Source organism: Stegostoma tigrinum, chromosome 9, assembly GCF_030684315.1.
Source record: "Stegostoma tigrinum isolate sSteTig4 chromosome 9, sSteTig4.hap1, whole genome shotgun sequence".
NCBI lineage: Eukaryota > Metazoa > Chordata > Chondrichthyes > Orectolobiformes > Stegostomatidae > Stegostoma > Stegostoma tigrinum.
Window position 1 is genome coordinate 90,559,477 of NC_081362.1, and position 72,089 is coordinate 90,631,565.

At 44.5% G+C, this 72,089-nt stretch overlaps 1 protein-coding gene and 1 long non-coding RNA gene across 2 annotated transcripts; both read right to left on the reverse strand.

Annotated features, from left to right (window-relative positions):
* Nucleotides 1-6,399: 6,399 nt before the first annotated feature.
* LOC125455157 (uncharacterized) lies at nt 6,400-15,024 on the reverse strand. The gene is made up of 3 exons (XR_007248168.2): nt 14,361-15,024; nt 13,392-13,481; nt 6,400-10,765 (listed from the first exon to the last, which is right to left on the reverse strand). It is a non-coding gene; the product is annotated as an uncharacterized LOC125455157 (long non-coding RNA).
* Nucleotides 15,025-29,704: 14,680 nt separating this feature from the next.
* cited2 (Cbp/p300-interacting transactivator, with Glu/Asp-rich carboxy-terminal domain, 2) lies at nt 29,705-32,111 on the reverse strand. Its single transcript, XM_048536109.2, has 2 exons — nt 31,802-32,111; nt 29,705-31,599 (listed from the first exon to the last, which is right to left on the reverse strand). Exon 2 carries the CDS (start codon nt 31,585-31,587, stop codon nt 30,871-30,873), a length of 717 nt encoding a protein of 238 aa, XP_048392066.1. The 5' UTR covers nt 31,588-31,599; nt 31,802-32,111; the 3' UTR covers nt 29,705-30,870.
* Between the last annotated feature and the right edge of the window lie 39,978 nt (nt 32,112-72,089).

Sequence of the window (72,089 nt, forward strand, 5' to 3'; positions counted from 1 at the left end):
GAATCAAACTTTCGGAACTTTAAGAGGGATCTTGATCCATCTTGGTCTGAGTCTGGGGAGAAGCTTTCTGCAACAAGGACTAGTTTTCCTTTTCATCAGATATGTCTGACTCAGATTGGATTTGGGTTGGATTCAGGCACCATTTGTTTTGGAGTAACTATTGGTATCCCCTTTGCAACTCTATTAGCCCATTCTTCATAATCATTTGATTCTGCACAACTCCCTCACCATTAGCAAACATCTTGGCTAAACATGTCTGGGGCAAAATGATTTTACAACTTTTCCTGGTGGTCATATCAACCAATGCTTCTCCACATTAACCTTCTGGCACACCTTCAAACTTCCCTCTTTCGCTCTACTCTGATCAGAACTCTTTTTAGTTCTGTTTTAATTTTCTTCTGCTAACCATACTGCTCAATATAGTTTAAGACCATAAGATCATAAAACACAGGAGCGGAAGTAGGTCCATCAAGTCTGTGCTGCCATTCTATGAGATCATGGCTGATCTGATTATTTTCAACCTTTTCCCTATAACCCTTGATTCCCGTACTGATTAAAAATTTGCCTATTTCAGCTTTGAATATACTCAATGACCCAGCCTCAAAAGCAGTTTGTAGTCAAGAATTCCACAGATTCACCAGCCTCTGAGAGAAGAAATTCCTCCTCATCTCTGTCTAAAAATGAATGACTCCTTACTCTGAGATTATCCCCTCTGATCCTAGACTCTCTCATTAGAGGAATTCACCTTTCTGTATTTTCCCTGTCCAGCCCCTGAAGAATTTTAAATGTTTCTTAAGGTAGCCTGCTGTTTACCTGAAAACCGATTGAGTGTAACTCCAATCTACTCAACATCACTCCAGGTCCAGGATCAACCTAGTGAACCTTCTCTGGACTGCCTCCAATAACCTTATATGTTTCCTTAGAAAAGGGGACCAAGCTGTACATAGTATTCCAACTTGACCAGTGCCTTGCATAGTTTTATGTCAGAAGGCATACGCCACCGGGCTATAGTCCAGCAGGTTTATTTGAAATTACAAGCTTTCAGAACACTGCTGCTTCATCAGGTGAAGTGGAGTTGTGCTTTCCTCTACTTCACCTGACAAAGGAGCAGCACTTTGAAAGCCTGTGATTTAAAGAAACCTGTTGGACTATAACCTGGTGGCATGTGACTTCTGACTTCGTCCACCCCAGTCCAATACCGGCACCTCCACATCCTCGCATAGCCTTAGCAAGACTTCCCCACTTGTATATTCCATCCATGAAAGACATCTTCTAGGCTATCTTCTAACAAAGATAGGGTGGTTAAGACAGCATTTAGCACCCTTACCTTCAATGATCAGACCTTTGAGTGTAGGATTTGGGATGTCATGTTGAGATTGTATAAGGGGTCTTCTGGAGTACTGTGTCCAGTTCTAGTCTTCTTGTTATAGGAAGGATATTACAAAATTGGAGAGGATTTGGAAGAGATTTACCAAGCTGTTGCTAGGAATGGAGGATTTGAGTAATAAGGTGATGCTGAATAGGCTGAGATGTTTTTCACTGGAGACTAGGAGGTTGGGGTGTGACTTCCTAGAGGGTCTGTTTCCATGCTGTATGACTCTACACCTCTATTACTCAATGGCTATAGAGATAGGGCTTGTAAGAAGGATTGGCTGGGTACCCTATTCAGGAGCCAGTGCAGATATAATGGGTGAATGGCCTTCTTCTGTACTGTAAAATTCTATGACTCTATGTCTACTTTGTCAATCCCCTTTTGGATCCTTACCGACCCCAATTAAATTGGGTGGCACGGTGGCTCAGTGGTCAGCACTGCTACCTCACAGCACCAGGGACCTGGGTTCGATTCCACCCTCAGGCCACTGTCTGTGTGGAGTTTGCACATTCCCCCTGTCTCTGCGTGCGTTTCCTCCAGGTGCTCCGGTTTCCTCCCGCTGTCCAAAGAAGTGCAGGCTAGGGTGGATTTGCCATGTTAAATTGCCCATAGTGATCAGAGAAGTATAGATTAGGGGGATTGGTTTTGGGTGGGATGCTCTGAGGGTCATTGCGGACTTGTTGGGTTGAAGGGCCTGTTTCCACACTGTAGGGATTCGATGAAATCTCTTCACAGTCTTCTAAACTCTAGTGCATATAGCCAGAAGCTGCTTGATCTCTCTTCAGAAGTTAAACCCCTAATTTCTGGAATCAATCTAGTGAACCACGTCTGATCTACCTGTGTGACAGCTACTGATGAGGAGGTGTAATTGGCCCAGTTGATTTGGACTATTTTTATTTCTTGTCGTACGAGAGTTAAGAAAAAACTATGTGTCTTCAAAATGGTTTGAGTTGTGCTGAGGCTGTGGTTGGTTCTACATTAAAACGCAAATCCATTTTTTGCTTTAGTTTTGGTTTTGCTTTTGCCCTTACATCTTGGGACAGGGTTCCTCAGTTCTGAGGAATGTTAACTCTGATATTTTTCTTCACAAATACTGCCAGGCTTTGCTGAGCTTTACCAGCAGCTTCTGTTTTTGATCTAGGGCTCTGCTAACAGTGCTAAATAAATCCGAGCTGTCGCGTGTAGGATTATGACGCAATAGTGGACAGCGTTGATATTTCAGTGTCACATGTGGCATCATCATTAACCCTCGATTTGCGCGGCTACGATGGGAAAGAGGACAAACTAGAATCCACTGGGACATTCCTGGTAAGAAGATTGTCCAAAATCTAGAGTTGGCTGACTGAATTTTATAGGCCCCTAAGAGCAGGCGGGAGTTGTGTTTCCAATTGGACGCCATGGCAACATTAATTACACCCCCTTCAGGCTCCACCTACCCTCTAGGGGTGGCATTGAGAGACCCATTTGTACCTCGACCAGTTGAATCCTGGTTAATGGGCCCGTAAGTGGGTCATCAGACCAACACTGGGATCTCCCCTTGGCTACATCCTGGTGCTAGCCACCGAGCGAAATATTGGTGTCGAGGTTGTGTGGAGGGTTTGGAGGTGGAGGGGGTTGGGGGGCATTACAGGAGGCTGGGAAAGCATGCTTCCTCTTTGAACTGCCCCCAGCAAAGCCCCAGATTCTTTGAAACACCATAGGTGTCTCCTCTTCAGGGCTGCCTCCAATCCCGGGAATGTCCGTCACTCCTGGTGGTGCTGCTGGGACAGGAGATCTGGAGGTGACTGTTGGAGGCAGGGCTTTTTGACCAATGTGCTCAGCCCAAGGACACTGAATGGCTAGGGGAGTGGGTGGGGGGCTGGGGGATGTTGGTCAAGTGTAGGTAGGCTCTCCCTTGATCTTTACTCTGAGAGGAAGTAGTGACAGGTCACTGGGGCAGGAATCTCCCAAAATGCAGTGCCGTGGGATCTTTTAGGTCAAGCGGTGTAGCAGACAATGACTTAATTCAATATCTCATCTGAAACTTGGCACACCTGATAGTGTCGCCCACCCCCACCACCCACCTCAGTGCCAGGCCATTCACCCCTACGGCCTGCTCTGCCATTCAGTAAGACTGTGGCTCAATGGTTTGTAGTCTCAATCCCACTTTCTTGGTTACCCCCAAAAACTCCGCCTGGCCATTATCACCAAACGATGTTTCCACTCAAGCTGCCACTATCGTACTATCTCCTCACCTGAGCCTGAGGGTGCTACCAACTGAGTTCAGACAAGGGATCAGCACAAACACTTCCTAAAACCATGCAGCCTGAGTCCCCATTATGCCAGGCAGGAGACAGATGGCACGTTGGTGTCATGCAGACCCTAGAGAAGGCTGACTCACCCACTTTGCTCACACACAGTTTCTCTGATTTGGGGCCGAGAGGAAAAACAAAGGAGAATTTATGAGTGGAGGACGCTTTGTGTCCTTGAGCCACTCGATTTAGTGCAGAAACAAGCCTCCTGTGGGATTTATTACACATTGCTGGATCTGTCTACAGGAGAATGTATGCATGGCAATGTGTCAAGGAGTCCATCAAACTGGAGACAGTTGCATAAAAAGTGAGAGCAGTCTCACACACACAGGTTTTGTTATTAAAGAGACAGTGTTGCTGGAAGAATCTTACACTCTGGGAGTGACCACATTAGAATGAGGCCATCTGCGACCCAGGGGAGAGTGGTGGGTGTTACGTTGATGGTGGGGGGGTTGGGTAAGGGTGAGCCATGCCATCTGTCAAGAATTGTGTGTCTTTCTCATCACTGCCCAGGATCGGTGATACCAGTGTAATAAATAATGCTGGCTTATGAGGCAGGCTATAGTGAATCTTCCACTGCATGCTAGAACCAAATACAACATTTAGCTCTATCAGGGGTTTGTCTTGCCTGTGTTGAATGCAGAACTAAAGCATTTGTCCAATCAGAGGTCTCCTCTTAATCACGTGGAAGCCACCTTCACATGATTTTGATTTGGAGTTCATTCAGCCATTAAACTGTTCTTCTCTCTGGCTTTCTTTCACTTGCAGCAGGGCTGTCTGACTCTGTGTCTGCACCCCCTCCATCTCCTCCTGGCAAGACAGCCCTGTGCTGTGAGTGACACTGTGAAGGGTTCCTGGTAGCCACGAACACAGCCTCAGATGTGTTGCTGGGGGAATTTGGGTCAACTCTGCATTGCTCACAGTCACCGTGTGTGGTCCTGGCTGGTTCTGGCAGCTCCCTCCTCTTGGCTGCACAAGTACTTCAAGGATCAGGATAGATTGATGAAGCTGGGCCTGATCTCCTGGGAGAGAAGAAAGCCGAGAGATGACTTGGTCGAGGTTTTCAAAATCACGAGTGGGGCTGGATAGGGTGCGGGAGATAAATTGTCCCCACTTGTAAAAAAGGAACAAAAATGAGAGCTTCTTCCTTTTATTCATTCATGGGATGAGGGTGTTGCTGGCCAGGCAGCACTTATTATCCATCCTTAATTGCCCAGAGGGCAGTTAAGAGGCAACCACATTGCTGTGGGTCTGGAGTCACATGTAGGCTAGACCAGGTAAGGATGGCAGCTTCCTTCCCTAAAGGGCATTAGTGAACCAGATGGATTTTCTTCAACAATTGATATTGGTTTTGTGGTCATTATTAGATTCTTAATTCCAGATATTTATTGAATTCAAATTCCCACAACTGCCGTGGTGGGATTTGAACCCAGGTCGCCAGAGCATTATCTGGGTCTCTGGATTAACAGTCCAGCGATAACACCACTAGGCCATTGCCTCCCCTTTGCACTTAAAGTGTTTGCAAAAATAGTAAGGCAGATGTGAGAAAAAAAACTTCTCTCACTCAATGAGCGGTCAGTATGTAGAATGCACTGCCTGGAAATATGCTGGGAGCAGATTCAATTGAATCATCCAGGAGGGGCATTGGTTGGGTATTTGGATAGAAATGGTGGTTAGAGAGATGGGGAATGGTCTGGAGATTGGTACTAGGGGTTAGAACACAATAGACTGCATGGCTTACCATTCGCTACCTTCTGTAGCTATTCGGTGAAGTTAAATGGTTTGAGCTCAGAGGGTCAGAAATGATCTTGCAGCATTATCACTGGATTGTTAGTTCAGAGACCCAGGTAATGTTGCGGGGCCCTGGGATCAAAATCCCACCAGTGCGGATGGTGGCATTTGAATTCAATAAATCTCCAGAATTAAGAATCTAATGATAACCATGACACTGCTCTCGATTGTCAGAAAAATTGATCTGGGTCACCATTGGCCTTTAGGGATGGAGATCTGCTGTTTTGACCTGGCCTGGCCTGCATGTGAATCCAGACCCACAGCAGTTGACTCTTAACTGCCCTCTGGGCAATTAGGGATGGGCAATAAATGCTGGCCCAGTCAGTGACACTTTCATCCCACGTATGAATGATGAAAAATAACTTGCTCCAAGAGCCAGGGGATGCTGTTTGGTCTCCTTCATTATTTACAGTCATCTTCTGCCCTTCCTTGGCCGATCTTCCTTTCCTCCAGACTGATTCCCAGGATGGCAGGATTGATGCATGAAGAGAGGCTGGGTTGGCCTGCTGTGTTCATCCAGCCTCACATTTTATTATCTTGGAAGACAAAACAGCGAATGTTTTCAAGAAGTCCAGAGATAGTTTTTAGGGCTAAAGGTTTCAAAGGGTATGGGGAGAAAGTGGGAACAGAGGACTGAGTTTGATGATCAGCCATATTGAATGGTGGAGCAGGTTTGAGGGGCTGAATGGCCTACTCCTGCTCCTAGTTTCTCAGTTTTTATGTGCTCATCACCAAGATACACATGGTAATGCCAATAGGCCGGGGTGGCTGAGTTCTCGAAGGCATAGTTGTGAGACTAGGTCTTCATTAGTGAGTCAACCAACCAGAGGGGAAACTCAACATGATCCTCACCAATCTATCTGTCATCAGCATATCCTTTAATACAGTATCAGTGAAAGTCACCAGCACAAAGTCCTGTCTTTATACGGAAGACCACCACTGTGTCAAAGATGATAGATTGAGAACAGATTGAGAAATTTAACATCTGAGGTACTATGGGGCATCATTAGCAACAGAATTTTATTCAGCCATCACACCCATGGCCCAGCATCTTCCCTCGCTTTACAACTACTATGATTGCTAGTGCAATAAAGAGCGCAGGAGGGCATGCCTACAGCAACATCAGGTATAGCCAAGATCACATATTAACCTGGTGAATTTACAACTTATGACAAAACAGCACAAGACAAGAGGAAATCTACAGACGGCAAATCAGCTCAAAGCTCCACAAGCTGTTATATTCAATTGTGAGTGATTGTCAAAAATTAATCAGTGAACAAGAGGGAGAGGCGCCCTGATTGGCATCATCCTGTTTGATAATGAACCCCAGTAAGTGAGTTTGATCTTCTTCATCTGTGGAATGTGGGAATCACTGCCCAGGCCAGCATTTCTTGCCCATCCCTATTTGCCCTTGAGGAGGTGGTGGTGAGCTGCCTTCTTGAACCGCTGCAGCCCACCTGCTGTAGGTTGACCTGCAATGCCTTTAGGGAGGGGATTCCAGAATTTTGACCCAGCGACAGAGTAGGAACAACAATATATGTTCAAGTCAGGATGGTGAGTGTCTTGCAGGGGATCTTGCAGGTCGTGGTGTTCCCGTGTATCTGCTGCCCTTATCCTTCTAGATGGAAGTGGGTTTGGAAGGTGCTGTCTGAGGATCTTTGGTGAATTTCTGCAGTGCATCTTGTAGATAGTACACACTGCTGCTACTGACTATCAGTGGTGGAGGGAGTAGATGCTTTTGGATGTGGTGTCAATCAAGTGGGCTACTTTATCCTGGATGGTGTCAAGTTTTTTTAGTGTTATTGGAGCCGTGCCCTTCCAGGTAAGTGCAAAAGGTAAAGGTGAAGCCTTGAACTAATTTCAGTTTGAAGTGCTGAACAGATGATCCAACTCAGTCTTTTCCTGAGGGCCCAGCACTGAAGATGTTAATCTTCAGAATCACTCCACTTGATATTGAGAATCTGCTGTTATTAGATTTATCAGACCTCTCTAGCTTCAAATTTAATGTTGATCTTGCTCTTTGTGCACCTTCTCTGCAGCCATGGCATCATATTCCTAAACATGGCCTAAACGTGGAATTCACCAGTTTTAAAATCTTCCTCATCCCATGACCAACCCTCCCTCTCATCCCTACCTCCTTGACCTGATGCAACCTATCCATCTTCTCTCCCACCTATCCACTTCTCTCACCTCACTGAGCAATCCCCACCACTCCCTAGTCACCTATCACTGTCCCACCTACCTTCACCAGTCCTACCCCTCCTCTCTATTTATTTCCAAGCTTCCTTCCCCCTCCCCGTTTCTGAAGAAAGGTCCTGACCTGAAACGTCAGCTTTCCTGCTCCTCGGATGCTGCCTGGCCCGCTGTGTTCATCCAGCTCCGCACTGTGTTGTCTCTGACTCCAGCAACTGCAGTTCTCGCTATCCTCACATTGTATTCCTCGCTCTGTTATATTTTCCTAATGTACTTTGTCTGGTATGACTTGCCTGTACTGCACACAAAATAAAACTTTTTACTCTACCTAAGTATATGTGACAATAATAAATCACATTAAACATCTTTTTGACTTTACTGTCCAAATTGCTCACAGCTTTGACCTAAGATTATAAGGCCATTCAGGTCTTCAAAGCATACTCCACCAATGAGGTTCAACGGTTCCCTGAAGGCAGCTCTCAAGAAATGCAGCATAAATGACAATATGCAAGAGACCCTTGTTCAGAAGAAACAGATTTGGAGGAACCTCCAGTGTGGAAGAATGCGATTCTCGTTGGCAAAGGAAATATGGAATGGAACCAGAGAAAGGAAATCCGGGGATCTTGAGTCCAAGGTCCAATCCCACCTCTTGGAAACACAAATATGTGGTCAGAGACCCAACTCTAGGATTGGGCTCATCAGTCATGAAAGGATGTGCAGAACCCATGTCAAGTGACGTGGAATTTCCGAGATGGACAATCGTGCTCGTTAGTGAGTGATTGACGAAAACTTCTCTATTCACTAAGGTCATGGCTGATCTGACCTTGACCTCAGCCCCACTTTCCTGACTGGCCACTATCCCATCCCCTGCCCATAACCCTTGTAGCTCTGCCTAACACAGCCTTCAATGTGTCAATGACCCAGCTTCCATTGCTTTCTGCTTTAAAGAATTTTAAAGAATTAAAATCCTCTGTGAAAAGAAACTCCTTGCTCTAAATTCTGGTGAGAATAGGCCTCTACCTTCTCAACATTTCTACTTAAACCAATCCCTTCGTTCCTTCTCTGAACAGCTCATAATACAAGTCTACCCTTTCTTAGATCTGGAGACCAAAACAGGATTCTAGAGGCAGACACAAAAATATCCTGTGTAGTTGCAGCAAGACTTCCCTTTCTTTATACACCATCTCCTTTGTAATAAAGGTTAACATTTCACTCGCCTTCCTAATTACTCCATGCCTCTGCATGTCCACTTCAGTGACTCTTAGAACATCCAAATTCGTCTACAGTGCAACATCCTGTGGTCTCACTGAAATTAAATAATTTACTGCTTTTCCATATTTCTCGCCAAAGTGCGCAATCTCACACTTTTCTCGCAATATATTCCCTGTGCCAAATTCATACCCATTCACACAACCTGTCGATATCTCTTTGCAGATGTTTGTGTCGTCCTCACATCTTTCCTTCCTGTCTAACTTTGTACCATCAGAACTTTGCCTTCAATCCAGTTGGTCCTTCATTCAGATCATGAATATAAATCATTTGTAGTTCAGATGTTAGCACTGATCACTTAGGGACTCTACTGGATACAGTATGCCACAAATTGAAAATGACCCCTTTATCCCAACTCTGTTGCCTGCTCATTAGTCAAACCTCTATCGCCTCCAACAACATGAACTCTTATCTTGTGCAGTTGGCTTTCACAAGATGCCTTGTTGAATGTCTTTTCAAAATCTAAATACCCTACATCTACTGGTTCCCCTTTATTCACTGTTTGTGTTATATCCTCAAAGAAATCTAATAAATTTGTCAAATGCAGGATCCCTTTCACAAACCCAAGTTAACGCTGCCTGATAATATCATGATTTTCTAAATATTCTGCTCCTTCCTCCTTAATAATGAATTATAGATTTTTTGCAACGTTGAATGTTAAAGTAAGTCTTCTGAAATTTCTTGCTTTCCCTCCTTTCCCTAAATAATGGTGTTACATTATAAATTGTCTACTTCCTTTGTGGGATCCAGGGGATTTTGAAAACTTACAATCAAAGCTAGTGATTCCACACCTGGAGTATTGTGTAGAAGTTTGGTCCACTTACTTGAGAAGGGATATACTTCTATTAGAGGCAGTTCAGAGGAGGTTCAGTAGATCGATTCCAGACATGAGGGATATGTCTTGTGAAAAGAAATTGAGCACTTTAGACTCACTAAGTCAAGCACTCTCCAGAATTTAGAAGAAAAAGAAGCCTAATTAAGGTATATAAGTCATAGAATCATAGAGATGTACAGCCTGGAATGAGGCCCTTTGGTCCAAATCAGCCATGCTGACCTAATATCCTAAATTATTCTGGTTCCATTGCCAGCATTTGGTCCATATCTCTCTAAGCCTTGCCTGTTCTGTACCCATCCAGATGCCTTTTAAATGTTGTACCAGCCTCCACCACTTCCTCTGGCAGCTCGTTCCATACACGCACCACCCTCTCTATGAAAAGGTTGTGGCCTTAAGTCCCTTTTATATCTTTCCCCTCTCACCTTAAGTCTATGCCCTGTAGCTTTGGATTCACCTAGTCTGGGAAAAGACCTTGACTATTCACCCATTTCATGCTCCTCATGATCTTATAAACCTCTATAAAGACAGCTCTCAGCCTCTGATGCTCCAGGCAAAATAGCCCCAACCCATTCAGCCTCTTCCCAATAACTCTCCAACCCTGGCAACATCCTTGTAAATGATGCTAAAAGGTGACAAAGGCAACTGATAAAGTAGATGTAGAGAGGATGCTTCCACTTGTGAGGGCAATCTAGAATGAGAGGTCATAGTTTTCAACTAAAAGATGACAAATTTAAAACAGAGATGTAGAGAAATTATTTCTCTCAAAGCTTTGTGAATCAGTTATGATCGTAGACTCCTGCTCCTCGTTCTTATTTTCAATGCATCCAATATTGCTGCAGCCACTTCCTTTAGGACCCGAGGGTGCAGACCATCCAATCAACAGTATTTATCAGCCTTTTCGCTCATTAATGTTCCTTATATTTCTTTTCTCTGGGCATTGTAAAGGATATATGTTCCTTCGTCCTTGTGGCCTCTGGATTGTTAGATGTTCTTCGCAAGTATTTGTGTCTTCTACTGTGAAGTCAGAAACAAAATATTGCTTCAAAGTCTTTCCTTGGCAATTAATTTTCAATTTCTGAATCCTCCAGAACAATGTTGGAGGGTTGTCAACCGTTTGCAGAGCCTCTGGAGTGTGTGGATAGCTTCAGCTTTAGCCATGCTATTTACACAACACATACATGAATAAGGAATGCAATAAACATAGTTCCTATTATAACCACTGTTATTACTGGCATAAACAGCATCACACAATGCCAGGGACCAAATATGATGATCTGCTGTTTGTATACTCGAGGTTTTATACTGCTTTTAAAAATATATATATATATATTAATTCACAGGGTATGGTTAATGGCTGGCTAGACTAGAGTTTATTGTTCAGAGGGCATTTAGCAGTCAGCTGCATTACTGTGGGTCTGGAGTCACAGACAGACTACACCAAGTAAGGATGCAGGTTCTTTCCCTGAAGGATTTTGGAATACTGTGTCCGGTTCTGGTCACCCAGTTATAGGAAGGATATTATTAAGCAGGAGAGGGCTCAGAAGAGATTTATCAGGATGTTACTGGGTATGGAAGGCTTGAGTAATAAAGAAAGGCTGGAGAGACTGGGACTTCTTTCACTGGAGAGTAGGAAGTTATGAGGCAATCTTACAGAGGTTTATAAAATAATGAGAGGTATAGATGGAGTTAATGGCAGTTGTCTTTTTCCTGGGATCAGGGATTTCAAGAGCAGGGGGCACATTTTTAAGGTGAGAAGAGAGGGTTTTAAAAAAGGCATGAAAGCCCAATTTTTTACACAAAGGGTGGTTCATGTGTGGAATGAACTTCTTGAGGAAGTGGTGGATGTGGGTAGAATTACAATTACAATGTATAAAATTCTAGCAGTGTCAGGCAGCATTGATGCAGTGAGGATGTTTTCCTTGGATGGGGAGATGAGAACCAGGGGTCATATGGAGTAGGCCATCTAGGACTGAGATAAAGAAAGATTTCTTCACCCAAAGTGGAGAGAACCTGTAAATTGTCTACCACAGAAGGCTGTGGAGGCCAGGCCACTGAATATGTTCAAGCAAGAGATTGATAAGTGTTTTTAGATATTAAAGGCGTTAATGGTATGGGGAGAAAGTGTGAATATGGGCATAGAGTCAAAAAGAATGGAATCAGACCCTTCAGGCTAACCAGTCCACACTAACCATGTTCCCAAAATTGCCCGTGCTTGGCCCATATCCTTTCAAACCTTCCCTATTCACTTACTTATCCAAATGTCATTAAAATGTTGTAAGTGTGCCCACATTTACCACTTTCTCGACAGTTCATTCCACACACGAGCCACTCTCTGTGTAAAAAAGTTGCCCGTTCTGTCATTTTTGAACCTTTCTCTGATGGACTATGTTCGAAGAGCTGAATGACCTTACCAGTTATTTATCAGACTACCCTATCGAATGGGGCTTAAGACCACCGCCATCAAACCCAGAAGCAAGGGTCACTCATATCACTGTCTATTTCATTTTGAGTGTGCACATGAAGAACTACGAAACAAAGGTAGGTGACTGAAGCTGAAGCTGAGTTCAGCCAGTGTTTGTACTATGTTAATGATGTTGCTATGGTACACAAGCAAAGGGCATTAATTGAGTACTTAGAAACTGCTGGGACATCATGTAAGCATAAAATATAGAGTTTGTTATGTTGCATTTTGTGAATAAACTACCTGTCAAGGTCAGTATCAGCGTCTAGTTCCATGCTTTATACATAGGCTGAGGTTGATGCAACAGCATTTGTTACGTTCTATTGTTTAAGAAGCAATTGAACTCTGTTTCCGACTCACTTCCTCACTGAGATGAGGACAAATTCCTTCACTCAGAGGGTTGTGAATCCTTGGAATTCCTCAGCCCGGACATTAGCGGATATTGAAATATTGAGTTTGTGATGTTAGGTTGAAGTTAGAATCAGACATGATCTTGTTGAACTGAGGAGCAGGATAGAGGGGCTAAATGGTGTCCATGAGTTTAGGCTGGCCATCCTCACTGCTTAAAAAGAATGTAAAAATATAACAGAGAAGGCTTTTGCTGAAGAACGGTCTAGACCCGAAACGTCAGCTTTCCTGCTCCTCTGATGCTGCCTGGCCTGGCCAGCTCCACACCTTGTTATCTCAGACTCCAGTGTCAGCAGTTCCTACTGTCTCATAAAAATATAACAAGGAGTAGGAGTTGACCATTCAGCCTTTCTAGCCTCATCTGCCATTTAATAGGATCACAGGTGATCTCATCTTATCCTCAGCTCTACTTTCCCACCCACTGTCCATCGGCCTTTAACTCATTGCTAAATAAAAACTGCCTATTTGCTCCTTAAATTTACTCAGTGACCCAGCAACCACTGCACTCTGGGGGAAGTGAATTCCACAGATCCATGACACTTTGAGAGAAGTAATTTTTCCTCATCTCTGTTTTGAATCGGCCCCCTTTTATCCTAGATATCTCACTTCTCATTCTAGGTTGTCCCACACAAGGAGACATCCTTCCTAAATTTACTTTGCCAATCCCTTTTAGCATCTCATATGCCTCAATTAGATGTTTTTCCATTGTCTAAACTCTTATGAATACTGGCCTAAACGGCTCAATTTCTCTTCATAGGACAAATCACTCACCTCTAGAATCAATCTCAAGAACCTCCATTAAGCTGCCTCCAATGTCAGAGGGCTGTTGATCTTCCAGAGATTGCAGCTAATAGTCGACCTCTGTAGGAAGGCAAGAGAAGGTACATTCATAGAGTCATACAACACAGAAACAGATCCTTCGGTCCAATCAGTCTATTTTTTCACAGTCATTCAAGAGATGAGGACATCACTGGCTAGGCAGCATTTATTGCCCATTCCCACATTGCTGTGGGTATGGAGCCACATGTAGGCTAGACCAGGTAACTTCACTAAAGGGCATTAGTGAACCAGATGGGTTTTTTTGACAATCGGCAATTTTTAAAATTGAATTCAAATTCCACCAACTGCCATAGTGGGATTTGAACCTAGCCCCCATCTGCCGCCCAATGCATTATACCTGGGGTTTCTGGATTAACAGCCCAGCGATAATACCACTAGCCACGAGAGCCATAATCCCAAACTAAACCAGTCCAGCCTTCCTGCTCCTGGTCCATATCCCTCCAAACCTTTCCTATTCATGAACTTATCCAAATGTCTTTTAAACATTGTAACTGCCTGCATCCATCACTTCCTCTGGAAGTTCAGTCCACACACGAGCCACTCTCTGTGCAAAAAGGTTGCTCCTTATGTCTTTTTTAAAATCTTTCTCATCTCTCCTTAAAAATGTGCCCTCTCGTCTTGAAATCCTCCACCCCAGGGAAAAGACGCCTGTCATTTCACTTTGTCTATGCCCCTCATTATTTTGTAAACCTCTATAAGGTCAACTTCCTACACTCCAGTGAAAAAAGTCCCAACTTATCCAGCCTCTCCCTATAACTGAAATCTTCCATTCTTGGCAACGTCCTGGTAATTCTCTTCTGAAGTTTAATAATATCTTTCCTATGTTAGGACAACCAGAACTGGACACAGCACTCCAGAAGAGACCTCACCAACATTATATACAACCTCAACATGATTCACCAGAATAAGTAAGTGGAACTGATGGGCCTGGTCCAAGTGTGAGGTCCATGTTAGTGTCCAAGATGAGTGCAGATCACTTTCTTCATTTCCATGTTTCTTCCATCTGGGCTGGAGTGTTGGAATTGCAAGGGGAGAAGTAACCGTGGATGAATTCTCTCTGTCTCACACAGGACCATGGAACCAAGTCAAGTGTCCCACAGTCTGCCCTAGCATAGACTGATCTTGCAGGCAGGGTTGGTTTGGACTTAACCATTAAACATCATAACGGAACTCAGGGCTATAACCAGTCTGGTCTAAAGGTGAATTATCGATGATCTTGAGTTGCAGTACCAGGTCTGAAACACTGGGCAGCAGACTGGGAGAGAAGAAGCAATCATGTGGGCAAGACGAAGAAAGAAGCAGAGGAAAGGCAGTTAAGAGAAAGGGAGAAAGGAGGAGGGAGAGGCAGGGCTAAGGGAAAGAGCAAAATGAGAAAAGCGATAAAGCGTTTGGTAAAAAATTAGGGAATATGAGGGTCAACACTGCAGCTGAGGGAGAGAGGAAGAGCAGGCAAGATACAAAAGAGCGAGGGGAGAAAAGGAAAGAGAGAACAGGGGCACTCGAGGAAGAAAGTACAAATGAGAAAAGGGACAGGGTGCACGAAAGGAAGAGAGATGGCGTAATAGGAGAGAATGTTAACTAGAAAGAGCCTGCAGTTGCAGCTCTGCCTTTGAGCATGAGGTTGGGGATTTATTGGTGTTGGACTCTGCACTGAATGTGCAGCTGCATTGTACAGGAGCAGTGGCTTGTGAAGTTTTACAGAGCTGGTGTTGCCAAGAGGCTCAAGTGGGGGAGGGCAAACCAACTTCGAGCCCCCAGAAGGTCATCAACATGTAACCTGACACTGCACAGAAAACATGGATTTGCCTTTACTGGAGCTGCTGGATGTTACAGTGACACAGAAAAAGCAGCAAAATCCTATCGGGAGAGGCTGGTAAATGCCCAGGATTCAAATTGCTTTTATTGCAGAAGTGGCAAATAAATTTAACCCTCTACAAACAGGGAATATTTTAGATTTGAATTAGGGTTGGGGAATACTTTGTAACTTTGAAATACTTGAGGCAGAATATTGCGATTGTACATTGCATCCATAACGGAGGACATTTCATTCTCCACCTTCCAGAGTCCAAATTGGCTTAAGAATTTCCCGTCCAACTTGGACAATGTGCTGCGCAATCGGTTAGAATGAGTTCATCATTTCATTTCTGGGATCAAAGCTCATCCTATTTATATGGCACATTCAATGTTACAGACCCGCTGAAGCAGTTAATGGGAGTGTTATAAACACTGAGCCACTGAGTCAAAAAGAAATGGAGTTGGATTTAGGGAATACCTTAAAGAAGGAAAGACAGGTAGAGTTCAGGCTCAGGTGGCTAAAGACATAGCCACCAATTGAGTGATTATGTGTCTTATACAGAAGGTATATTGTAGAGAACAAGGATGTATTGAACATCGACTGAGACACCTTAGAGTTGAACATGGTACATCAAGAAATGCTTACATCTAATTTCCAATTTGAAATATTTTGCTCTCAGTCTGTAGACCTGATATGAAACCTGCATTATAAATATTAAGACCATTGTCAGATCATGGAGTGGAACATGAAGTTATACATTATTGCAAGTTCTGTTAGTTTTGTGTTTTGAAATGTTTCGAGGTGCATTTCTTTTACGCATTTTATGAAACAGTTATGCTTTTGGAGAAAAGAAGCGAAATCAGGTGTGCTCCAGAGGCCAGAAGTAGAGGGCTATAAGATGTAGGGGCAGAAGTATGCTTTTCAGCCGATCAGGTCTGCTCCACTATTCAATGAGAACATAACTGTCCTAATGATCCACAACTCCATTTACCTGCCTTTTCCCTATACCCCTCGATTTCCTTACTGGTTAAAAATCTGTCTATCTCAGCCTTCAATTTACTTAATGACCTCTGGAAAGAATTCCTCAGATTCTGTAATCTCTGAGAGGTGAAATTCCTCCTCATCTCTATCCTAAATGTTCAACCCCTTATTCTGAGGCTGTGTCCTCCGAACATAGAACATAGAACATGCACACTACAGTGCAGTGCAGGCCCTTCGGCCCTCGATGATGCGCCGACCTGTGAAGCCAAACTGAAGCCCATCCAACCTACACTATTCCATTATCATCCATATGTTTATCCAATCTCCATTTAAATGCCCTTAAACTTGACGAGTCTACTATTGTTGCAGGCAGGACATTCCACGCCCTTACTACTCTCTGAGTAAAGAACCTGAACATCTGTCCTATATCTATCACCGCTCAACTTAAAGCTATGTCCCCTCGTGCTAGCCATCACCATCCAAGGAAAAAGGCTCTCACTGTCCACCTTATCTAATCCTCTGATCATCTTGTATGTCTCTATTAGGTCACCTCTTAACCTGCTTCTCTCTAACGAAAACAGCCTCAAATCTGTCAGCCTTTCCTCATAAGACCTTCCCTCCATATCAGGCAACATCCTGGTAAATCTCCTCTGCACCCTTTCCAATGCTTCCACATCCTTCCTATAATGTGGCGACCAGAACTATATATAATACTCCAAGTGCGGCCGCACCAGAGTTTTGTACAACTGCAACATGACCTCATGGCTCAAAACTCAATCCTTCTACCAATAAAACCTAACATACCGTACACCTTCTTAACAACCTATCAATCCGGGTGGCGACCTTCAGGGATCTATGCACATGGACACCAAGATCTCTCTGCTCATCCACACTACCAAGAATCTTACCATTAGCCCAGTACTCTGTATTCCTGTTACTTCTTCCAAAGTGAATCACCTCACACTTTTCCGCATTAAACTCCATTTGCCATCTCTCAGCCCACCTCTGCAGCTTATCTATGTCCCTCTGTAACCTGCAGCATCCTTCTGCACTATCCACAATTACACTTAGTGTCATCCGCAAATTTACTAACCCATCCTTCTATGCCCTCATCCAGGTCATTTACAAAAATGACAAACAGCAGTGGCCCCAAAACAGATCCTTGCGGTACACCACTAGTAACTGAACTCCAGGATGAACATTTCCCATCAACCACCACCCTCTGCCTTCTTCCAACTCGCCAATTTCTGATCCAAACCACTAAATCACCCTCAATCCCATGCCTCTATATTTTCTGCAATAGCCTACTATGGGGAACCTTATCAAAAGCTTTACTGAAATCCATATACACCACATCAACCACTTTACCCTCTTCTACCTGTTTAGCCTCCCTCTCAAAGAACTCAATAAGGTTTGTGAGATACGATCTACCCTTCACAAAACTGTGTTGACTATCCCTAATCAAATTATTCCTTTCTAGATGATTATAAATCCTATCTCTTATAATCCTCTCCAACACTTTACCCACAACTGAAGTAAGGCTTACTGGTCTGTAATTACCAGGGTTATTTCTATTCCCCTTCTTGAACAAGTGGACAACATTTGCTATCCTCCAGTCTCTGGCACTATTTCTGTAGACAATGATGACATAAAGATCAAAGCCAAAGGCTCTTCAATCTCATCCCTAGCTTCCAAGAGAATCCTCCAATAAATCCCATCCGACCCAGGGGACTTATCTATTTTCACACTTTCCAGAATAGCTAACACCCCCTCCTTATGAACCTCAATCCCGTCTAGTTTAATAGCCTGTATCTTAGTATTCTCCTCGACAACATTGCCTTTTTCATGTATAACTACTGAAGAAAAATATTCATTTAGCGCCTCTGCTATCTGTTCAGACTCAACACACAACTTCCCACTACTGTCCTTGACTGGCCCTAATCTTACCCTAGTCATTCTTTTATTCCTGACATGCCTAAAGAAAGCTTTAGGGTTTTCCTTCATCCTACCTGCCAAAGACTTCTCTCTCCAACAAAGGGAAACAATCTCTCTTTATCTACCCTGTCAAGTCCTCTCAGAGTCTGTTTCAATAAGGCTGCCTCTCATTCTGCTAATTCAAATGTGTACAGGCCTAACTTATGCACCCTCTCCTCAATGCAGATACCTCAGAGGCTTTGGAGCTTGAAACTAAGCTCTCTTCTGAGATTAAGGGGTATATTTTTCATTTAACTTAAAAAATGAACGATGTGCATTATGATGAAGCAATATACTATCAAAAGGGATGCGAAAACCTAATAATTTCTTTAACAGCAGGATAGGTGTGTTGCACCTGAGAACTGAAGTGAAATTTCTTTCACCATCTCTCAATCTTTGGCTGGCTGAGGCTCAAAAGTAATATTCCAACGCACAGTGATGACAATAATGTTCTAATATTTTTAAGTGTAAGATTTCTTAAACTATTTCTTGGGTCGTAAAATAAATTTTTTTCACCAAATAGCATAGCTTGATCTTAGCCAACATTCTGAAGCTGAGATAGACAACCCTGAGACCACTCCACACTGGGAGGGCTTGAGTTACGGGGAGAGGCTGAATAGGCTATTTTCCCTGGAGTGTTGGAGGCTGAGGGTTGACCATATAAAGATTTATAAAATCATGAGGGCCATAGATAGGGTGAATAGCCAAGGTATTTTCCCCAGGGTAGGGGAGTCAAAGCCTAGAGGGCATAGGTTGAAGGTGAGAAGGGAAACATTTAAAAAGGACCTAAGGGGCAACTTTTCCCATGGAAGGTGGTGCGTGTGTGGAATTAGCTGCCAGAGGAAGTGGTGGAGTCTGGTACAATTACAACATTTAAAAGACATCTGGATGAGTACATGAAACGAAGGGTTTATAGGGATATGGCCAAATGCTGGCAAATTGGACTAGATTGATTTAGGATGTCTGGTCAGCATGGATGTGTTGGACCGAAGGGTCTGTTTACGTGTTGTACAACTCTGTGACTCTATAACATCAAACTAACACCCAAAACGAGTATCACTTATTATTGTTAGGTTTTGTTTGAATTATTCTTTGCTGGGATGTGTGTGTCACTGACAAGGCCAGTATTTATTGCCTATAGACAGTTTCCCTGAAACTCAGTGGTCTGTGGGACCAGTTAAGAACAAACCACATTGCTGTGGGCCTGGAGTCACATAGAGACCAGATGTGATAAGGAAGGCCCTAAACTCAGATGGATTTTCACAACAATGAATGACAGCATTTCATCACTAAGTGTATTCCATCTTTTATTAATTAAATTTAAAATCCACCCACTGCCAAGGGATTTGAACTTGTGCTCCAGAACATGAGCCTGAGTATGCTGTAAATTACCTGCCCTGCGACTTTACCATCCCCACCTTTAATGAGTGTGCAGCACTCAATGTGGTTGCTGCCCCCCCTCAAAATATTGCTTCAAAGGTAATTTGATTGCCATCTCAAAAATGTGCAAAGCATTATATGGAAATTCAACCTGCAATTCACCCCTAGGCATAACACATGCACCTAACTATCTACCTTGATGTCATGTGGAGCATGCTCATTGTGATTCAGGTGTCAGGCCCTGTCATGGACGCAAAATAATCTTTAAGACAAACAATGTGGTGTTTGAAATTTCCATTAATTTAGTGACCTGAAGAATTTGCACATCGCTTTTACTCAATAGCCTTAGATACAAAATCCAAAATGAACTGCAGCAGAAGCCAGACCAGTCTCAAGACCATACAGCTCCTGACGGAGGTGAGTTTTGGGATTTTCTACGGTTCAGTTGGTAGCATTCTTTGTTTGAGTTGGGAGGTTGTGTATTTAAATCCTATTCCAGAACTCCCACGTGCTTAGGATGCCTGAGTCCTGACTGCCAAAGCAAACCATCTTTATCCAGCTCAAGGATGGCACTCAAATAGGAGAAGGACAAAGGAAACATTTCAAAGACATCCAGAAACTCAACCTGAGCTACAAATCTTCTCAAAACTCGCTATTTCAAAGATTCCCTGAAGGCTTCCTTCAAGAAGTGCAACATAGGTGTCAATGCGTGGCAGAAACCGACCTAGAGGAAGGTCCTGTACAGAGGATGCAATTCTCTGAGAACACCCATTGGCAGGAAGAAGTATGGAGAAGGCATTGGAGAAAGGAATGCCACTGATCTCAAGGTCAATGACCATTTCCATCCCCTGCATGCATTTGCCAAACGTGTGGTTGGAGATGCAGCTGCAGGATTGTGCTCATGAGCCACAGGAGGATGACTGATGACACAGAATTTCCAAGGTAGGCAGTCATTAGCTAGTGATTAAACAGTGCTGCTAGCTGCACTGCAGAAATGTTGGCTAATTTTTCAATATGGGAGTGTTGCGCAGTGTTGGCTGAACAAAGTGCTGTAATGTCTCAATGTGAATTGAGTCCTGGTCTACCTTCTCAAGCGATTCTATGATATTACTTTGAAGAAGAGCAAGGCAGATGTCCTCATTCTTCTGGCCAATGGTTATCAGTTAGTCCGCATTATTGAAAACAAAATCAATGACCAAATTGTTGCTTGTGGTGCTTGTCACGCTCAGGTTTATTAGTGCAACACGGCAGTGATGGAACTTCAAAAAGAAGTTCACTGTTTGGAAAGGGCTTTGTGGGATGTTTTGAGGTTGTGAAAATGGAATGCTCTTTCTTCAAGTTCCCCAGCACTGTGATGTTAACATGGGCATAACTATGGTCTGCAAATTACATTGCAGAGCACAGTGAATGAAGAACACCCATCACTGTGGTAGGTGTCCCAGCACAGTCATGGGAGTTTGCTGATTTACTGATTGACTTGGTTTCTGTGTAATCCAGACAACAAAGACTCGTAGCAGGTTATGACAAAGTGGAGAGGACAGTTGGCTCATTTCCACACATTCCTGGTGTTGATTCCTCAGTGGGGATTTGGCCAGTAATGGACCAAGGACATTCCAAGCATAATCTGAATTGCTTGCCCGCAATCAGAACTATAGGGGCCAGCAAGGAGTGAAGCAGATTTTGTCTGGGGGGAAAACTGCATTAAATCTCATGGCAAGGATGACAGAAGGATGTGAAGTATTTGAAAGGGTGGTGAGGTGAATGGCGAAGGGACACAGGCAATAAAGGATCTTGCTTCTGTTCACTTGGCCAGGAATGATAGCTGTGCAATTGTAACGTCGCTGCCCCAATAGTCCCAAGACCCAAAAAGTGGCACAGTGGCTCAGAGGTTTGCACTGCCGCTTCATAGTGTCAGGGACCCAGATTTGATTCCAACCTCAGGTGACTGCCTGTGTGGAGTTTGTACGTTCTCCCTGTGTCTGTGTGGGTTCCCACTCACAGATAAAAGATGTGCAGGCTAGGTGGGATAAAATTGTGATCAGAGATAATGGGAACTGCAGATGCTGGAGAATCCAAGATAACAAAGTGTGAAGCTGGATGAACACAGCAGGCCAAGCAGCATCTCAGGAGCACAAAAGCTAACTCTCTGATGAAGGGTCTAGGCCTGAAACGTCAGTTTTTGTGCTCCTGAGATGCTGCTTGGCTTGCTGTGTTCATCCAGCTTCACACTTTGTTATCTCTATAATTCAGGTTAGGTGGATTAGCCATGCTAAATTGCCCCTAGTGTCCCTCCAGCACCTGCAGTTCCTACAATCTCTGAAACAATTTTAACTCCACTGCAAAGCCTCTTCTAAGGATGCCTACCCTGAAGAAGTTACCCTCCTCCCTCTGGAAAAACCTCAGTGGGTCTCTCTCCCACGCCAACTATCCATCTTCTATCCACCTCCCCCTCTCTCCCTATTTATTTCAGAACCCCCTTCCTGTCTCCCATTTCTGAAGAAGGGTCTAGGCCTGAAACATCAGCTTTCCTGCTCCTAAGATGCGACTTGGCCTGCTGTGTTCATCCAGCTCCACACTTTGTTATCTCAGGTGTCCCACGATGTGTAGTTTAGGTGGATTAGCCATGGGAGATGCAGGGTTACAGGGATGGAATATGGGAATGAGTCTGGTTCGGGATGCTCTTCAGAGTGTCAGTGTGTGCTTCTTGGGCCAAATGATTAATGCTTTGGGGACGTTAGTTCAAATGGCACACGGATGGTGAAACAGTTTCATTAGCATGTTATAGCTATTTCTAATTGCTGTGAAAACTATCTTTGCTTAACCATCTCGTATTGTTTATGAATGAAATCTGCCATTCTCACCTGACCTGGTTTATATGTGACTGCAGGCCCGCATTAATCTCTTAACAGCCCTCTGAAATTGCCTGGCCAAGCCACTCAGTTCAAGAGAAATTATGGACGGCCAACAAAAATTTCCTCCTGGGAACCTTAATAGGTTACTCCACGGGGCTGACTGCAATGTGAAGTAATTGGGAACAATCAGGTTGTTGGAGCTTGTTTTGTGGGATCCATGAGAAAGATAGAAGTAGCTGGAACAAGTGCAATAGACTTTGATAATGAAACCAGAAATGAGAAGGTGCATCAATTGGTAAAGAATGAGCAGGCTGAGGTAATTTAAAAAAGAGAATTTGTTGATAGAAGTGCAAAGGACTTCGATAGATGCCTTTAGATTTAGATTTATTTAATAGATTGTCGTTTGCACCTAACTACAGTGAAAAGTGAATGACGCTGCCACATTCTGGTACCGTCTTGAATTGAATAAATTATAGCAATGGTAAAATACTGAATGAATTAATATTAAAATGATATTACCAAAACTGAAACATCTTCAAAAGTTTATCTTTGCCCTTTAATATATGGCCCAATATGTTCAATAGGTGCCAATAATATTTGATTTGTTTTTGATTTGATTTGTCACATGTATTGAGATACAGTGAAAAGTACCAGACAAATCATACCTTACACAGGCACATCAGGGTATTAGAACAGAATACATAATATAGTGTTACAGCTACAGAGAAGTTGCAGAGAAAGATCAGCTCTAAGATACAAGATATATAATATTCATAAATCTGATAACAGCAGGGAAGAAGCATTCTTAAATCTTGAATACGTGTATTCAAACTTTTGCATCTTCTGCCTGATGGAATAGGGAGGAAGAGAGTATAACCATTTTGGGAGTGGTCTTATATTATGCTGAAATAACAAGGTGTAGAGCTGGATGAACACAGCAGGCCTAGCAGCATTGGAGGAGCAGGTAGGCTGATGTTTTGGGTCTGGACCCTTCTTCAAAAGATGCTGATGCTGCTTGGCCTGTGGAGGTGTTCATCCAGCTCTACACCTTGTTAACTCAGATTCTCCAGCATCAGCAGTTCCTGCTATCTCTTATATTATGCTGCCTACTTTCCTGAGGTAGTGGGCAAGTGTGGACAGAGTCAGTGGAAGGAAGGCTGGTTTCTGTGATGGATTGGGCTGCACTCACAACTCTTGGTAGTTTCTTGTGGACTTGGGAAGAGCAGTTGCTGTGCCAAGCCATGATGCAGCCAGATAGGACACTTTCTATGGTGCATCTGTAAAAATTGGTAAGAATCATTGAGGACATGCTGAATTTCATTAGCTTCCTGAGGAAGTAGAGGTGTTGATGCGCTTTCTTTACAGTAGCATTGACATGGATGGATCAGGATAGATTGTTGGTGAAATTTACTCTTGACCACTTCTATCATAGCACCACTGATGCAGGCCAGAGGTATGTGCTCCTCTCCACTTCTTGAAGTCAATGACCTACTCCTTGTTGCTGAGTGTTGGAGACTGAGGGCTCACCTTATAGACATTTACATAATCATGAGGGGCATGGATAGAGTGAATAGCCAAGGTCTTTTCCTAGGGTAGAGGAGTCAAAACCACGAGGGCACAGGTTTAAGGTGAGAGCGGAAACATTTAAAAAGGGCCTCAGGGGCAACTTTTTCACGCAGAGGGTGTTGTGTGTATGGAATGAGCTGCCAGAGGAAGTGGTGGAGGCTGGTACAATTACATCATTTAAAAGACATCTGGATGGGTACATGAATAGAAAGTGTTTGGATGTTTACGGACCAAATGCTGGAAAATGGGGTGAGATTAATTTGGGATATCTGGTCGGCATGGACGAGTTGGATCGAAGGGTCTATTTCCATGGATAGGTCAATAGGGAGATAGGTCAGGGTCAGATTACAAGCGGAAGCCATTCTGAGGCGAAATATTTGGCTACATTTCCTCTATTTGGCCATATTGCTATCCAGTAAACATTTGATGGGAAGTGTATCTGTGCAGTCATGTTGGGGGCTCAGTTGTGATGCCTCCCATTGCCAAGTAGCCCGGTCAAACTTGAATAAAGCTCACTGTGTGAGAGGGTGGAAAAGGGAGGGGGATAAATGGAAGAGGACAGGCCCTGAATAATCATAGCTCAGATGTACTAAAAATCCTTGGATGCAGTAGAAATTGGGATGGGTTTTTTCTTCTCTCTAAACAGAGAGGCATGTTTACAGAGAGCAGGCATCCCAGAGAGATTTGACAAGCACCGAGATTACCAATTTAAAATCGGACACACAGCCAACTCTCTTTTGTCAGTGACCTGCCCCAGTAACAGGGAGCGGGTCAAATCTCAGTCACGTTGGTGACATTCTGTTCTACCAGGACATAGTGTTGCGTACAATAGTAGGGAGAGTGTCATCATATATGGTTTTATTTAACACAAACTGGGCTGCCAGGCTGAATGACAAATTAACCTTGGCGGTGAATGTATTTGTGAAATTTGCTTATTGGATCTGCATAGTTACCAAAAAAAAAGTCATGTAAAAGGTCAGGTTTGAAATCTAATCAAATAAAGAGATGTGACTGCTATACTGACAGCTTAACAACTATCTACTTGGGTCTCTGAGGAGAGTTGGGAGTCTGTAAATATTGAGTACCACAAGTGATGCTTCCTTTTACTGAAAGGAGACAATTGTGAGACTGAGGTAGACTTTATTACTCAGCAATATTCTAAAAACAATGAACCACAGAACACAGAGGAAGACTAGGTTCTGACTGGTTACAGTGATCCACCCAAACTGAATAAAAGTTAGCCTCGAGATTTGCCTCATGACACAAATGAGGCATCTGCAACTTCCCACAATCTCCCCATATCCTACGGCATGATTCCCATTGTGTTTGCTTCAGGAGATAGACTCAAACCCCTCAAAAGCATCCCACCCGCCCTCTCTAACACTGTAAGCTTCTCCAACTTATCAAAATCTCCAATTCTGCCCACATGCCCATCCGACTTTCATCTCTTGAACATTTGGAGCCATGTCTTTGGCCGCCCCAACCCTAATTTGCCTTTCTCCTCCATTTAAGAGTCACCAGCTACCCTTATATCCCATAGATAAGATGAACAGACACAGCTGGGGAGTCCAAAGCTAGAGGGCATAGGTTTAAGTTGAGTTGGGAAAGATTTAAAAGGGACCTGATGGGCAACTTTTTCACACAGAGGGTGGTGCATGTATGGAATGAGCTGCCTGAGGAAGTGGTAGAGGTGGGTATAATTACAACATTTAAGACATTTGGATGGGCACATGAATAGGAAAGGCTTAGAAGAATATAGACCAAACACAGGCAAATGGGAATAGCTCCATTTAGGAAATCTGGTTGGCACAGGCAAGATGGAATGAAGGATCTGTTTCCATGCTGTTTGACTCTATGAATGCATGCTGGTAGCATTGGAGGATAAGTGAAGGTGGTCAGGATTCAGACCTTTGTTCCGATGGTCCAGCAATTGACAAAACACACCAAAAATTCAAGGTGGGGTGAGGTGAATGGGCAATTCATGTTTTAGCTGTTGTGCACAAAATGCATGTGTCTATTTCTCATAGTGTTTTAAAATGAATGAAATCCCACCTCACCAGTTGACATCCTGTTGATGTGTTCACATTTCCACTCTCTTCAATAAAGAGGGCAGCACTTTATATCTGTTCCATGTAAAAAGCTGCCTGTGACATTGTCCCAACATCTGTGGAGTGTTCGAGTGAACCTGAAGATTCATTGCCTCGTTGTTTGCAGTGTTCCAGGCAGAATCACACAACGCACAAAACAAGCCCTCACATTGACATGTGCACACGCTCACACACACACATTCTGCACTTAGTCTGATCCTAACAAGTTGGTGGAATGGACAGGTGAGGTTCAATGCAATGAAGTGTTAGGTGATGCACTTTGGTGAGAACAACATTGAAAGACAATACAAAATAGGGTGTTCAATTCTAAGGGGGAGCAAGACCAAAGGGATCTGGATGCAGTTAGTAAAGCTTGCAGCATCCTTGGCTTTATTAACAGAGGCACAGAGTACTGGAGCAGGGAGATGATGCTGAGCTTGTACAAGACACTTGTTCGATCTCACCTGGAATATCATGTACAATTATGGGTACCAAATTATAGGAAAAGCTTTGGAGGGTGCATGGAAGTGATTTACAAAAATGGGAAACTTCAGTTCTGAGGATTGATTGAAGGAGTTGAGGCTGTTCTCCTTGGAGACAAGTTTGCAAGGAGGTTTGATAGAGATTTTCAAAATCACAAGCTGGCTGGATAGATAGGGAGAAGCTCTTCCTATAGGTAAAAGAAAAGAAGAACGACAGGGCATAGATTTAAAGCGATATGCAAACAAAGCAAGGGTGATGTGCAAAAAAAGTCTTTTTTACACAGTGAATGGTTGGGGTATGGAATGCACTGCCTAGAACTGTGGTGGAGCAGATTCATTTGAGACATTCAAGAGGGGCATTGGGTGGTTATTTAGATAGAAGTGGTGTGTAGGGAATTGGGGGGAAAGGCAGGTGATTGGCAGTGGGTGAAAGAGCCAATGCAAGCATAATAGGCAGAATGGCCTACTTTGCACTGTAACCATTCTGCGATAAGGACAAATGGGTGTGTGACTCACAGCAACACAGGAATTATTACAAGATGGACACAGTTGAGTTTCAGTTCACTCGTGCTTGCTAGCGAGGAAGTGCATCAAAAGCAGATTGGCATGCTTCCGAACCCCACTCATACACTTTGAGAGGGGTTGCAGTATTTAAGGAATTTATCTCACTATCAAGTCAGGAGTTGAGGACTTTCACTCCCACAATCTCAGCAAATGAGAGCACTCATTCGGAATTTTGGAATAATATCCAACAAAATACTGGAGCGGAGAGATCTGGGGGAGTCTGGGGCTCTCTCCATCCCTCAATAAATTGGTTTGCACATTCACCACACCCTGTTGCCAATATCTGGAACTAAAATCCTGTAGAGCCGTAAAAAGATGGGTTAAGGATTACGGAATGTGTTTTCTGTTGCAGTCAGAGAGTTCCTTCTTTAATTGTTTTACAGAAGTGTGGAGTAGGTTAAAAAAAAAGGACAGTATTCTCCTGAGCATTGGATAAGATTCCTAACAGATTACTCTTTAAGCGTTCTGCCTGAAATGCCACGTTTTGCTCCGTATTTGATGCAGTCGCTGGTTTAAATGGAGCACCCACTGGCTATTCTTGAGAAATCTAAAGTAGGTGAAGTCAGGGACCTGAATGTCAGCAGCAGACTGCTTCAATTCCTGATAGAGATAATACCAAGACTTCTGGGAGGTATAATCTGTTTACCCAACAGTAAAATAAAGAAATTTAAGATCATAATTTGAAGACACTTCTAAAATACTGCATACAATTCTGATCACCATTCTTTTGGAAAGATGTTGCGAAACTTGAAAGGGTTCAGAAGAGATCTACAAGGATGTTACCAGGATTGGAGGGTTAGAGCTAGAGGGACTGGTTGAATAGGCTGGGGCCATTTTCCCCTGGATGTCAAAGGCTGAGGGGGTGACCTCATAAAGATCTATAAAATCAGGACAGGCCTGGGTAGGGTGAATAGCCAATGGATAAGCATATGGATGTACATGGAGCAGTGTAGGTTAGATGGGCTTGAGATCGGTACGACAGGTCGGCACAACATCGAGGGCCGAAGGGCCTGTACTGTGCTGTAATGTTCTATGTTCCAAGGTCTTTTCCCCAGGTTAGGGGAGTCCAAAACTACAGGGGCATAGATTTAGGGTGAGAGGAGAAAGATTTAAAAGGGGCCAAATTTTACAGAGGGTGGTGCATTTATGGAACGAGATGCCAGAGGTGATGGTAGAGGCTGGTACAATTAAAAAATTTAAAAGGCATCTGGATGAATATGTTGACTAGTAAGGGTTTAGAGGGCTATGGGCCAAATGCTGGCAAATGGGATGAGATCAGAAAGAGCTGTCTGGTTGGCGCAAACAAGTTGGACCGAAGGGTCTGTTTCTGTGCTGTATTACTCTATAGTTTCCCATTTAAACCTCGGCTTGTGTCTCAAGTTTCATTCTTAACACAGTAAGTGTAAATCAGATGCCCCCTACCACTCCACTCTGTCAGCAGCCTCAACCCAACCCAGACACCAACTTCACACTTCACAAATCACAGGACAGTGAGAGAAGCTGCACTAAAACATTAAAACCATACTCCACCACCCTTCCTCTTAAATGTTCAATCCAAACAGTGACTGGGTGTAGTTTCCACAACTTTTTAAACCAGCCACTATACACATAAAACTGTTTCACACTCTTTCAGCTTGAGAACAGGAGTGGCATAAGTTCATAGAGCAAGAGACACACACCACACACATTGTGAATATGAAGAGAGAGACAGACACAGAGAACAAGTCACACAAACACAAACTCAGACTGTGAAAAGCAGCAAAACACACACAGACCTCCAGTACAAAAAGATACACAGATGGCTGGGCAGAAATTACAAAAAAAAAGCCCCAGAATTAATTAGTTTACAAAAATACAGGCACCACGACTGAGAACACACTGATCGATATTTAAATAGAGGTAGCCCTTTAAGACACGCTTCATGCACAACACACACACACAAATAGGTAAAAACAGAGACAAGAACATGCACAGAACAGAGGTTGAAACAAGCGCATGCACACACAAAAGGGATTACAAGTCTCTTCCTGTTTTGCAGCTTGTCATGTTACCAGTTAGTGGTCTCCCCCACCCCTGAACATGTTAATAAGGCCACGTGGAGAGATTTCACCCTGAAGCCATTCAGTGGAAGAATGCCATCTCAAGAGATGAAGAGGTGGCAGTGAACTGTGCCTTTATAAGAGACACTTCTCTCCAACTGCAGCTAGCTAGTTGGGAGAGCTGAAGATGTGTGGAGCGGGGGGTGTGGGGGGATGCGGTGGCATGATATATTCTTAACCCACTGTTCACCTCCCATTTGTTAAAGCGAAGCAAACAAAAAAGCTTTCCGGAAAAAAAAACTACAAAATGGCTCAGTTCAAATGCCTTTTTGTGATCCTGATTTGGTTGGACGAGCCCCATTTGCTTCTCTTGCTTTCTGTGCCCCTCCCAGAGCCACATCTCCCCTCCCCCATCTCCTCGACTCCCAGAAGTTTCACAATAACTTGATGCATAACACCAGTCTACTTAAGGCTACATTGTCAACAGCACTGAAAACAAATTTCTTGACAAAAAGACTGAGTGATTTACAGTTACTGTAATCTCCAGGGTCTTTATTATAACCTTCTCAAAATAAATGAAGCATTGAATAATAAATTAAGAAAACACACATTTCTGCAGCAATATTTAAGTTTGTAAAAAAATACTGTCCATTTTTTTTTCGTTTCCCTCCCCTTCCAAAAAAAATGGCTTCAACACAGACTATCATGTAAACGATAAATTGGCATTGTAGTGGCAAGTAAACAGCAAACAAATGAACTGTTTTTTTTTAAAAAAAGAGAATGTAACCACCTTTTGAGAAATGCTTTAGTCGCACACACAGACACAAACATGCACACAAACACATGCGTACACGTTCCACCCTGCAATGTCCAAACATTTGAGAGACAGAGGCTGGCAGGAGGGGGGTGGGTGGGAAGGTGACGCAGTCATGAAGATCTCGTCAAGGCTGGAGGAATGTTAAATCTTTTGTGTTAAGACTACTGTCCCTGGTTTTAAGTTACAGTCCTGGGGTGGGGGGTGGTTGTGGGTGGGATTGGGGGGGTGGTAAATCACTGCAACTCTTTGAAAACTGAATGAATCAAACTGATACATACATCATCATACCACACATCACTCAAAACTAAAATGACTGTTTTTGTGTTAGTGTTGGTAGGTGAGAACAAAAAGAATGGTGATTATATAATTCCTTTAACTGTCTTCACAATGCTTTTGAGGAAAACATAACAGATTTTTCTCACTCCCTCTCTCTCCTCAGAACAATTCTGCTTCAAAAAAAAGTTAACCCATACATTTCTCTTTCAAAATAAAATGTGCTTCATTCAAAATAAAACACCCAGATGGTGTGATCAAATTTTCTGCTTGCGGGTGCTCCACTGTTTTCTGAACGGTTTGTTTCGGTTTTCTTTTGTTTTTTTTTAAATTAAAAATGAACATTTAACAGGCCACTAAAGACATTGAAAGTTACATGTACAGAGTGGTTACATGTGCAGTGAAGGAGTTATCAAACAACATGATTTAAACAAAAAAAAGTCACTCAGTTGATGAATGGATATTTAAAATCTAAAAACAACAGATTATTTCTCGCACTCTCTCTCGCGTTGCAAAGAATAAATCTTTCTGAGTTCAGTAGATGGAAGTCTTTTTTTGCGTTGTTTTTCCTTTCCAGAATCCTTTTCAGTACACACTCTCTCAGCAGCTCACCCGACTGGTTTGCTGTTTACAAATAAAGTCAGTCATGAAATCGAACTCATTCTGTCCCAGCCACAGCTCAGGCAGTTCCTTGATGCGATCCAAACCCAGTTCAATCACCAAGGACATGAGGACCTCTTCGTCGATGAAGTCCGTGTCTATGGCATTGGGGGGCAGCATTGTTGCAGACATGTGGTGACTCGCTGGCATTGAAGAGCTATGATGTTTTACTTCCCTGTACTGTTGTTGTTGGTGACCCAAGGCGCTAGCGGGATGCAGGTCCGTCATGCTGTAGTGTTGCTGCTGGTGGCCGTAGTACTGGTTGGTCAGCTTTTGTAAATGCATGCTGGCCGCAAGCTGCGCTGCAGGGCTGCCCCCAGCCACTCCTTGTCCCATATACTGGGGATGGGGAGGATGGGAGTGATGTTGTTGCTGCTGCCTAGATGTGTACCTGATGTTGGGGGGCATGTTATTCAGATGACCGACTGGAACCCCCTGCCTGCTGCCGGGGACCAGCGCATGCCTCAAGCCGCCGCTGGAGGAGTTCACGTTGCTGGGTCCGGGGTAATGCAGCAAGGAGGTAGCGGCCGGGTGCTCACTCATCAAGCCGCTGTAGGCGTGCTGGTGCTGGGGGTAAGGGTTCAGGTTCATCCGGCGGACGTGGAGCCCGCTATGCCCCTCCGGGAAACGTCCGTGGCTCATCATACGCTCGGCCATCGCCCCGTCCAACTTCAATGCAGAGAGGGGAGGGGGTGGGAAATAAAGAAATGCACTCGTGAATGAAAGAAGGCAAGACAAAATAACAACAATTGCAAAATATATGGAAGAATGCAAACTGGACAGCTCGCAACTCCATGAATTCTCCCATGAGCAACTTTGTCCAAACCTTTTGCAAAGCCAAGACTTAAAAAATATACAATTTGCAACTTACCTCTTTTGCAACAAATGCACTTTCTCTCCTCCTCTGCTTTCTCACTGATCTCTGGGCAAAGAAAGAGAATAATATTGATTATTCTGCTTTTCTGCCTTTGCACATTCACCAACTCTCTATGTACAGACTATTCTCAGCCGCACTCTTCCTTATGCCCCTGTCTCTCTCTCTCTCTCTCTATATATATATATATAAATATGTTCGTGCTGCTAAGCTAGAGGATCAGACGTCGCAAACTCGCAAGGATTAACCAACAAAAGATGTTCACTCGGCTGCCTCGGCCACTCTTAATATAGGGCTCCTGAGGCCAGACTGAACACCCGGCATAGACTTTCTCTGGAATGTGGATCTGGATCAGGAAGTCAAACCGAATACCAGGTGCCAGAATCTCCTCCTTCGCTCACGTAACTATTGCAGAACAGGGAAATGCAAAAGAACATTAAAAAATAAAGACGTAGAACGCAGCAACAGATTCGTTCATATAAAAAAACAAATGCAGATGCAGGGGCAAATTACTGCAGATACTGGAATCTATACTGAATACAAAAAAATGCTAGAAATCACAGTGGGTCGGGCAGCGTCAGCTCTGATGAAGAGTTGTCTAGACTGGGAGCATTAGCTTGCTGTCTTTCTCCGTGGATGCTGTGTGACCAGCTGTGATCTTTAGCAATTTTTGTTTCCAGCGAAGAACTGCAGATGCTTGGAATCTGAAGCAAAAACAGAAATTGCTGGAAAAACTGTGGAGGGAGAAACAGAGTTAATGTTTTGAGTCCAGCGCCTGTGCTTCAAAACAGTCTAATTGTACAGAATGCGTTATTTGCATCGTCTATCCATGACGGTATCATGTATTTACTAGGAGAAAGTGCAGGAGAAACTCACACAAACAGAAATTGTTGGAGAAACTCAGCAGGTCTGGCAACATCTGTAGAGAGAGAAAGCAGAGTTGACAACCCAAGTCTCATGTAAGTCGCCTTCAGAAATGACCTTTTGGAGTTCTGGAAAAGACCATTGGATCGTAAGAACTGTGAACAGGCATAGGCCATTCAGCCTGACAAGCCTACCTGGCCATTCACTGGGATCATTGGTCGATCTGACATCCCTCATATCTACTTTCCTGCCTTTTCCGTATCCCTTAATTTCCTGGCTGATCATGAGTCTATCCATCTCAGCCTCAAACAGAAACAGAAATTGTGGAGAAACTCAGCAAGTCTGGTAGCACTTGTAGAGAGAAAGCAGAGTTAAAATTTTGAATCCTTTTTAAACCCTTCTTTCAGATTTTCAGCGTTCTCAGTATTTTGCTTTTGTTTTATGCCCATATTTAATAGTGTCTTTTTAAAAAAAGGTTTTTGCTGGATTAAGAAAGGAAAAAATGACCAATTTGCATTTCCACATCACCACCATCCGGAAAGATTGAAGCTCTCCTTCCTTCGGATCCTTCACTGCCTTTCATTTCCCTTAGTGTCTTGCAGGTTTCCTATGCTACAAAAAGAAAGAATTGCATTTGTGTAGCATCCTTCACAACCGCCAGAGATCCTGAAGCACTTTACAGCCAATGAAAATCTTTTTAAAAGTGTAGTTGCTGTTGTAATGTAGAGAACGTGCAGCTAATTTCTGCACAGCAAGCCCCTAGAAACAGATAATGACCATGTAGTCTGTCTCAATGATGTTGATTGAAGGATGGTTATGGCCCAGGACACCAGGGAGAACTGCTTTCCTTCAAAATAGCTCTATGGGATCTTTAACAGTGTACCTCCCTAACAGTGTACCAGTTTAATACCTCATCTGAAACATGAACCTGTAGCAGTGAAGTGCTCTGTCCATTGGGACTGTCAGGTGAGCCATTGTAATCAAAGTCTAGGAGAGGGACTTGAACCCACAATGTACCTGACTCAGCAGCTAACAACCGAACCCCAGCTAACACACTGACTGCATGCTTCCCCGAGCCTTTCATCAGCTGGCCTCTTTGTACCTAAATGGCACCCTAAGTAGTGACTTGCAAACTTTTATTGTACTTATCTGAGTACATGTGACAATAATTCTAATCCTAATTCTAACAGAATGGTTTTCAATTTAGCAGTCAAGCCCCACTTGGCGTTCTTGTGGTAGGACAAAAGCTGAGAGCTCAAATCCAACCTCAGGACCTGATGGGTTACAGAGCATGGGCCATAATGTGACCAATACAGGCTGATTACCAATCTGGAAATCCTTCTGATTTGGCAGACACTAAGGTGGGAACAAATCTCCTGGTCAACCAGAACCATGTGGCAGGTGCAACGTAGGAGCCTTGCTGCATTAAAACACTCCATGTACAGGTACCTGCCATGTGTGGTCACTGTTGTCATTTTGTGGGACAAACAAACACACACAGACACACACACACACACACACACACACTCACCCACTCGCACAAGCCCATGCACACTCACCCACCTGCACACACACATCCAAGCACATGCATACTCACCCACACACACACACACATACAAATACACATGCACACTTACCCACATGCACACACTCACCCCTCCCACACACACACTCACCACTTGCACACACGCACCCATGCACACGCATACTCACCCACATGCCCATAAACACACACACACATACCACACATACACACGCACTCGAACACATATACACACATACCACACACACACGCATGTGCACATACACCACACACACCTATACACACAGACACACACACTCCCAGCCCACTTCTCTTTTTCTCACCCAGTATTGTACAGACCTGCACTGCCCAGTATGGGAGTCACTGGATTGCTGCGCTTCCCCACCCTCACACTACATTAATACTGAAACCAGTTACACAGACCCAGCTGACTCAGGTGTGGCACCGACCTGGTCGTCATCTCACTCAATATGATGCACTTGGGCACTGACAGAAACTCATATCTTTAAATGGCCATCACCGTTATGAGGTTTCACCCTTGAGACTTTTATTCTGTTTTTTTGTGAATTGGTTGACGTCTTGAGCAAGAATCTGCTCTCAGTGTTATTTTGTTAGCAGGACAGCAATGATTTTGCTTGATTCTTAAAAGTATGCAGCGTAGGAAAGCAGGTTTATACTCAATACTGGCCTGTCATTTCTATTTATAATCAGCATGTAGCTCTACTGGCTATTTTGAGCAATTTCCATTTTTATTTCAGTTTTTTTTAACATTTGAAATGTTCTCTTTTTAACTCATTACGGATAATTTGAATGAAAAAAACCATCTCTCTGTTAAGATAATCAGTTTAGTGGGAACATAATGGTCCCAGTCAGACCTCATTACAGATGGATCAAATGCTGTACCTTGCTGCTCCTTTGGCAATTTGAAGAAAATAATTATTTTTTGAAGTATCACTGACTATCGCAAATTAATTAATTGTTCTTATTGAACACAGTTGCATTGAATCTTAAAGGAAAATTGTACTGTCATGGACCTTTGTAACTGAAAAAACATTAAACCTAATATTTTTTAAAATTGCAATTTGATTGTATCATTTGTGACCACAGGAGGTCCCTAGGTGCTTTATAGCCTGAGAACTACATTTTGAAGTGCAGTTGCTATTACAATTTAGGAAATGCGGCAAGCATTTGTGCACAGCAAGGTCCCACAAACCACAATGTGAAAATGACCAGATAATCTGTCTTCAGTGACTCAGACAAATATTGATCAGGGCATTGGGACAAACTTGAAACAAACAAGTGAAATGTGCAGAAACTCACCAGATCTAGCAGCATCTGTGGAGAGAGAAACAGAGTGAACATTTTAAGTCTAGAATGACTCTTCTTCTGAATAAGATGGAATTAATTCAGTTTTGCAGAAGTCACACCGGATTTAAAATGCTCACTCTGTTTCTCCATACATACCAGACCTGCTGAGTTTCTCCATCATTCTACGTGTTTGTTTCAGATTTATCTGCAGCATTTAGCTTTTATTGGGGGGAATGTACCTGCTTGCCCCATGCTGGCCTGTAAATGGAAAAGACTTTGGTTTACATGTTATCTGAAATGCAGCATTCCTGACAGCATGCACTTCTTCTATACTGTACTGATGCATCGACATTGAATTCGGTGCTCAGTCTCTGAACTCACAAAATTCTGACTCAGAATGCTGAGGGTGGAGTGTGGCGCTGGAACACAGAACATAGGCTGGAAAGCTGGGGGAAGGAATACTAGAAGCAGGAATACATCCTTGCTCAGATCTGGTGCATTGCTGACAATGACCTTCAGGCATGATAGGTGTTTGTGAGACAGTGATCTATTGTTGGCTGATGAGGGAGGGATCTAATCAGGAAAACAAGGAGGGGTTTTAGATGAGATAGAACTGCCAAAGCTGGAGTCTGAGGTAATAAGGTGTGGAGCTGGCGGAACACAGCAGGCCAGGCATCATTAGAGGAGAAGGAAAGCTGACATTTCGCGTCGGGACCCTTCTTCAGAAATGGACTTTAGCTGAGGTATGACTGTCAAAAGGGACTGCTGGAAGAACACAGTCGTAAGCTTTGTATGAGCAGTTGGGTGAAGACACAGCCTGAGAGAAACACAGCCAGAGTAAGTGGGTGTTTCTGGGAATTTGGAGCACAGTGGGAATTTGGAGAGGGGAAGAGGTGATTCTTTTGCTTTATTTGTCATTTATAGTAAGGACTGTATTCCATTGGCAGTGGAACAGTGGCTCAGTGGTTAGCACTGCAGCCTCACAGCGCCAGGGGCCCAGGTTCGATTCCATCTTCGGGTGACTGCCTGTGTGGAGTTTGTACATTCTCCTTGTGTCTGCATGGGTTTCCTCCAGGTGCTCTGGTTTCCCCCTGCAGTTCAAAGATGTGCAGATTAGGTGCATTGGCCATGGGCAATGCAGGGTAATAGGTCGGGTGAGTTTTAGAGGGTCAATGTGGCCTTGATGGGCCAAATGGCCTGCTTCCATGTAGGGAATCTATGATTCTGTAATAGCAAGGATTAAGGGCCTCTGAGTAATTGATATTATTTGAAATTAAGCATCTTCCAAAAGGATTAATTTGAAAGGTGTAACTCATGGCAGGAGAGCTCAAATACATGGTGTGCTCTTCCTGAACTATATGGGAAGCCAGGATCATTTCCAGTCCTCAGGACCAGCATGTTGCAGCAAGTGAGTCCAGTTCCAACGCTTGAAAGCTAAGACTTTGGAGTTGGGTGACACTGTGGAGCATTCACAGGACAGGCAGTGTGGTGGAGAGCATATATAAAGAGGTGGTCATGCCAAAGGCTAAGACTCCACAGGGAGGAAGGGGCTGGGCAACCGCCAGGCCAACTAAGAGGATCAGGCAGGCAGTGCAGGAGTCTTCTGTGGCTTTGCCCCTGCAAAACAGATACGTCACTGCAAATACTGTTGGGGAGAATGGCTTCTCAGGGAAAGCGGCAGCAGCCAAATTGGTCACACCATGGTTGGTCTTACTGCATAGAGGAAGAGGAAAAGTTGCGGGAATGCAAAGTGTTATTGAGGATTGAATTGGAAGCGGGACAGATAGAAGTTTCTGTGTCCGCTTATGAAACTCCGGGATGGTATGTTGCTTCCCTGGTGTTAGGGTCAAGGATGTCAGCGAGCGACATTCTGCAGAGGGAGGGTGGATGACCAGTGGTTGTCACACACGTTGGTACAAACAAGATACCTGAAAATATGGATGTCATCCCAAAAGCAGAACATACGGAGTTAGGAATTAAGTTGAAAAGAAGGACCTCAAAGGTAGTGTTCTCTGCCAGTGTCACATGCTAGTCAGTGTAGAAATAACAGGATATATCAAATGAATGCGGAGCTGAAGAGATGGTGCAAGGGAAAATGTTTCAGATTCCTGGGACATTGGGACTGGTTCTAGGAGAGATGGGACCAGTGTAAACTGGACGGGTCAAACTGAGACTGATGTCCTGGGGAGGGAGGCGAATATTTGCTAGAGTGGTTGGGAGGCTTTTAAACTAAAATGGCAGGGGGTTGGGAACCTATGCAAGGAGAAGGAGGAAGGGGAATCCAGGACAAGAGCAAAAAACAGAAAAGAGAATAAGGAAAGTGACAGGCAGAGAAATCAAAGGTCAAGATCAAATTGGGGCCCAGTGAAAAATGACGGGAATGCCTAATAATGCTAAAAAGACAACCCTTAAGGTTTTGTGCATAAATATGATGAGCATTTGCAATAAAATGGATTAATTAGTTGTGCAAATAGATGAAAGCACATTCAAGATTAGAGAGACATGGCAGCAAGGTGACCAGGAGTGAGAACTGAATGTTCAGGTGTATTCAATATTTAGGAAGGATAGACAAAAAGGTAAAGGAAGTGGAGTATTTCTGGTTAAAGAGAAAATTAACATAATAGTGAGGGAGGACATTAGATTCAATGAAATGGATTATGTATGGGTAGAGCTGAGAAACATCAAGGGGCAATAAACATTAGTGGAGGCTGTACATAGATCCCTAAACTGTCAGGGTGATTTTGAGAAGGGCATTTACCAAGACATTAGAGAAGCCTGCAATAAAGGGGCACCTATAATTATGGGTGAATTTAATCTGCAGATAGGTTGTGCAAACCCAGTTAGCAACAACACCATAGAGGGGGAATTCTTGGTTTGTATATAGGATGGTTTTCCAGGCCAATATGTTGAGCCAGCAACTAAAGAACATGCCATCCTACATTGAGCATGTATAATGAGAAAGACATAATTGGCAATCTGGTTGTGTGATGTCTCATAGATGAGAGAACATAATAATGTAGAATTCCTCATCAAGCTGGATAGTTGATTGTGTGAGTAGGCTACTGAACCTAAATAGAGGAAATTACAATGGTATGAAGCATGAGTTAGCCTTGATAGAACGGGAAATGTTACTTAAAGGGATGATGGTAGAAAGGCAATGGTAAGCATTCGAACAGTGGCTATTTGTTCCTTTCTGGTGCAAATGTAAAATAGGAAAGATGGCTAAATCATTGTTTACAAGGGAATTTAGGGATGGCATTAGACCCAAGGAAGAGACAAAATTGGCCAGAAAATAAAATAGACTTGAGAAGTGACAGCAGTTCAGAAATCAGCAAAGAAGGATAAAAGGATTGATTAGGAAAGGGAAAGTAGAGTACAAGAGTAAGTTTGTGGAGAACATAAAAATTGACTGTAAAAGTTTCTGTAAGTATGTGAAGACTAAGAGATTAGTGAAGACAAATGTAGGTTCCTTACAGTCAGAAACGGGGGAATTTATAATTGGGAACACAGTGATGACTGACCAACCAAATATATGCTATGATTCTGTATTCATGCAAAAGGACACAAATAACATACTACAAATGTAGGGGCACAACAGAGTTTAATGAGGGGTGAGGGCGGAACAGAAGCAAATCAGTAGGGAAATGGTGTTGGTGATATTTATGGGATTGAAGGCCAACAAATCCCGAGGCCCTGATTATCCACATCCCAGAGTTTTTAAAGGAAATTGTCCTAGAAACAATGGACGCATTGGTGGTCAGCTTCCAAGATTCTGTATACTCGTGAACAGCTCCTGCAGCATGGAGTGTAGTTTATGTAAGCCACTCATTTAAGAAGGGAAGTAAAGAAACAAACATGAATTATAAACTAGTTATGCATGATGTTGGTAGTGGGAAGATGCTAGAGTCCGCTATAAAAGCGGAAATAGTTGAGCATTTGGAAAATGCTGGCAGGATTGGACAGAGTTAGCATGCATTTATGAAAGGGAAATCAAATGTGACATATCTGCTGGAAGTCTTTGAGGTCGTAACTTGCAGAATTGATGCGGAGGAACCGGTGGAAGTGGTTTCAAGGGACTTTCAGAAGACTTTCAACAAAGTCCCACATAAGAGGTTAGACTGTGAAACTAAAGCATATGGGATAGGGACAGTGTATTGAGATGGGTATAGTATGGAATGGCAGACAGGAAGCACAGGGAAGGAATAAATGCGTCTCTTTCTGAGTGGCAGGCAGTGATTAGTGGGATACTTAGAGGATCAGTGCTAGGGCCCGAGCTATTCACTCTGTATATTGATGATTTAGACGTGGGAACAAAATGTAATGTCTCCAAATTTGCAGATGACACAAAGCTGAGTGGGAGGGTGTGCTGTGAGGAGGCTGCAGAGATGTTTCAGTATGATTTAGATAAGCTGACTGAATGGGTAAAATGCATGGCAGAAGCAGTGCAATGTGGATAAATGTGAAGTTATCCACTCTGGTGGCAAAAATAGGAAGGCAGATTATTATCTGATGGGATATAAATTGAGAGAGGGAATGTGTACACCACTGAAGGTGAGCATGCAGGAGCAGGAAGCAGTAAAGAAGAAAAACTGTATGTTGACCTTCATAGCAAGAGGATTCGAGTGAAGGAGCAGGAATGACTTGCTGTACTTGTACAGGACACTGACGATGCCACACCTGGAGTATTGTGTGCAGTTTTGGTCTCCTTATCTGAGAAAGGATGTTTACTGATTCCCGGGATGGTAAGGCTGACTTGTGAGGACAGGTCAAGCCGGTTAGGATTTTTTTTGATGGGGTTTTGAAGAATGAGAGGGCATCTCATTGAAACCTATAACGTTCCAACAGGACCAGACACAGCAGATGCAGGAAGAATGTTCCTGGTGGCGTGGGAGTCCAGAACTAGGGGTCACAATGTAAGGACATACAGCAAACCATTCAGGAATGAAGTGAAGGGACATTTCTTCATCTAGAGAGTGGCGAGCTTGTGGAATTCACTTCCACAGAAAGCAGTTGAGACCAAAACATTGTATGATTTCAAGAAATTGGATGTAGCACTTGGGGCAAAAGAGATGAAAGTTGTGGAGGAAATGCAGGAATAGGCTATTGAGTGGGATGATCAGCCATGATCATACGGAATGGTGGGAGTAGTTGAATGGCCCTTCCCTGTTTTCTATGTTTCTGCATTTCTATTCAAGCATGTTCAGAACAGCATAGATTTTTATGATGATTATTCCCTCAAGGTGGATCCAGAAAAATAGGAAGTGCAAAAGGCCATTTGGACGTTTGAGCCTGCTCCACCATTGAATCTGATCATGGCTATCCAACTCAGTCCCCTGTTCCCACTTCCTCTCCATACCCCTTGATACCTTTGTGATTAGAACTCTATCTATTTTCTTCTTGAAAACAATTTTGATCCTGATTTCCCGGGCAGAGATAGCGGAGACCCTACTGAAATAACTAAAGGGCCTTCAGACACAGGCACTGGACCCTCTTCATTCACATTCACGATATAGTGGGCACACATATCCAACATGGAATACCTGTCCTCGAGTGACCAGCCACCACATTGGATGCTAAGCTGTCCAGCTTGTGGCTGAGCAATGGTGATCGAGGCCTATGACAATGGCCACTGACAAGCCTGTGCAATCATTGCTCTCTGTAAATCAGGAACATTAGTGCTGAAATTGTTTGGACGCTGCCAGCAATTTCATGGAAGTTCATGTTCGCTAATAGACTGAGATGCTTTACAGCATTCTTTTTCAATGAGAAAATCTGAATCATTGTCTTGCTTTTTCTCACTTCAAGCAGGACCAGAGGAGTAAATCAGGTTAGGATGCATTTTATGCAAAGCCAGGTAAGCAGACACATTAACTATAGTGCATCAGTGCCCAAAGAGGCTGATCCAAATATTTTTGTTTTGCATTCCCTTCTAATTCCAAATCTGCACGTATGAATACTGCATTGTTATGTCTGCTCACAGAATAGTTGCTCTACTCACTCACTTCATTAATTCAAGGAAGCCTGGTTCAATTATCTTTTTATATAACTCTTATGACTCGAAATGGAACAAGATCAGATTGGGATATCTGGTCGGCATGGACGAGTTGGGCCGAAGGGTCTGTTTCTGTGCTGTATGAGTCTGTGATTCAAAATGATAGTTGCATAAATTAATTTGGTCTGCAAGAAGGGGATCCACTAAATAAGGTTCCTTTGTAAATTGGCCTTGTTATGACCGACAAGGTGGGTAGTGAGAGAATAAAGGAGCCAGTTCATCCTTCTGCACTCAGGAGCTTAACAATGTGGGGTGCTTGCTTGGAAGTGTAACAGGGGAGCCAAGTCTTTCTGCTCAAGAATTTTGGAGTAGAAGTTGTACCCACAAGTTTCCTCGCTCAGAGGCAAGACTGTCACCACTGGACTGCAGCTGACGCAGCGTGCGTGGGCGCATGTTGTGCGTGTGTATGTTCACTGCAGACAAGTATAATGGCAATGCCAGATGGCTCCCACTGCTAGTGGAACTGCATCCCAGCAGAGAGTCAGCAGAGGAGGAGGACATCAAGAGAAAAGTGACAAGCAGTAAATAGGGCTTGTTATCAAGAATGTTCATTATGTACAAAAATACAACGACTAAGATAGGAAGCCCATTTTGGTATAAATAGGTGCTGCAGACACTTTGTTTTACAATGACGTAGATTGCAAACTCCTTCGTCTGAATAGAGCTGAAGATTATTTGTTTTTGACTCATGACGTAGTCTGCAAACACAAGTCAATAGAATAGAGCTGGAGTTTACCTTTCATACTGGACCATGAATCCATTGCTGTGAATGATTCTGGAGTCATTTTTCTCACAGTGCTGAAGGCTGTAAATATATTGAAATGAATAGAGCAGGACAGGCTGTTCATGTTACTTGCCAGCAAGTTGCAGAAATAGGTTGCATTCCTCACCCCTTCAAAAGAGTGACTTCAGTGAAAATAAATGAGACCCGACAGTCCTGATATCCTGTGTGCAGTGAACTTCTGCTTATGACCTTGCTATGTCCACGCCCAACTATTCCAATTCTCTCCTAACTGGCCTCCCTTTGCAAACATTGAAGACTCAGCTTGCGTTCACTAGAGTGTCAAAGAATGAGCGGAGATCTCATAGAAACACACAAAATTCTCACAGAGCTCAACAAGGTGGTGGCAAGGAACAACACAGTATGGAATAAAAACAAAGTTGCTGAAACAGCAAACCCCTTCTGAGGAAGGGTCACTGGACCTGAAACGTTAACTCTGTTTCTTTCTTTCACAGATGCTGCCAGACCTGCTGAGCTTTTCCAGCAACTTCTGTTTTTGTTCCTGATTTACAGCAACTGCAGTTCTTTCAGTTTTTACAACACAGTATGGAGCTGGAGGAACACAGCAGGTCAGGCAGCATCAGAAGTGCAGGAACGTCGGTGTTTCATGTCAGGACCCTTCTGAAGGAGGCTGGTACAATTACAAAGTTTAAAAGGCATTTGGGTGAATACATGAATAGGAAGGGTTTAGAGGGATATGGGCCAAATGCTGGCAAATGCGACTAGATTAATTTAGGATATCTGGTTAGCTCAGATGAATTGGAACCAAAGGGTCTGTTTCTGGGCCGTACAACTCTATGACTGTGTGACTGAGATAAGGAGGGAATTTTTCATTTAAAGTGTAATGAATCTTTGGAATTCTCACTCCAGAGGACCTAGGAAGCTCAATCCTTAGCCGTAAGCAGGAGGGTAATGGCACATCAATAATGACATTGGGGCAACAATCCTGAGTCCCAAGCTAATGCTCTGGGGTTTGAGTTCAAATCCCACCACAGCAGGTGGCAGCAACCAAATCTGAATTCTGTTAAAAACAAAAGAAAGTTTGGAATTAAAATTATTATTTCAAAAACACCTACTGTTCACTAATGCCCCTTAGGGGGAGGAAATCTTTTGCCCTTACCTGATCTGACGTACATGCGACTCCAGGGCCACAGCAATATGGCTGTTTCTGACATGGAGCTGGCAAAATATCTCATATCACATATTTGTCCAACCAACAGTGCTCACCCCATGAACAAATAAAGAGAAGGTTCGAAAAAAGAAATCAGCAAATTTCTGGATATGAATGCCCTGCAAAGATTGGGGTTAAATGTGTTAATGATCAATGATCAATTTCAAATGAGTTGAATGGCAAAGCAACTTCAATGGGCCGAATGACCTACTCCTGTTCATAAACTGGAAGTCATTAGATACTATGCTGCCCCGTCCTAACTTGCACTAAGTTCCACTGAGTTCTGTGCTCACTGGCCAGTGGCTGTTGGCTCACTGAGCTGGTTCGTTATTCACTGTGGTATTACGGTGGGTGACCAAAAGCTTGAAGAAAGAGCCAGGCATCACTCCCTGGCCTCCACAGATAAACCAGGAAATGTTTCCTAAGAGCTCGCTTGTTACGGGCAAGTGTTCAGTGGGGATTGCTCTTTCCTCCTACCAGAGGGTCATGGCTTCAAGTCCCACTGCAGAGGGTTGAGAGTAGAATCTATGTTGACCATATTCCCAATGTTGTACTGATGGAGGACCTATCAACCCTGTCAGAGAAAATCAGACAGCACTAATTCTAGACAGCAAAGTGTGGAGCTGGATGAACACAGCAGGCCAAGCAGCATCTTAGGAGCACAAAAGCTGACATCATAGGCCTAGACCCTTCATCAGAAATGGGGAAGGGGAGAGGGTTCTGAAATAAATAGGGAGAGAGGGGGAGGCGGACCGAAGATGGATAGAGGAGAAGATAGGTGGAGAGGAGAGAATAGGTGGGGGGGGGTAAGGAGGGGATAGGTCAGTCTGGGGAGGGCGGACAGGTCAAGGGGGCAGGATGAGGTTAGAAGGTAGGAAATGAAGGTGCGGCTTGAGGTGGGAGGAAGGGATAGGTGAGAGGAAGAACAGGTTAGAGAGGCAGGGACAAGCTGGGCTGGCTTTGGGATGCAATGGACACCTGCACCAGTCCTCCCCGGACTGACCTATTCCCTCCCTACCTCCCCACCCATACTCCTTTCTACCTATCTTCTCCTCTATCCATCTTCAGTCTGCCTCCCCCCTCTCTCCCTATTTATTTCAGAACCCTCTCCCCTTCCCCCTCTCTGGTGAAGGGTCTAGGCCCGAAACGTCAGCTTTTGTGCTCCTGAGATGCTGCTTGGCCTGTTGTGTTCATCCAGCTCCACACTTTGTTATCTCGGATTCTCCAGCATCTGCAGTTCCCTTTATCTCTGATCACTAATTCTAGGTAAGGCCAAGCAGTTACCTCTTGTGTCTTGGCCAATATTTATCACTTAAGCAACAGTGCAAATACAGATGATCCATTTATTCTCACATTGTCGGACCTTGCTTTGTATAAATTGACTGTTGTATTTCACACTTTATTGCAGTAAATATGCTATTAAAAAAAAGCATTGTCGCCTAAAAAATGCTTAGAGATTTTTCTTCCTGTTTCTTTCAAACCTGCTTTCCGAAACAAGTCAGCTTCGCTCTGACTTACTTCTGGGTCAAAGGGTTTGAAGATCACACTAATGTTTCAACTTGTTAACCGAGCTGCTGCATGGTCCTGTAACAAGGAATGTTGCTTTGTCAGCTGGGACACTGAGTCAACAGCCCCGCTAACCCTTCCACCAATTCAAGGAGGTGGATAAGGTAACATGGTCATTGATCCTAGTCGAGAGGGATTTACCCAGGGCTACCAATTCCACCATGACCAATCCCATGTAATAAGATTCCTTAATGCAAGGAATGGATGGATATGGACCAAGGGCTGGCAGAAGGGATTAGTTTAATTTGGTGTCATGTTCGGCACAACATTGTGGGCTGAAGGGACTGTTCGTGTGCTGTACTGTGCTACGTTGAGTGTAAGGTATCTGGTGGTTGTTTATGAGAGGCAGTTGGCTAGTCTGTTTTCTTACCCAGCAAGAGCAATTACATGAACAAGGAACAGCTTGTGTTTTGACGGAGAGTCATACTGGGCTTGAAACTCTGTTTCTCTCTCCACAGATGCTGCCAGACTTGTTGAGTTTCTCCAGCATTCTCTGAGCTTGTTTCATATTTCCAGCACCTGCAGTACTTTCTGAGGAATTGTGGCTTTGTGTTGCAATAAGTTACTTCATAGATACTGGTATCATACAATGCCTGAGGCTCCACTGTGTACCATTGGGCAAAAGATGATTAAACTTACCACAATTACCTTCCATTTCATTGCAGGCGAAATATTAGTTTGGTTATTTTTAAATGGAACCATAGGAGCTCATACGTTGCTTAGAGGCATTCAAAGAAACATGTGGAGCTTTAACACCGAGATAGGCCATTCTACCCGTCCAGTTGCTGTCAGCAACCATGCTCCCTTTCTGCAAATAGCTCTAATCATGTCTATCCATCCTATTTTTCAAATGCTTTCAACTTTGCCTCTCCACTCCACTTCCCTCTAATATAATCTTGAATGTTGACATCGTTTGTGTTTCAATCATTAAATCTGGAAGTGAATTCCTCAAGCTCGCAACTCCCTCTCTCTGTGAAACTGCTTTCTCTTACTCCCTGGAGACAAACTCTTCTATGTGATCTCGTTTCTATGCCCTCTCCAACTCTCCTCATCAGATAACTCAGAGCAACCGGTTTTGATCTAACCTGCCACTCTATTTTATGATTTTAGATAGCTCTATGTTTCACTCTTTAATCTGAGATATTTTAACAAAGTAAGGCTCAATTTTTCAAATAACAAAGCGTGGAGCTTGTGTCAAACAGTGAACCTGTGCTGACTTGACTACAATAGTCTAGGCTGTTGCCTCAGTGCAGTACTGAAGGAGCGCTGTACTGATGAAGGAGCCAGCTTTCAGACTAAATGTCAAATCTCTCAAGTGGAAATTTTAATTTCTGTCCCCTGGGATTGTAACCCGATAAAACTGAAAGGCCTGATTTGACTGTCAATCCTGTCCTTTCCAAATAAAAAAGAACTTATTAAATTTTTCTTGTTAAATGATTAACACATTGCACGGAGAGACATCAGTGTCATTTTATAAGTTGCAGCCTGTTGGTGTAGTGTGATGGTAGTTTTTGAGAAGTTTTTGATGGAAGTTAATGGCCTATTTTTGTACAAAACTTGGAGAATTATCAATTGAGAAAAATTAAAATTAACTCTGGCCTCCAGTTGCCAGACAACTTGAGTCCAGCAGTAGGGATGTCTTGCTACAGTTATACAGGGCCTTGGTGAGGCCACACCTTGAGTATTGTGTGCAGTTTTGGTTTCCTAGACTGAGGAAGGACGTTCTTGCTATTGAGGGAGTCCAGCAAAGGCTCCCCAGACTGATTCCCGAAATGTTAGGATTGACATATGGGGAAAGACTGGATCGACTGGGCTTGTACTCACTGGGATTTAGAAGACCTTACAGAAACATATAGAATCCTGATAGGACTAGACAGCCTAAATGCTGGAAGAATCCCGTTGTTGGGGAAGTCCAGAACTGGGAGTCGCAGTCTAAGAATAAGAGTTAAGCCATTTGGGACTGAGACGAGGAAGAACGTCTTCATTTAGGGAGTTGTGAACTTGTGGCATTCTCTCCCACAGGAAGCTGTTGGAGTCAGTTCGTTTGATATATTCAAGAGGGAGCTGGATGTGACCTTTGTGGCTAAAGGGATCAAGGGGATGGAGAGAAAGCGGGAGTGGGATACTAAAGTTGCATGATCAGCCACGATCATATTGACAGGCCTAGAAGCCTACTCCCCCACCTATTTTCTATGTTTCTATGCTTCATTTACTCTGCTGGATTCCCTACAATTCCTCGATAACTGCATTAATGTAATCTCATCATTGCTGTGCAGTTCTTTGTATTGACATCCAGAGACAACTGGCCTGTGCTGGGAATTTACATTGGCGAGCAATCTTCTGTGTGAAAAATCAAAAGTGTGTGGCGTCCTCTGGATGTAATTGAACTGTCCTGGGATTCCCTTTAGTTAAACAGTCGGTCACGATGTGACAATGGAGAGCCTGTTCTGACTGAGGTAATTAACATCTCATTGCAGGCAATCGATAGGAGGGTCCGCAGGATACACAATTATGGCAATAGGCTGTTCAGGGATCATTATAGAGAAATATTTGAGGCAGCAGATGATGTCTAATTGATAGTAGCACATTTATATGGCTTGTCTGAATTCATCTCAGACAACGAGAATGTCTAAGCAGTAGTTCTTGGGTACAATGCATACAATGCAGACACTTCTCTTCCCTGGGAGACATGCTTTCAAAGCTCTTCCTGGCCTCTCGGTTCAGACCGAAGGAAGTTTGCAAATGGTGGTTACCATCTTTCCTGTTTCACTCAGAAGGCTCAGGTCTCAGGTCCTGCTCCGGAACTGGGTTTGAGTCAGACACTTCAGGTGCAGTTAAGTCATAAAGGCATAGAGATGCGCAGCATGGAAACAGGCCCTCTGGTCCAACTGGTCCAAGGCGTCCAGTTTCCTAAATTAATCTCGTCCCATTTGCCAGCATTTGGCCCATCTCCCTCCAAACTCTTCCTATTCATATACCCATCCAGACGCTTTTTAAATGTTGTAATTGTACCCACCTCTACCAGTCCCTCTGGCAGCTCGTTCCATACATGCACCACCCTCTGTGTGAAAAAGTTGTCTCTTAGGTCAGTTTTATATCGTTTCCCTCCCACATTCAACCTATGCCCTCTAGTTTTGGGTTCCCCTATTCTGGAAAAATACATTGTCTATTTACTCTATCTAATCACCTCGTGATTTTATAAATTTCTATAGGTGGCATGGTGGCTCAGTGGTTCGCACTGCTGCCTCACAGCACCAGGAACTTGGGTTCGATTCCAGCCTCAGGTGACTGTCTGTGTGGATTTTTGCACACTCTCCCGGTTTCTGTGTGGGTTTCGTCCGGGTGATCTGGTTTCCTCCCACAGTCCAACGATGTGCAGGGTCGGAGGATTGGCGGTGCTAAATTACTCATCATGTTCAGGGATGTGTAGCTTAGGTGAGTTACAGGGGGATGAGCCTGTGTGGGATGCTCTGAGAGTCGGTGTGGACCTGTTGGGCTGAAGGGCCTGTTTCCATACTGTAGGGATTCTATTAAAAAAAAGTCACCCTCCGATGGTCCAGAAATGCAGCCCCAGCCTATTCGGCCTCTTCCTGCTTAAACCCTCCAACCCCGGCAACATCCTTGTAACCTTTTCTGAACCCTTTCAAGTTTAACAACATCTTTCCTATAGCAGGGAGACCAGAATTGAATGCAGTATTCCAAAAGTGGCCTAACCAATGTGCTGTACAGCCACAACATGACCCTCCCAACTCCTATACTCAATGCACTGACCAATAAAGGGTAGCATACCAAACGCTTTCTGCACAACCCTGTCTATCTGCGATAATAAAGTGTGGAGCTGGATGAACACAGCAGGCCCAGCAGCATCTCAGGAGCACAAAAGCTGACGTTTTGGGCCTAGACCCTTCATCAGAGAGGGGGATGGGGTGAGGGTTCTGGAATAAATAGGGACAGAGGGGGACGCGGACCGAAGATGCAGAGAAAAGAAGATAGGTGGAGAGGAGAGTATAGGTGGGGAGGTAGGGAGGGGATAGGTCAGTCCAGGGAAGACGGACAGGTCAAGGAGGTGGGATGAGGTTAGTAGGTAGGAGATGGAGGTGCGGCTTGGGGTGGGAGGAAGGGATGGGTGAGAGGAAGAACAGGTTAGGGAGGCAGAGACAGGTTGGACTGGTTTTAGGATGCAGTGGGTGGAGGGGAAGAGCTGGGCTGGTTGTGTGGTGCAGTGTCTATGTGCGACTTCACTTTCAAGGAAGCACGAGCCTGCACTCCCAGGTGTCTTTGTTCAGCAAGACCCCACTGTTAAGTGTACACGTCCTGCCCTGAGTTGCCTTACTGGGTACTGAGGCCATGTGGCACTGCCAAAGCTTTAACCTGAGGCCTCATCCGGTAGACATAAAGAAAGGGCCCATGGCACTGTTTTGAAGAATAGCAGCAGGAGTTACCGTGGGGTTTCCGAGCCACCCAATGTTTATTCAACGGTGCCATTAAAAAAAGCTCATCCAGCCATTGCTGTTAGTGGGAGAGATAATGGGAACTGCAGATGCTGCAGAATGCAAGATAACAAAGTGTGGAGCTGGATGAACACAGCAGGCCAAGCAGCATCTTAGGAGCACAAAAGCTGACGTTTTGGGCCTAGACCCTTCATCAGAAAAGGGGGATGGGGAGAGGGTTCTGTCATAAATAAGGAGAGAGGGGGAGGCAGACCGAAGATGGAAAGAAAAGAAGATAGGTGGAGAGGAGAGTATAGGTGGGGAGGTAGGGAGGGGATAGGTCAGTCTGGGGAGGACAGACAGGTCAAGGAGGCAGGATGAGGTTAGTAGGTGGGAAATGGAGGTGCGGCTTGAGGTGGGAGGAGGGGATGGGTGAGAGGAAGAACAGGTTAGGGAGGCAGGGACAAGCTGGGCTAGTTTTGGGATGCAGTGGGTGGGAGAGGACGAGCTGGGCTGGTTTTGGGTTGCAGAGGGGGAAGGGGAGATTTTGAAGATTGTGAAGTCCACATTGATACCATTAAGTGGAGGGTTCCCAAGCAGAATATGAGTTGCTGTTCCTGCAACCTTTGGGTGGCATCATTGTGGCACTGCAGGAGGCCTGGGATGGACATGTCGTCTAAGGAATGGGAGGGGGAGTTAAAATGGCTGTTAGTGGGAACTTGCTGTGTGTAAATTGACTGCTGTGCTTCCCACAATCCAACAGCGACTCCAATGTCAGGGACTGCAAAACTGAGGTGTGCAATATCTTGTACTTTGCTACAGAAATGCAAATCTGTATTCTCTTTTCAATGATTAATCCTGAAGCAGAATGCCAACATGTTTTAGCATCAGCGACTTGAGATGGCTTGCACATTGAGTATAAACCCCAATTTAACACCTGCATCTTGTGGTCAGCTCCCCGCTAGCCCTCTTCCAGCCCTACAACTCTGTATGTCTTCTGCGCTCCTGCCATCCTGGCCTCTTGTGGGTCCCAGATTTCTATCACTCCCCGACTAGTGGCTGTTCCTTCAGCTGCCAGGGCTCTACGTTCTAGAGTACCTTCCCCTAGCCTCTTCACATCACTGCCACTTCCTCCTTTAATATGTCCATTGAAACCATCCTCTTGGAACAAGCTTCATGCCACCTCTCCCAGTTTTGCCTTATGCAGCTTGCTGTTAAATCTTGTCCGTTATGTGCTTCTGTGACACACCCTTGGACATTTCAATCCAGTAAACATGCCACATCAGTACTAGTTGCTGTTTGTAGGTGGCCTCCTGGACTCCATAATAAGCACAATTCAGCTCTTCAGTACAAAGAGGTTGAGAGATGACTAACTACACAATGACCAACTCTTATTAGGAGGGAGGCAGATGGATTTCAAGCATCTGCTCATACCCCTTCAGTCTGGCTGCATTTGTAAATATAAATGACTTGAGCTTCATTGTTCTAACAGCAGATGACACCCATTCTTTTCAATGCCTTGTCACCCGCAGCCAGCTCTCTGTTTAAAAGTGAAAACCTGGACCCGGATCCCTCGTCATTCACAATGGGAATTGAGTTTCTGTCGGCATTCGATAAAGAACTAGTTATACATTCAAATCCTGTTCCAAGCACTTAGTGTGTAATTCAGATTGACATTCAGCACCTGTGCTAAACTGTCAGAATGATACCTTTTGGATGAGACATTATGCCAAGTCCGTACCCACTCTCTGAAGTGGGCGTAAAAGATCCTGTAGGGTTATTTCGTAGATCTCCCCTGGTATCCTGGTCAACATAAAACTTAACATAAAACTCCCCAAATGTTTTATGCGGTCATTTATTTCAGCGCCATGTTGTGAGAGCTTGCTGTGTGCTTGAAATGTCAGAACATTCAAGGCTTTGGGCCTACTGTGGGAAGGTGGGACTAGTGTAAGTAAAGGTGTAATTTATGCAATACAGACTCAATGGGCTGAAGAGTGTCTTCTGAACTGTATGATTCGAAGATTCCATTACTTCCACTGCAGCAAAAACTACTGGAAAAGTACTCCGTTGGTTTTAGAGCTGTTTGGGATGTTGTGAGATTGTGAAAAGCAGAGCAGATAAATGTGCGCTTTCTGTTCAAAGTGTTTGATTATGCACTTAGCTGTTGGATTAAGATCTAAATGCGCGACCCTCAGTTGTGGGACTGAGAGTGCTAATCCAGAGGTTAATGTGGTACTCGTTTGGAGGAAGCTTTGATAGTGTTTTGGAGGGAATTCACTCATTTATTTATGAAGCAACCCATATATCCCATCCACACATCATGACAATGACCCTGTAACAAGGCTGCAGGATGACTCTCGTACAAGCTCGATTGGAAATTGTGGTATGCAGATCAGAATAAGCTAAAGGTTATTGCCAGCTGGCACCAATTTAGACTTACAGTTATGGCCAGACCAGGCAGAGGCCTTGTGCTCCAGTAGCATTGTCCCTACCTCTGAGCCAGAAGGCCTGGGTTCAAGCTCCACCTGCTTCAGAGGCGTATCATAATGTCTCTGAATGGGTCGATTAGAAAAAAAGCCATGGCCAGACCAGGAAAGGTGTTTTCACTCATTCATGAAATGCCAGAGTTGGTGGCAAGACCAATGCTGATTGCCCATCTCTAACCTTCCTTGAGAAGATGGTTGTTGTTCTGAAGCCTTTAGTCTAGCCGATTTTGAATGACTCACAGTGCTGTTAGGGAGGTAATGCCGGGAATTGGTCTACCAATATTGAAAGAATGACAAAATTGTTCCCAAGTCAGTCAGGGATGGCCAATAAATGCTGACCTAGCCAGCAATGCCCACAGTGATGCCTTGATGGGTGCTGCTCTAAAAATACTCAAGAAGCTTGATAAAATCCAGAATAAAGCAGCCAGCTGGATTAGCATCACATCCACAAGCAGCCACTCCTTCCACCACTGACGCTCAGTAACAGCAGCGTGTACTATCTACAAGATGCACTGCAGAAACTCACCAAAGATCCTCAGACAGGTCCTTCTAAACCACAACCACTTCCATCTAGAAGGACAAGGACAGCAGATACATGGGAACACCATGACCTGCAAGTTCTCCCCCCCAGGTCACTCAACATCCTGACTTGGAAATATATCGCTGCTCCTTCATGGTCATTGGGTCAGAATTCTGGAAGTCCCCCACTGAGGACGTTGCGGGTCAAACCACAGCACATGGACTGCAGCGGTTCAAAAAGGCAGCTCACCGCCTTCTCAAATGGCAGCTAGGGATGAGCAATAAGTCCTGGTCTAGCCCACGTCCCGTGAGTGAATAAAAAAAGTTTTTAAAAAGTCAAGGTGCTGTGTGGTTTGTAGGTGAACTTGCATGCACTGTTCCTCCATTGTGTTTACTGCTCTTCCTCAAGGTGGTAGAGGCAACAGCATTGGGTGGTTTGGCTGGTAGTACAATGGTAACAACGGTGCTAATTCTTTTGGGGATTCTGATGCTAAGTGCTACCCTGCGATGCTTTCCCACACATTCCGCCAGATCCGCTGAGTTTCTCCAGAACTTTCTGTTCTGGTACCAGCCTTTCGGCGTCGTTTAGTTGGATGCCTCAGCTGGTGTTGTGACTGGCATCTGGTTCTGCAAACAGCCTTCTGCAGCCTTTGGTAAAGCATGACCGTGGGGGCATGGTCAGTGCCCGTGGAACCCTGGATGAGAGGAGACAGAAAGGAGAAGTGGGCTTTGATGGCAAGTGGGATTGCGAGCAAGTAGGAGTTTGCCTTTGGGGCCAACTTAATGGCTTAAGAAACCAAGCTGGAATGGAGTCTGCTCCTCAATCATTATATGCTATTAACAGTTGCCCAGCCATGAGCAATTAATAAAAATAATAGTTTCAAAATTATTGCATTGATAGTATTTCAAAAGCAGTTCAGTTTTTGACACTTCAGACATAAACAAAGTGGTAAAACAGAGTGGCATTTCGGCTCACTTTACAGCTGGAGCTTTTGAAGCTGGGATGGGTCCAGGCTGCTGATGCATCAAGTTGGGGCGCATGATTCAAGTGGATGAAATATTTCACCGGATGCAGGAACTGGCTCTTGATGAATTTAGGTTAAATGGTGCAATGGTAGCAATGGGTCAGAGTAATGACTGCTGGATAATGACACCAATTAACATTCCACAGTGAGTTCACGTAGGTGGCAGAACAAGTTACAATTAAAGATTCCTAGCCACCCTCCACCCCTCCTCCAGAACATTAACTGAGCAAAAAGTAAGGGCTGCTACACATGAAGAAATGAATTGAGTTGGTGGAGTGGCTGGATTGCTGCCAAATGGGGATTCAAGTGCGAGGTGATGCATTTTGGTTGGAAGAACACTGAAAGACAATAGAAAACAGGGGTTACAATTCGAAAGAGGATGCAGAAGCAGAAATACCTGAGTGTGTATGTATGCACAGGTCATCGAAGGTGATTGAACAGCAGTGAATAAAGGTTAAAGAGTTCTCGGCTTTATTCACAGAGGTGTCAAATACATGAGCAAGAAGGTGATGTTGACCTTGTAAGAGACACTTGTTGGACCTCAGATAGAATACTGTATTTGGTTGTGGGCGCCACATTATAGGCAAGATGTGAACCTATCGGAGAAAGGGCAGAAACATTTTACAAGAATGGCTCCGGGGATGAGAAACTTCAGTGTTGACTTTAGATTGAAGAAGTTGGGACTGTTCTCCTTGGAGAAGAGAAAGCCGACAGGAGATCTGGGGGAGGTTTTCAAAATCATGAGCGGGCTGGCCAGAGTAGACAGAAAGAAACCGTTCCCTGTTGTGAAAGAAACTAGATCTCAGTGTTTATTTAAAGTGTTTTGCAAATAAAGCAAGGGTGATGTGAAGAAGACACAGTAAGAACTGCCGATGCTGGAGTCAGAGATAACACAGTGTGGAGCTGGACAAACACAGCAGGCCAGGCAGCATCAGAGGAGCAGGAATGTTAACTTCTTGGGCCGGGACTGAGGAGAAGAAAACACTTTTGCACAATGAGCGTATGGAATGCACTGCCTGGAAATGTGGAGCAGACAGGTTCAGTTGAGACATTGAAGATGGGCAATGGATGTTTATTTGGATGGTTATAGTGTGCAGAGTTATGGGGAAAGGGCAGGAGAGTCGACGCAGGCAGGATAGGCTGAATGGACTCATTTGGCACTGTGTCAATTCTTTGGGCTGAATCAAGCAGAGGCCAGATGTGGGTGATACAATTAGTGCCCATGTCCCTGAGACAGGGAAAAGCAGAAAGACTCTACAAGGAGCTCCCAGTTCTTGTTATGATCTTTGGATTCCCTATTATAAAACTGGGCCCTTCCTAAAATTGAACTATTGCTCCCAAAGTTCACCATGCCTGATGTTTCTCTTAACTTCTGCTTGAATGCAGTGTAGCTTGTTCAATATGAATTATTGCTGTGATCAGTCAGCAAGTCTCCACTATTGATAAATCAGGTGGAAAGCAAACTAGACAGACTCAGGTCATTTCTTATTTGGCTACTGTTCTTATATTAGACAGGCTAAGCTCAGGGCCATGGGTGGTAGAGTTTCTGGGATGCTGCAGTCACTGTTTAACATGTAAGTAACATTTGCACCACACAAATGCTTGGCAATGATCATCTCCAATAAGAGACAATCTAACCACCGTCCCCAGGCCTTCAATGGTGTTATGATCAGTGAATCCCCAGCTATCACATCCTTTGGTTTACTGTTGACCAGAAACTCAACTGGAGCTGACTCACAAACGTAAGGGCAAGTCAGAGGCTAGGAATACTCTGGTGAATGACTCACCTCCTGACTCCCCAAAGCTTGTCTGTCATTTAAAAGGCACAAGTCAGGAGTGCGATGGAATACTCCCCACTTGCCTGGATGGGTGCAGCCCCAACAACACCCAAGAAGCTTGACACCATCCAGGACAAAGCAGCCACTTGATTGGCACCACATCCACAAGCATCCACTCCCTCCACCACCGATGCTCAGTAGCAGCAGTATGTAATGCCTACAAGAAATTCACCAAAAATCCTTAGACAACACCTTCCAAACCCATCAGAGATAATGGGAACTGCAGATGCTGGAGAATTCCAAGATAATAAAATGTGAGGCTGGATGAACACAGCAGGCCAAGCAGCATCTCAGGAGCACAAAAGCTGACGTTTCGGGCCTAGACCCTTCATCAGAGAGGGGGATGGGGAGAGGGAACTGGAATAAATAGGGAGAGAGGGGGAGGCGGACCGAAGATGGAGAGTAAAGAAGATAGGTGGAGAGAGTGTAGGTGGGGAGGTAGGGAGGGGATAGGTCAGTCCAGGGAAGACGGACAGGTCAAGGAGGTGGGATGAGGTTAGTAGGTAGCTGGGGGTGCGGCTTGGGGTGGGAGGAAGGGATGGGTGAGAGGAAGAACCGGTTAGGGAGGCAGAGACAGGTTGGACTGGTTTTGGGATGCAGTGGGTGGGGGGGAAGAGCTGGGCTGGTTGTGTGGTGCAGTTGGGGGAGGGGACGAACTGGGCTGGTTTAGGGATGCAGTAGGGGAAGGGGAGATTTTGAAACTGGTGAAGTCCACATTGATACCATATGGCTGCAGGTTTCCCAGGCGGAATATGAGTTGCTGTTCCTGCAACCTTCGGGTGGCATCATTGTGGCAGTGCAGGAGGCCCATGATGGACATGTCATCTAGAGAATGGGAGGCTTGGGGACCGCTTTGCAGAACGGAGGCTTGGGGACCGCTTTGCAGAACACCTCCGCTCAGTTCGCAACAAACAACTGCACCTCCCAGTCGCAAACCATTTCCACTCCATTTCCACTGTGTTCATCCAGCCTCACATTTTATTACCTTCCAAACCCATGACCACTTTCATCTCAAAGGATAAGGGTTGTGGATAGATGGAGGCACTAGAACCTGCAACTTCACTTCTAAGCCACTCATTATCCAGACTTGGAAATGAATTGTTGTTCCTTCAGTGATGTTATCCTGGAATTTCCTCCCTAAGTGCACTGTGGGTCAACCTAGAGCACATCCCTCACCCCCTCCCAGGTCCCAAGATGACTTTCCATATCAAACAGATGTTCATCTGCACATCTACCAATGTGGTATACTGCATCCACTGTACCCGTTGTGGCTTCCTCTACATTGGGAAAACCAAGCGGAGGCTTGGGGACCACTTTGCAGAACACTTACGCTCGGTTCGCAACAAACAACTGCACCTCCCATTCCTTAGATGACATGTCCATCCTGGGCCTCCTGCAGTGCCATAATGATGCCACCCGAAGGTTGAAGGAACAGCAACTCATATTCCGCTTGGGAACCCTGCAGCCCAATAGTATCAATGTGGACTTCACAAGCTTCAAAATCTCCCCCTCCCCGACTGCATCCCAAAACCAGCCCAGTTCGTCCACTCCCCCCACTGCATCCCAAAACCAGCCCAGCTTGTCCCTGCCTCCCTAATCTGTTCTTCCTCTCACCCATCCCTTCCTCCCACCTCAAGCCGCACCTCCATTTCCTACCTACTAACCTCATCCTGCCTCCTTGACCTGTCCATCCTCCCCGGACTGAGCTATCCCCACCCTACCTCCCCACCAATACTGTCCTCTCCACCTATCTTCTTTTCTCTCCATCTTCGGTCTGCCTCCCCTCTCTCCCTATTTATTCCAGAACCCTCATCCCATCCCCCTCTCTGATGAAGGGTCTAGGCCTGAAACGTCAGCTTTTGTACTCCTGAAATGCTGCTTGGCCTGCTGTGTTCATCCAGCTCCACACTTTGTTATCCAGCACATTGGACTGCAGTGGTTTAAGAAGGCAGCTCACCACCACCTTCTCAAGGGCAAATAAAGATGGGCAATAAATGATGACCCAGCCGACACTGACAGTGTCCCACAAGTGAATTATAAGAAGACACAGCATCTCAACGTCTCTAAGAAGCCAGGTCAAGGATATGGTCTAAATAAATGTAGCGTCCTTGCAGATTGATCTTCTACTTATAGGGCCTGAAATCCAAGCAGGAATGAAGGAATGAGGGTGTGACTCAGTTGGCTTGATGTGAGATGAATGACCACATTCCTGGAGAGAAGAGGTGAATGGTTCAAACTATCACTAATCTATTGTAACGTCACTCAGAAAAGATAGGCAATAAGCTGGTCATGCTGATTGTAGGTATGGCTCTGTTCGAATTGGACTTTTGAGGTCAGAATTATTACACATTGGGTAAAATAGTAAGAACTGTGAACCTGATCTGAATGAATAAAACTGATATTGGGTAACAAGGTGGAGTCAAATATTCTATTCTATTCCTTGGAGTTTGAATTCAAATCTTGTTTCCAACAATTCACAAGTCTCTTGGAAATGTGGATATTGAAGAATGGATTGAAAGAATCTATACGGAATTACAGAGGTCTACAGCACAGAAAAAGGCTCTTTGGCCCATCGAATCTGTGCCTGTTAAGAACAATCACCTCACTGTTCTAATTCCATTTCCCTGCATTTGGCACAATGCCTTGGCATCACAAGTGAACATTGAAATACTCCTTAACTGTTATGATTGAATGATTTTATAGTCACAGGTACTGAAATACAGTGAAAAGCTTTGTTTACAAGTGGTACAGACAGATCACAGCAAGCAAACGATGCACAGATCAAAAAAGACTTAGAGGCATACAGGTTACAGTGCAGATTACATTTTTTGGGGCTCGAGCCCATTCAAGAGTCGATAATGGCCAGAAAGAAGCTGTTCCTGAGCCTGCTTGTGCGTGTGTCCAGGCTTCTGTATCTTCTGCCTGACAGAATAGGTTGTAGGAAATCATTACCGGGGTGCGATGGGTCTTTGATGATGTTAGCAACATTTCTGCAGCAGTGAGCCATGTAAATGGAGCCCATGGATGGAAGGATGGTTTTTGTGATGGTCTGGACAGTGCACACCACCTTCTGTAGTTTCTTATGGTTCTGCGTAGAACAGTTACCATACCAGGCTGTGATGCACCCAGGCAGTTTGCTTTCAGTGGTGCGTTTGTAGAATATGGTGGGGTGGTGGTGGTGTGGGTTCTTATGGACGGGCCAGATTTCCTGAGCTGCCTGAGGAAGGAGGCATTGTTGTGCCTTCTTGACCATCACATTTACGTGGGAAATGCAGGACAGTTCATCAGTTATCGTCACTCTGAGGAACGTGGTGCTCTTCACTCTCTCAACCTCAGTTCCATTGACGTAGATGGGGGCGTGTTCGCCTCCTTTCTTTCTGAAGTCAATGATCAGTTCTTTAGTTTTGCTGACATGAAGAGACAGATCGTTTTCATTGCACCATGTCACCAAGCCCTCTATCTCCCTTCTGTATTTTGACTGGTCATCATTCGATATCCGTCCCATTGCAGTGATGTCATTGGCAAACTTGTAGATGGCGTTCATTCGTTTGAAGATGGCAACACAGTTGTAGGTGTACAGGGAGTACAGTAAGGGGCTGAGAGCACATCTTTGGGGGGGCTCTGGTGTTGAGTGTTATTGTGGAGGAGGTGCAGTTATCCATCCTCACCGATTGCAGCCTGTGGGTCTGAAATCCGAGGATCCAGTTGCAGAGGGTGGAGTCGAGACCAAGATCACAGAGTTTAGAGATCAGTCTGGAGGGATAAGGGTGTTGAAGGTGGAGCTGTAGTCAATGAGCAGGAATCTGACGTAGGTGTCCTTGTTATCCAGATGTTCCAGGGATGAGTGCAGGGCTAGGGATATGGAATCCTCTGTGGATCTGTTATGCTGTTTGGCAAATTGTAGGGGATCGAGGCAGGTTGGGAGACTGGAGTTGATGTGGGCCATGACCAGCTTCTCGAAGCACTTCATGATTATGGAGATCAGAGCCACTGGGCAGTAGTCATTAAGGCATATGGCACGAGTTTTCTGGGTACGGGGAGGATGGTGGTCTTCTTGAAGTAGGTGGGGACTTGGGTTTATTGGAGGGAGAGGTTGAAGATGTTTGAAGATGAATGTTTCTGCCTCTATAACCCTTGGGGACAGTGAGCTCAACATTCCAACAATCCTCTGAGTGAAAATATTTTTTTCTCACATCCCCTCTAAACCTACTGTCCCTTACCTTAAATCTATCATTCCTGTCTTTGATCCCTCAATCAGGGGGAATGGTTTCTTCCTGTCTACACTATCTCTACCCCTCCTGATTTTATTCACCTCAGTGGTGATCTAACACACCTCAGTCTCTTCTCCTCTGATCGAAGATAAACAATCCCAGTATGTCCAATTTCTGTTCATATTAGAAACTCTCCAGCCCAGGCAACGTCCTGCTAAGCTTCCTCTGCACCTCCTACAGTGCAATCACATCCCATAAGACAATGAACATTCAGCCCATCGAGTCTGCTTCACCATTCCATCATGGCTGATAAGTTTCTCAACTCCATTCTGCTGCCTTCACCCTTTAACCCTTGATCCCCTTACCCATCGAGAATTTTGTTTTGCATGCAGCACAGGGAGATCATACCATACAAAGTGCACTGGGATAATAGAACAGAGTGAGGAATTCAATATTATGGCTAAACAGAACTCAAGGGAACTTAACATCGTCCAAAACAAGGCAGCCCATTTGACTGGCACCATAGCTATCACTTTCACGATTCACTCCTTCTACACTCAGTAATAGCAGTGTGTGCCATCTCAAGACACACTGTAGCAACTCACCAAGGATCTCTTGACACCCACTCCAAACCTGAGACCATTACCATCTAGAAAGATAAGGGCATCGTGTACATCAGAACACCACCGCTTGCAAGTTACCCTCCAAACTACTGACCATCCTGACTTGGAAGCATATTGCCATTCCTTCGGTGTTGCTGGGTCCGAATCCTGGAATTCCCTCCCTGAAAAAACATTGTGGGTCAACCCACAGCACATGATCGCAGCTCAAGAAGGCAGCTCACCACCACCTTCTCAAGGGCACAATTTAGGAGAGATACGATTGCACCAGTGACGTTGCAAAGGAAATTCACCAGCGTATTGTTGAGGCTGGAGTTATTCAGCTCTGAAGAGAGACGAGATAGACTGGGGTTGACTTCCTTAGAGCAAAGAAAGCTGAGGTAGGGGAGGGTGCAGCAGTCTGATTGAGGTGGAGAAATCTCTGTAGGGGAACTTTTCTCCTTCAGACGAGGATTACCGACCAGTGGCCCAGCTTTAATGTAAGAAACAGAGGGTTTAGACTCTATTTGAGGATACATTTCCACTAAGAGGCTGGTAGATATCTTGAACTCACTGCCTGAAAGGGTGGTAGAGTTGAGAATGCTCACAATATTTAAGTATTATTTAGATGAGTGTTTGCAAAGCCATAGTATTCAAGGTTACAGGCCAAGTGCTGGGGAATGGGATTAGAATGAATGGATCTTTGATGGCTAGTGCGGACACATTGGGCCAAAGGGTCTTTTCCCATGTTGTAAAAACCCGATGATTCTCAATTAGGTATAGGCAGCAATAGTTCTAGCCTGTAGATGAATCTTAAAAAGTGTGTTTCGATATGGCTTGAAGGACACCACTCTGCAAAGCAGGGGACCGAGTCACTAGAAACGACCAGGGCCTGTGCAGCAATTAAACCTGCGATACTGGCATCGATCTGTTTCTGCACCTTGCAGATAACTGAGAAGGCGTAGGCACTGAAAACAACAAATGCTGGAGATCACAGCGGATCAGGCAGCAAGATAACAAAGTGTGGGGTTGGATGAACACAGCAGGCCAAGCAGCATCTCAGGAGCACAAAAGCTGACGTTTTGGGCCTAGACCCTTCATCAGAGAGGGGGATGGGGAGAGGGAACTGGAATAAATAGGGAGAGAGGGGGAGGCGGACCGAAGATGGAGAGAAAAGAAGATAGGTGGAGAGGAGAGTATAGGTGGGGAGGTAGGGAGGGGATAGGTCAGCCCAGGGAAGACGGACAGGTCTAGGAGGTGGGATGAGGTTAGTAGGTAGCTGGGGGTGCGGCTTGGGGTGGGAGGAAGGGATGGGTGAGAGGAAGAACAGGTTAGGGAGGCAGAGACAGGTTGGACTGGTTTTGGGATGCAGTGGGGGGAGGGGATGAGCTGGGCTGGTTGTGTGGTGCAGTGGGGGGAGGGGACGAACTGGGCTGGTTTTGGGATGCGGTGGGGGAAGGGGAGATTTTGAAGCTGGTGAAGTCCACATTGATACCATTGGGCTGCAGGGTTCCCAAGCGGAATATGAGTTGCTGTTCCTGCAACCTTCGGGTGGCATCAATGTGGCACTGCAGGAGGCCCATGATGGACATGTCATCTAAAGAATGGGAGGGGGAGTGGAAATGGTTTGCGACTGGGAGGTGCAGTTGTTTATTGCGAACTGAACAGAGGTGTTCTGCAAAGCAGACCCCAAGCCTCTGCTTGGTTTCCCCAATGTAGAGGAAGCCACACCGGGTACAATGGATACAGTATACCACTTTGGCAGATGTGCAGGTGAACCTCTGCTTAATATGGAAAGTCATCTTGGGGCCTGGGATAGGGGTGAGGGAGGAGGTGTGGGGGCAAGTGTAACATTTCCTGCGGTTGCAGGGGAAGGTGCCGGGTGTGGTGGGTTTGGAGGGCAGTGTGGATCAGGTAGCATCTGTGGGGAGAGAGAGCGAGACAAAGCTAACTCTTTCCAGTCTCAATGACTCTGCATCAGAGCTGATGGAGATGGTGCTCTGATGGAAGAGTCAGCTGGACTCAAAACATTGGCTCGCCCTCTCTTCAGGGATGCTGCCTGACCCGCTGTGATTTACGGCATTGTTTTTGTTTTCAGTACTGATTCCAGTATTTGCAGTAATTTGCTCCTGAAAGGAGTAGGCACTGCTCCTGGGAGCGAATCTATTCCGCTGGATGGAATCCAGTCCACATTGTAGGGGCAGCCTGTCACAGCTGCTGATCACCTCGCAGCATTGAGGCTGGTATGCTTGCGACGTGCAATGTGTGTGTGTGTGTTCCTGAAGTGGGGCAGCCTGTGTGCTATCTGCTCTGAAGGATGCATTGCAGGGTTTTACCGTTTCGTAAATAAAACTCCACTCTGCAGAGCAGACAACAAAAACACTATAGCCGATTTGGCTCTGGGGATTGAGGGAGGGGAACTGTGGAAATAACTTGGGAACTGAAATAAAACGTTACCGACCGGATAATGATTGAAAGAACTCACAGTTTACTTGACCAGACTTGTGAAGCATGTAACAGAACAACCCCATATTTCGTGACAGATTATCTAGTGCTGGTTAATGACTCCTTGATGGCACAGAGGGTTTGCAAGTGGAATGAACCGGTGTGTAGCAGTACATATACTGAGATACAGTACAACATCCAGGGAAATGAACGCCCAAAGATTGCAGGTATTCACACCTTGAATGGGATTAATTATGAGGGAAACGGCTCGATTCAATTTTAAAAAAATCAGGGCTGGAGAAACTCAGCAGGTTTGGCAGCATGTGCGGAGAGAGAAATAGTAAACATTTCCAGTCCCAGACTGATTTCAAAGCAAGACCGTTTGAGTATGTGACCCGGCTGAGCCATCTATGCTCGATATGGATTCAGAGCAAAGTAAAAACAAAACAGTGGTTTTGCGAAATTTGTGAAGGGATTCATAGAAACCCCAAAAATAGAAGCAGGAGTAGGCCACTCGGCCTTTTGAGCCTGCTATACCATTCAATATGTTAATAGCTGATCATCCAACATAGCTCCTGCTTTGCTTCCCCGTTTTGATTCCTTTAGCCCTAAGAACTATATCGATCTTATTGGCTGTGCAGCGATGGAAAATATCTCGAGGGTTTGAAAAGTTGTGGCACTGGGCGAGTCACTCAGGTCACTAACAAACCTGGAGACCATCAGCTGTAGGGTAGTTTTGAGAAGTTTAATGCAATTTAAAATGTCATAAATTGGAATTCAAAAAATGTGTCCCTGACCCAGTCATTGCAGTGTGATCCCAGAGGGTAAACATGTCTGTTCCATTCTCTCATTCTATCCTCCACAAGTTCTTTTCGCCGCAAATCCAGTTTTGTTTGAAATCATTCATCATCTCCATTTGCAACATCCTGTCATTTGCTAGCGTCTGTATAAAAAATCTTCCTCCTCATATAACTGCCACCACCTCCACAAAAGGTCTGTCCCCATCACAGGGTCTGTGGTTCCCCCAACCCCACCCCGTCCTTGTGGCATCAGTGGCTGGGAACAGATTTTCTTGCCCTTCCCTTGCGTTAACCTTGTCTGCCTGTATCAAATCTCTCCTCAATCTCCTTTAGCTCCAAGGAGAACAAGCCCAGATGTTGTCTGACTGTGCTCAACATCTCAGTGTTCCACTGCAATGTTCCTTTGGAGAAGGAACATCCACCGATCTGTACCCAGTCGGGTTCTGTATGTCACTACAGTCCCACAGCAATGCCTAGGCTAGCCATTCAGTTTTATCACACTACTGTTGGTGGTTTGAGCTGGTGCGTTTCCACCATGGGCAAGGGACAGTCAATGCCAACTTTGCCATCAATGCCTGCATTTCAAAATTTAGCTTTTGTTTTAGGTTTTCTCGTCACGCATACTCAGGAACAGTGTGTAATGATGCCACTCACAGCACCATCTTAGGTGCAGAGGTACCTAGGTACAAAGTAGTAAAAGAAACAAAGTTTAGGAAGTTAAGCATTACCTATATAGAATAAGTTGAAAAGTATGGTAATAGTTAACATTAAATACTTTGTCATAGTATGTGTGAGTTTCTTGGCCAGCAATTTTTGCCACCTCCCAATTGCCCCATGAACTGAGTGGCTTCCCAGGGGGCTGTTACAGGGCTAAGATATGAGCCAACCTTGGGCCTGGAGTCACATGTAGGGACAGCAGATTTCCTTCTTTCCTAGAATCCCTACAGTGTGGGGAGAGGCCGCTTGAACTATCAAGTCAACACCAACCCTCTGAAGACCATCCCACCTGGACCCATCCCTGTAACCCCACATTTCCCATGGCCGATCCACCTAGCCTGCACATCTTTTGGACTGTGGGAGGAAACCAGAGCACCCGGAGGAAGCCCACACAGACACGGGGAGAATGTACAAACTCCACACAGACAGCCGCCTGAGGAATTGAAAACAGGTCCCTGGTGCGGTGAGGCAGCAGTGAGCCATTGTGCTACCCACTGTTCCGCTCTGCCATGGTGGGATTTGAGCCCATGTGTCCAAGGCATTAGCCTGGCATCTACTGGATTACTAGTCCTGTGATATTACCAGGACAACACCACCTCCTCCACCTTACACTTTAAAAATGAATAATCATTTTAAAAACTGTTCCTTCATTCTATATTTTAAGTTGTTTAATAAGGAATACAAAGGCTGATAAGTTTCAGCAGAGCAGCTCCTAATGGACTTGCTGTAAGTAATTACATCAACTCACACACAGTGAAACGCTAATGCTGTCTGAACTGTTGCAGCCAAGTTCACCAGAAGAATGATGGCCATTTATCAAAAGACTTGCTGCATGATGAACTGGGCCACTAAGCACTGACATTTACTGCTGTAAGGATAACTGCATGTTAGGCACACCAATAGGTGGACATTGACAGTGACAACTGGAAGGCAGCTGCTGATGGTCCTGACCGCTGCAGGCTGTCTCTTTGGAAGAGGAGAAACGAGAAACATCGTTGGCTGTGAAGAGACTGCACAGAGCGGTCATTCTGAGGAAGGATATTTTTGCTATTGAGGAAGCCCAGTGAAGGTTTACCAGACTGATTCTTGGGATGACAGGACTAACATATGAGGAAAGACTGGATCAATTGGGCTTGTACTCACTGGGATTTAGAAGAATGAAGAGGGATCTTACAGAAACATTTAAAATCCTGATGAGACTGGAAAGGATAGATGGGGGAAGAATGTTCCCAATGTTGGGTAAGTCCAGAACTAGGGGTCACAGTCTAAAAATAAGGGGTAAGCAATTCAGGACTGAGATGAGGAAGAATTTCTTCACTCAGAGATTTGTGAACCTGTGCAATTCTCTCCCATAGGAAGCTGTTGGGGCCAGTTTGTTAGATATATTCAAGAGGGAGCTGGACTGGCCCTTGTGGTTAACGGGATCGAGGGGCATGGAGAGAAAATGGGAGTGGGACGCTGAAAGTGCATGGTCAGCCATGATCATACTGAATGGTGGAGCAGGCTGAAAGAGCTGAAAGCCTAGCGCCATGCCTGCTTTCGATGTTTCTAAAACAGAGGCATGTGAATTGTACAAAGTGTGGCAGAGATTGCAACACCGGGAAGGTAGGCCCCAAGCTGCATCAGTGCAACGTTCAGCCCAGAACTGAACATCAAGCCAAGTACCAAGCTGCCAACTTTCATCTGATGAAATTGGAGGATGGCTGCCAACACGAACAAAGCCTCTGCAGTGGATTTTGCTGGGAGCTTTGTCCTGGGGAAAATGTTTCATCCTCAGGGATGCTACAATGCAGAAGAGGGCAATATTTCTTAGGAGAGTACAAAGTGTGAGGTGTGAGTCACCTTTAACCCCTGTCGGGAGATAACATCACAAAGCGTTCTAACTTGCAGAGTGTTGCAGACTCTAACGTTATCAGCTTGGTCTGAAAATTGTTGGACACAAATAACTGAATAAAACCTGAATCCGTTTACTTGAAGACTATTTCACAATATCGTGAAAATATTTCTTAATCTTTAAATCAAGGAATTCTGGATTCCCCAAAAAATATCATTTTGCAGCTACAATTCTGGCTGGTGAGATTTTAAAAATATGGGAAACAGACAAAATGATTTTTGCTACAATTGCAAATGTCACTTTCTGTTTGGAATTGAAACTCAACCCCTGGCCCCTCCAGGAATGTAGATTGTGTGTCAATGTAATGAGGACACAAGGCATCATGTAGCTGGGTTTCGGAAAAATGTTCAGAAAAGGACTTTTCCACATACAGGAAGGAAGTGGTATTAATTTTCCCTGTTCGCCATAATTGTCAAACCTGATTCAAAAAATGTGTTGCCCAATCTCCATAAAAAGGCAAAATTCTGTTGGTCTTTATTTCAAAGGGAATAGGGCATAAAAACTGGGAGGTCTTGCTAAAACTATATAAAGCACTGGTGAGACCATAGCTGGAATACTGCGAACAGTTTTGTATCTCTTATCTCGGGAAAGATATGCTACTGTTGGAGGCAGCCTGAAGAAGATTTACTCAGCTGATACCAGGAATGGAGAGATTTTCTTAAGAGGAGAGGTTGAGCAAGTTGGACTGGTATCCATTATAGTTGAGATGAATGAGAGAGGATCTGACTGAAACATACAAGATTCTAAGGATAGCTTGAGACAGTAGATGTGGAAAGGTTGTTTCTGCTTGTGGGAGAGTCTAGGACCAGAAGGCATCATCTGAGTGTAAGGGAATCACCAATTTAAGACAGAGATGAGGAAAGTTTTCTTTTGTCTCAGAAAGTAATATATCTATGGATTACTTTACTGCAAAGGGCTTTTGAGGCTGGGTCGTTAAGTATATTCAAGGCTGAGACAGACATTTTTAATCAGTTAGGGAATTAAAGGTTATGGGATAAAGCTTTGAAAAGGTGTGGAGGATTATCAGATCAGCCTTGGCCTCATTGAATGGTAGAGCAGACTTGATCGGCTGAATGGCCAATTTCTGCTCCCATGTCTTAATGCTATAAACATTTTTAGGATTTCACCACAGCTATCACAGAGTAAGTGCCCCTGTATCAAAGTTTTAGAGCTGTGTTCACAACTTGATTACTGAGGGCAAATTGTGACATTGTCCTAGTTTGAAGCATTTTAATTGTTTTTGGTTGGGTAGACATTTTTAGGACAAGGCTCTAGGCAGATGGCATTGAGTACTGTATGTATGCAACAAAATAAATAGATATTTATTTCATAGCACAGAACCTGGATAATCCTGAAAGAAAAGACATGGCATTGAAGTTTTTTATCCCACTCTTATCAGGATAAAATCCCAAGAATAACGAGTCTCAAATCAGTTAAATCTCGGATTAGAGGAGTGAGAAACAAAAACAGAAGTTACAGGTGAAACGCAGCAGGTCTGGCAGTATCTGTGGATGAAAGCAGAGTAAATATTTTGAGTCTGTTGACTCTTCATTAGTCACCGGACTCAAAACATTAACTCTGCTTTCTTCTCACCGATGCTGCTGGACCTGCTGGGTTTTGCCAGCAATTTCTACCTTTGTTTCCAATCTGCAGTTCTTTATTTCATTATTATTGGTAGAATCAGAGGTCTTTTGCCAACCAATCAGCATCCTGGTAAGCAGTGTAAACTGTTGTTCCCTTTGAGATTTGGTATTCTTGCAATTCTGTCCTGAGAAGTGCAAGACAAAAAGCCTTTGACACACATCTCTTTTTACAGCAAGGTATATAGACTTTTGCTTTGATGCTATAGGAGATAAAAGGATAACTACTTAAAGATTGTTTGGGTGAAACAGGCTAAATTGTGCTATCGATTGACTACATAAGTCAGGATGTCATGTTGCAGCATTATGCAACTTTGGTTGGGCCACACTTAGAGTACCGTGTTCAATTACGGTCGCCACATTACAGGAAGGATGTGGAGGCTTTGGAAAGGGCACACAAGAAGTTTACCAGGATGCTGCCTGGATTAGAGGGTATGAGCTATAAAGAGAGGTTAGATAAACTAGAGTTGTTTTCTCTGGAGCGGTGAAGGCTGAGGGGAGACTTGATAGAATTATGAGGTAGTCAGAATATTTTTCCCAGAGTTGGAATGTCTAATACTAGGGGCCACACATTTAAGGTGAGAAGGGGAAAGCTTAAAGGAGAAGTGAGGGGCAAACTTTTTATACAGAGAGTGGTAGGTGCCTGGAACATGTTGCCAGGGTACGGTGGTGGAGACAGATAGGATAGGGGAGCTTAAGGGACTTTTAGATAAGAACGTGAATATACCAGAAACAGATGGATATGGACAAAGGGTAGGCAGAAAGGATTAGTTTAATTTGGCGTCATGTTTGGCACAACATCGTGGGCCAAAGGGTCCATTTCCTGTGCTGTGCTGTTCAATATTCTGTATTCTATCAATGGATAACTACTGCTATTGCAAGTAGCGATGGGGGAAGGGGTTTAGCTGTTCAAAGTGTGAACCTTCTCAGAGCTGTTCTGTACCACGTGTTTTATGTCATTGGGAAAGTAATAGGAATCTTTGATTTTCCTGGCTGCCTGCAGCATAGCAATGGGGGCATGTACAGCGGTGGGAGTCGGGCTTGCATTTCCTGGGCTGGACTGATCCGCTCATTTTGAGATGTTAACCGGCAAGACAAAAGGGAAAGGGCAAAGTAGTTTTTAATTCCTGATTTCCTGCACTCTCTGCTGCGCTTGACTCTTGCTTCAGCTGTCCTCCAGTAAGGGCTGTCGGGCAATTGAGGCACGGGGGCAGGTCTGGGGGCTCAGTGGAATCAGAAATAAAAACATAAAAGTAGTCTTCCATTTCTGAGATGTCTACCATGACCTCATGAGATGAGGGTGGTTAAGAGGGCATTTAGCACTGTTGCCTTCATGGCTGAGACCTTTGGGTATAGGGGTTGTGACGTCATGTTGAAATTGTACAAGATGTTGGTGAGGTCTCTTGTGCTATGTCCAGCTCCTGGACACCCTGTTATAGGAGGGGTATTATTAAACTGGAGAGGGTTCAGAAGAGATTTACCAGGATGTTGCTGGGACTGGGGGCTTTGAGTTCTGGGGAGAGGCCGGACAGGCTGGGATCTTTTCACTGGACAGTAGGAGGATGAGGGGTGACCTTACAGAGCTTTATAAAATCATGAGGGGCACAGATAAGGTGAATGGCAGGAGTCTATTCCATAGGGTGGGGGAGTTTTTTTAAGGTGAGGGGAGAGAGATTTAAACAAAGACTTGAGGGGCATTTTCTTTTCAACAGAGAGTGCTTCTTGTGTGGAATGAACTTACCAGAGCAAGCGATGGATGCAGGTACAGTTACAATGTTTAAAGTACATTTGGATAAGTACATGAATAAGAAATGTTTGGAGGGATATGGGCCAAGTGCAGGTAGGGGGGACTACTTCAGTTTGGGAGAATGGTCAGCGTGGATTTATTGGGCCAACAGATCTGTTTCGATGCTGTATAATTCCATGACTCTATGAGAAATTACTTCAGTCAGGGAGTGGTGACCCTGTGTAATTCTCTGTCACAGAAAGCAGTTGGGGTCAACACATTCAATGTTTACAACATGGAGTTAGATTTTGTTCTTATCGCCAAAGGGATCAAAAGGATATGGGGAGAAAGTGGGAACAGGAGTTGGATAATTAGCCACGCTGAATAGTGGAGCAGGCTTGAACGGCCGAATGGCCTACTCCTGCTCCTATTTTCTATGTTTCTCTGACATCTCACAGTTCTTGAATAGCCAATTACATGCTTATTGAAGTCTCACCAATTCTATGATTTCGCAAACATGGCAGAATAATTTGCACAATGTAAAATCCTATAATAGTAATAGGATAATGACGAGGTAATCTATTTTAGCGATGTTGGCTGAGGGATACACCAGTGGTAACTCCCCTAGGCTTCTCCAAAATAGTACCACAGGATCTTTTACACATTCACCAATGACCTTACAGGAACAATGGATATATGCACATACAGGTCAGGAGCAGGAGGAGTTTACTTGGCCATCAAACCTGCTCTGCTATTCAGTAATTTCATGGCTTCACTTTCCTGTCTGCTCCTGATAACCCTTGATTCTATCAAAATCACCCTTAAATACATTTAAAGATCTAGCTTCCATTACCTTCTGGGGAAGGGAATTCCACACTCTGACAGCTCACTGAAAGGAAAACTCTATCTCTAAATGAAGACATCTTATTCTTAAACCATGTCCCCCAGTATTAGTGTCCCAAACATCCTCTCTAGTCTCATCAAGATCTCATGTGATTTAAATGATTATAATCTGGAAGGTAATGCCACTGACAGTGCAGCTCACCCTCAGCACTGCACTGGAAGTTCTTGCTGTTGGAGGAGCTATACGAGGAACTTTCTGACCCAGGTGAACATGGTAACTGCTAAACTAGGACTAGCTCCTGTCAATTTACGAAGATAGGTGGACAGGCAGGTAGTACTGAGGGGAAGCTGAAGAAGGATTTAGACAGCTTAGGAGACTGGTCCAGGAAATGGCTGATGAAATTCAATGTGAGTAAATGTGAGGTTTTGCACTTTGAAAAAAAGAATACAGGCATGGACTATTTTCTAAACGGTGAGAAAATTCGCAAAGCAGAAGTACAAGGGGATCTGGGAGTGTTGGTCCAGGATTCTCTAAAAGTTAACTTGCAGGTAGAGTCCGTGGTTAAGAAAGTGAATGTAATGTTGTTGTTTATCTCAAGAGGGTTGGAATATAAAAGCAGCGATGTGCTTCTGAGACTTTATAAAGCTCTAGTTAGGCCCCATTTAGAATACTGTGTCCAGTTTTGGCCCCCACACCTCAGGAAGGACATACTGGCGCTGGAGCGTGTCTAGCAGAGATTCACACGGATGATCCCTGGAATGGTAGGTTTAACGTATGATGAACGGCTAAGGATCCTGGGATTGTACTCATTAGAGTTTAGAAGGTTGAGGGGAGATCTAATAGAAACTTACAAGATAATGTACGGTTTAGAAGGCGTGGGCACTAGGAAGTTGTTTCCGTTAGGTGGGGAGACTAGGCCCTGTGGGCACAGCCTTAAAATTAGAGGGGGTAAATTTAAAACTGAAATGAGATGACATTTCTTCAGCCAGAGAGCGGTGGGCTTGTGGAATTCATTGCCACAGAGTGCAGTGGAGGCCGGGACGTTAGTTGCCTTCAAGGCAGAGATGGACAAACTCTTGATCTCACAAGGAATCAAGGGCTACGGGGAGAGTGCAGGGAAGTGGAGTTGAAATACCCATCAGCCATGATTTAAATGGTGGAGTGGGCTTGATGGGCCGAATGGCCTTACTTCCACTCCTATGTCTTATGGTCTTATGGTCTTAATCCCTTTGGGGCAGCACAGTGGCTCAGTGGTTAGCAGTGCTCACTTACAGCACCAGTGGCATGGGTTCAGGCCCTCCCTCAGGCAACTGTCTGTGTGGGGTTTGCCCATTCTCTGTGTGGATTTCCTCCAAATGCTCAGATTTCCTCCCACAATCCAAAGGTGTGCAGGTTAGGTGGAATGGTCATGCTAACTTGCCCCACGGTGTCCAGGAACAAAAACAGAAGTTGCTGGAAAAGCTCAGCAGGTCTGGCACAGTCTGTGGACAGAAATCAGAGTTAACACTTCAGGTTGAGTTTTGAGGAAGGATCACTTGACCCGAAACATTAACTCTGATTTCTCTCCACAAATGCTGCAGACCGGCTGAGCTTTTCCAGCAATTTCTGCTTTTGTTCCTGATTTACAGCATCCACAGTTTTTTTTGGTTTTTCCATAGTGTCCAAGGATGTGCAGGCTGGATGGGCTAGCCATGGGAAATATGGCTATAGGGTAGGGGGATGGGTCTGGGTGAGATGCTGTTGAAAGGGTTGGTGCAGACGTGATGGGCCGAATGGCACACTGTAGGCCTTCTGTAAAGAGGACATTTTGCCGGTTGTGAAAAATC

Coding starts and splice junctions, on each gene's coding strand:
- cited2 (XM_048536109.2), bottom strand. CDS start 31,587: ATGGCCGAGCGTATGATGAGCCACGGACGTTTCCCGGAGGGGCATAGC.